A 72089-nucleotide genomic window follows, 5' to 3' on the forward strand; every position below is an offset into this window, starting at 1 on the left:
ATGATTGTGAACTATCACTTTTAACTTATAAGAACCGATAATTTAATCTTCTGTGTATAAGCTTAGACTCTATACACCAAATCATCTATTGTATAAGTTAGGGACACATATATGACAGTTCATCTATTCAATGTAACACTTTATTGAATTAAATAAATGAATAAATAATTGTTCAATAATAATACAATATCAAGACACATGATTAATAGTATATCCTAACAGAGGCGTAATTATTAGTGGTCATATTGAAGATTAAGAAGAATAAGAAAGTATATAAGGTTAATGTATTACAATAATTAGCAAGGATATATATATATATATGGATTGTCCCAATAGTAGGAATCATTACTGTTTTGGTTTTAGAAGTGTTGCCACTGGTTCGTAACCAGTGGCTTCTAAGTATAACTATTTATTATTATCCTTTAGTTATTATATCATAATTGAGTAATTAAATAGTAAGATATTGTGTTATTTGAATTTCCTTAAAAATATGGTAATTTGATAAATTAATACTTAACTCTGGATTGGAAATTTTAAAAAATACGAGAGTGGACAATGTTAGTTAACATCACAATTTACAAAAGTGATTAAAGTGATATGGGTTTCTATAGAATTTTTACTTATGGATAATGCATACTTGATAGATTGGAAACGTTCGAAGGCGTTGTGGAAAAGAAAAATATTGGAAAGGTAGCTTGCTTGACTTCGGTTCTTCGGTGGAGGTAGGTTATGGCTAGTTGATAGTAAACTCTTAATAGTGATTGATACGGATTGAATGATATTGTGAAGTTTTCTGTGTACTTGATTATGTGGTTGTGTGGCTTGATTGTCTATTTTGTGATTGGTCTGAAATCCTGAGAACGTGGAATTTATATTCTTGAACCCTCTTTATCGAAGTGATGCCTTAAATAAAGAAGGCTTGATTAAATTTTATCAATGAATTGAAAGTGGTGATCATAAATGAAAATTAATGGTATAATTGGATTGGAGTGTCACATTCCAACACGGTATAATTGGATCAGAATGTCACATTCTGACACGGTATTCTTGGATCGGAGTGTAACGTTCCAACACGGTATTCTTGGATCAGAGTGTCACGTTCCGACACGGTATAATTGGAACAGAGTGTCACGCTCCGACACACACTACACTATTTTAGGTCTACGACAACACTAAATCTGGACAACGCTTATAAAGTGTTGCCTAAAATACTTTTGGGGACGTTTTTAAAGTGTATCCAAAGATTTTGACTTTTAGTTACACTAATATTAGCAACACTTCTAAAGTGTACTCTTTAATGGGATAACCTACACTTTATAAGTGTTGTTATAGTTGGCAACAACTATTTACATAAATGGCCACACTTTTAAAGTGTGTTATTTTTATAATTGTTAATACAACACATGAAAAATGTTGCCTTAGTGTTTTTCCAAAATTTTATATTCCCTCTAACATTTTAACATTAAAATTTGATCTCCCTCCATTTTTATTTGGCCAAAAAAATAAAACATTAAAGAAATATTAAAAATAATAAAACATTAAAACAACAAAATGGGAAACATTACAGAAACTTCAGCTGAAACTTTCACTTTCAGCTGAAGAACACATTTTCATCCAGAATTGAAGAACCCATTTGCAAGAACTGAAAAACAGGATCGAAGAACGGAAGAAATCGATTTTCGTCACAAACTCTGTCAAAGTTTAGTTGAAGAACACCATTTTCAGTCGAAGAATCAAAGAGCAACACGATTCCTCTAAAGCAAACTGAAGAAGAAGATCCTCCTCTCCGAGCTTCGTTGTTCAAGATTGGAGAGCTGAAGAAGACGATTTTCTTCAAAGATTCTTGGGTAAACTGTTGTTCCATCAGATTTTCTTTTGAAAGTTGAAAGAAAATGCTTCACAAATCAACTTGCTTCATATCTTAAAGCTTTAGGGTTGTTGGAATAGAGTTGATCAGGTAAGATATTTTATCTTCAAAAGTCTAAATTATAGCTCTAAGATTTTGATATTCTTTTGTGTCAGTCCAAAATTAAAGTTAGGGTTTTTATGACTTGTGTTATTGATACGAGTTTTGTTGATTTAGGGAGTTTAGTTTGTAGTTGTATGACGTATAAATGGGCAGATTATCTTTGACAGACTAATTTTTTCTCTTGAATGTTGAATGTAGAAGCTGAAGCTAAGTCAAAAGTATCTGAAGAACTGAGTTGTAGCTAAGTTATCTTTCTTCGAAGAACTGAAGTGTTGAAGTTGGCGATACCTATAATATTTTGTCCCTAATATAGATTTCGTCAAGTGTAAGTGGCTACTCTACATGAATTTGAAAAAGTTTTAATGTATGTTTTAATGTCACTGTTTTTTTAGTCTTTTTTAGTCTTCCTGAGTTCATGATTGTGCTCGTCTTAAGCTTGGTTTGTTCCTTTGTTAACAACATTGATTCTGTCTTGTAGCTATTTGCTGGTAAATTTTTTCTTTTTTCGACTACATGTCTTGAAGTGTCTAGAAGTCATTTTGTTGTTTGTCTAGTGCATTTTTCAAGTATAGATCAGAAACATTGGTTCAATATTGCTTAGTTGTTTTGGGATCAGCTCGTACTATGAATTTGTTAAACTTGTTTTGTAGTTTGAGTTGCACTATATAGAAAATAAATCATATGCCTTAGAAATTGGAGATATAACATATATTTTTAAAGTCTAGAACGGGTGGAGAGGGAGCAGTAACTTGTGACAGTCTTTTCTGCTAACTGTTACTAGCAATAACAGAATAAAAGTAGAAGATTTGTTTTTGTGGTATGGACAACTTGTTGAGTTTTGGATATTGTTGAAAGTGAGGCTTGCTTCATCTAAGTTTTAGAAGAATTAGGAGAAGTTAGTGCAAACAAAATGGAGAGAAAGTCTTGTATGATGCTAAAGTCTGACCTATTTGATGAGTTAGATGCAACAGATGAGAAAATAGCTTGTAACTTTCCAATTTCATTACATGTCAAGTTCTTCCATATAAAATAGTAGTAAATAGAATTGTAAAGACAGTCTATGGTCAAGTGCTTTTTTCCTCACTGACTTTATGTTTCTCCTTCCTATCGACTTCAATGGTTCTGTCATGCTCCACAAAGTGGTGTTTCTTTTGAGCTTCAGGGGGAAGAGACCTATGGTGGTATCCACCAACATGCTTTCTCTGTGACTTCAGTTGTTTGATGCCTTTCCTTTTAGTCTATGTCAAACTGTGGATATTCCAGTTAGTAGTGAACAGGAATAAGCCTACTGAAGAGCTTAATATACATTTATTCTTTTGTAATTTTTGAAGAATAAACATGTTGTAATTTGTACGCTTTCAAGTTTGAAACTTGTAACCATATCTATAAGACTATAGTCTATTCATCTTCGTGATGAAACTAAATAAAAAAATAGTTTTAACATATAAGAATTAACATCAGAAAATAATGTTGTTTTCTTCTTTACATTCCTAATCATAGAGAACCTTCTCACTTTTTAACTATGTTTATCGGACTCTCCAAATATGTTATTACACCATTGCATATTCTGATAAGTGAACTAGAAATTGGACTCTCCAAATTTGAGTTTCACTAGCTAAGTCTACTTTGTCCAAAAAAGTGAACTAAAAATCATCTTTTAAGACTGCATATTCTGTTATCTCCTGTTGTTCTGTCCTCTTTAATATGAATTTTGTCATACATACATAAAGCTTATACTTCTGTTCCTTCGCATGTTTTAAACTCTTCCAGCCAAGGACCTATTTAAAAATGAGAAATTTGGGGTTGTTCTTTACACTTCTACTCCTCACGATTTTCTTATTGAATAGTGAATTCAAAAGCTCTAATTAGATGATTCATGCTATGTTACTTACCTAGTACTGATTGGATATCTGTTTTATAGTTTGAAGGTTGATCCACGCTGATCTTACTTGCGACTTGTACCATTTCCATGGATCAGATGAATTGATTGAAAAAAATATAATGAAATATGACTTGACAAGTGTAGTATGTGCTAATGAGATAATCATCTCATTTTGGTATATTGAGGTCAGTTTATTCTCCATGTCTTTATATGTAAACATGAATATATAACTTCTTAAATGTCTTTAATTTATAGGACACATGGTAGAAATAAGGTATTAAAACTAGCATCTCTCACTTTTAGGACATGAAGTAACTCATCAAGTATGTAAAGAATACTGAATCAAAATAAGTGATACATACAACAAATATTATCCATTTCCTTTATCAAATTATGTGAAAGTTTCTGCTTTGTCACGATATATGTTAGATATGATATCCATTTCCTGTATACAGTCAATGGCATAGTGACAAAATTTGCTATAGAAAATGTGACGAAGACTAGGATAGTAATTGCAGATAGAGAGATACATATATTGGGATCGTTTTTGAACATTAGGATTGCTAGAGATTCACTTTGTAGTCTCATTATGGGGTCTTCCGCTGGTAAGGTTTATTACAAGGCCAGAGTTGTTATTGCCAAGTCGAGATACTTTGAATTTTTTTTTTATAGGATGTTTAAGTATCAAAGTTTGATTTTTTTTAAAATTATTGGATCTTTGACAAAGTTCTGTCTTTTTCAAAAGATGAACACTTTAAGTATGGAGTGATTATATGTGTACTAGGCGATGACCATATAATTTTGGTTTCATGGTTATATCTTTGTGTTATCTTATATATGCTAATGTTATATAATTATTCGTACTTCTTATGTGGTTTGTTAGACAATAATATGATTATTTCAATAAGGTTAGCTAGGTTGCCAGTGCACATTGTGTTTTGAAGACTTGATTTTACTTTTAATAACAGACTTAAACTTTTTGATTGCTTAACTACTCATCTCAGAGCAAATTAGAATAGTTTGAGACCATTTTGTTGGTGTCTATAATTTTCAGAATTATTGTGTGGATTGTTCTGGTCTATGTTTCTTCCCTACTGTACATGCCAGATATGATCGTAAGAGTCTGTGTTTCTTCCCACTTTATATGACAGATATGCTCATAAGACAATACATCTGCATAGACATATTTTTTTGTGAAGTAAGAAGGATGTCATTAATAAAGCATCAAGCAGATGCACAGATTACAAAAGAATGATTTTTCTGTGTCAAGCAAACAGTTAACAACACTGATGATAAATTCTACGTAAGAATCCACACTAAATACGGGAGAAAGATAAACACAACATAAAGAGTAATCAAACATCCTACTTTAATGGTAATCCAACTGAAACAAATTTTTCTGTGTCAAGCAAGAGTATTTTAGAATAATCCAACTGAAACAAATAAATTTAGGCCGGTAATGGAGGTTTCATATCGTCATTCTGATGCTTTCATTATTTCACTTAAAGTTATTTCTTTCTACTCTTATGCTTGACCTTTTGAATATCTTTGGACTATGACGCATAATGTTTTTATTGATTGGGTTGGGTGTAATGTAGTTCTTTAGTTTACATTCATTCATGCCGAAATCTTAATAACATGATAACATTTATAAAAAATATTACACTCACAAAACATTCACCACAAAAAGTAAGGATAAAAAAGATCTTTCTTCATGTATCACAGATACAACAGTTCAGAAATATAAAAACTTGTTGTGTCACTAATACAGTGAAATTTGGAAACTGTTTTATTACTAAGACAACAAATATTAAAATTATTGTATTTCTAATACAAAGAGACATTCATAAGTCGTTGATCGAATATCTATTATAGGATCATAAGAATGTTTGCTTGAATGTTTAAACATGGTATTAGATATTTGATACTTCTCTGATTTTGTGTGCACAAGAATGAGATTTTAAAGCTTTAACTCTAAAAGCTCATAAAACTCTAAAAGTACTAAAGCTCCAAATTCAATTACAAAACTTTAACTTTTAATCATTTGAGTTATATTTATTTATTTTCTTTCTTAATTGTGTATATCCTATTAATTGTACTTATTTTTTTATTTATAGTATCATCAGCATTGAAAAACATTTGTGGAGGTTTAAAGGTTTGATTTGACATAGTGAACGCCTCATGACTAGGTAAGAAATTTTTATCATCTGATAACACATGATTCTGATAGATTACTCGTGACTTTTAAAACTTATTTGTTAACTGGTTCATGATTATTGCTGAAAGACTAAATATTGATATATTCTTCTAGGAGTTCACATATCCCATCAGAGGATTGGATGAATTTAGCAAGGTATAGCAAAGAGTATATTGATGGCATTGAATCATTTCTAGATTTTGCTTACTCTTATGGAGATCCTCATGGAGAGAAAATTCAGTGTCCATGTGCGAAATGTTGTAATATTCTTTGGAACCGAAGGAATGTAGTGTATGATCATCTAATATGCCATGGATTCATTAAAGGCTATACTAGATGGATCAATCACGGGGAATGGGATATCAAGTTGAATGTTGATGATGATATGGATTACTCGTGTGATGATATTGATGGGTTGTTGAATGATCAATTTAGAGATATTGCACAGGCTGGAGGAGTTTATGATGGTCCAAATGAAGATGCCAAGAAATTCTATAGCTTACTTGAAGAGGCAAACCAAGAATTATATTCTGGTTGTATAGGTTTCTCTAAATTATCATTCACACTTCGCTTATATTTGTTGAAGTGTTTACATGGATGGAGTAATGAATCATTCACTTCTCTTCTAGAGTTATTAAAAGAGGCGATTCCCGAGTTGAACATTCCTCAGTCTTACAATAAAACCAAGTCTATGGTTAAGAATCTTGGTCTGGATTATGATAAAATTGATGCATGTCCAAATGATTGCATGTTGTTCAGGAATGATCATAAGGAAGACGAATTTTGTCACACTTGTGGAGCTTCACGGTATATTCAAGCTCCTAAAGTTGATAGTGAGCTTGAGTCTTCAAAAAAGCAACATCGAGTTTCTGCAAAGACTTTGAGACACTTTCCATTAATTCCTAGACTCAAAAGGCTATTTATGTGCTCAAAGATGGCAGATTCGTTGAGGTGGCATGAAGAGAAACGTTCTAAAGATGGAAAGTTAAGGCATCCCGCTGATGGTCTAGCATGGAAAGACTTTGATAGGGTGCATCCAGATTTCACACTAGATTGTCGCAATGTGAGACTTGGCTTGTCAAGTGATGGATTCAATCCATTTCGAACCATGAGTATATCACATAGCACATGGCCAGTTATGTTGATGATTTATAATCTGCCGCCTTGGATGTGCATGAAATCTGAATATTCCATACTTTCTTTACTTATACCTGGACCACGATCACCTGGAAATGACATTGATATTTACTTACAACCATTGATAGACGAGTTAAAATTATTATGGGATTCTGGGGTTGAAACATATGATGCTTCCAGAAATGAAACTTTTCAAATGCGGGCAGCTCTTATGTGGACAATCAGTGATTTTCCTGCATATGCTATGTTATCTGGTTGGAGTACAAAAGGCAAGTTTGCTTGCCCTTGCTGTAACTATGGCACTAATTCTCGCTATCTTAAACATAGTCGAAAAATGTGCTATATGGATCATCGTGTTTTTCTACCGATGGATCATCCATGGAGATCAAACAAAAGATCATTCAATGGAAAAACTGAATTTAGGCCTCCTCCAGCTCCTTTAAAGGGAATTGATGTTCTTAATAGCTTACGTGATTTTGAAAATGTGTTTGGGAAAAAGAAAAAGAGATCAAATGATGGCCCATGGAAAAAAAGGTCAATTTTTTTTGAATTACCTTACTGGCAGCATAACTTGTTACGTCACAACCTTGATGTAATGCACATAGAGAAGAACATAGTTGATAGCATACTTGGAACTCTTTTGGATATTTCAGGAAAAACAAAGGATCATGCAAAAGCACGGTATGATTTGAAAGATATGGGAATCAGGAAGAACCTTCATCCACAAGATACAGAAGATAGTAAGAGAACAAAGCTTACAAAGGCATGCTTCTCAATGACAAATGGAGAGAAATCCATCTTTTGTGGAGTTTTAAAGACAGCCAAGCTACCTGATGGTAGTGCCTCAAATATATCTAGGTGTGTGCACTTGGATGAAAGAAAGGTGTCTAATTATAAAACCCATGATGCTCATTTCATGTTACATTACTTGCTTCCAATACCAATTAAAAGCATTCTTCCTGATCATGTGGCTATTCCTTTGATTCGTCTAAGTTCCTTCTTCCATCGTTTGTGCCAAAAAGTAATCACATTGGAGGAACTAGATTGCTTAGAAGTAGAGATCATAGAAACAGTAAATCAGTTGGAGCGAATTTTTCCTCCTTCATTTTTTGATATCATGATTCATTTGCCTATTCATTTGGTGAATGAAGTGAGATTAGGCGGCCCAGTGCAAAATCGATGGATATATTCCACTGAAAGAGAAATGGGTACATTCAAATCATACATTCGCAATAGGCGTTTTCCAGAAGGTTGCATAGCAGAGACACGAGTGGGAATAGATTGCATGAATTTATTCTCAAAATATCTGCATCGGGGTGTGCATACCAGATTTAATAGGAGAGCGCGAAATAATGATGAATGTGACCCAAGTGACGCAGAACCTGTGAGTTTGTTTTCTAATAAAGGAGTTCCTTTAGGAGCAAAGAAAACTGATCCAATCATTTTAGATGACAAGTCACTAAGTCAGGCACATGCATACTTATTGGGAAATTGTAACGATGTTCAAGAATATATTAGGTACCTTAATTTGAATATAGTATTCTTTTTGTATAATTAATTTTTATCTTATTTAATTTATTATTTTAACAAATAAAATAAATGTTTTGTAGAGAGCATGAGCAAGAGGTTAATAATCAGTCACGAAGATCTAAATGGAGAAAAGCAAAGAATCATTGTCAAAACTTCTCTCAATGGTTTGAAACTCGTGCTTTGCAAGAGGATGTGTCTGATTTGATAAAACAATTATCTAGAGGACCAAATTCTGTTGCGAAAAGATATTCTGGGTATCTCATAAATGGATATAGATTCCATGTTAGGCAGCGTGATACAAGGCGTAAAACACAAAATAGTGGTGTTACACTAATTGCCTCAACTACAAGCTTTGCAAGTTCAAAGGATAAAAATTCGATTGCTGCAGATTTGACTTATTATGGTAGAATAGTTGATATTGTTGAATTAAACTATTACAGCCATTTTAAGGTTGTTTTATTTAAGTGTGATTGGTATGAGGTTGAAAAAGATGTTTATGGCCTTACTTATGTCTATTTTAACAAGAGATGTTCCCAGGAAGAGCCTTTTGTGCTTGCATCTCAAGTACACCAATGTTTCTATGTGCAAGATCCATATGATCAAGATAAACATTATGTTATGAAGACTGTTCGAAGAGACCTGTTTAACATGGGTGATGAAGTTGAATCTAATCTCCCACAAAGTTATGAAAATGAGCCATCTGAACATTCGAAGGGTCCATCTATACCAAAAGATAATGGTGAAGTACTCTTAACAAGGACTGATTTACCAGAAACAATCATTGATGTGCCTGTGGAGGAATTTGTCAATCAACAACTTGAAGTTGAGTATGAAGAAGAGTTTGAAGATGAGTTCGAAGATGAGTTCGAAGATGAGTCTGAAAATGAGTATGAAGATGAGTTTTCAGATGCGCTTGAAGACGAGACTGAAAATGAGTATGAAGATGAGTTTGATGATGAAGTCGAGTCTGAAGAAGACACACCATGAGTTTCATATAGTGCTCACTCACTGTTTTTTTTTGTAATATAATAGTTTTGTTGTGATGATCATATAGTGCTCACTCACTGTTTTTTTTGTAATATAATAGTTTTTTTGGTAAAACACATTAATATATCTAATCTGTATAATGTAATATGTTGCCTTCTTATCTGATTATTATTTTATTGAGGAACCTATACTTCTAGCTGATTTTTGCTTGATTTGGTTGTTTGTTATTAATATACTTTCTGGTTTCATTTTATTATCAGGCAGTTGGCATTAGAGGCATTCAACTCTGTAGTTTGAAGTTGCTTCTGATTTGGTCGTTGTCCGGAGTTTGTCGCTCCGAGAGAGGTACAACTCTTTACCTTTTATTAATTTAAGTAATAAGAAGCTCTCCAGTTTTTAAACAGTCGCGTCTGCAGTTGTTTGAAATATCTTGTTTCATATGTTATCAATTTTTTCTGTTTGTTCATGTAGTTCTTCCAATTTCAATCCGTCCTGTTTTACTGTGGAATTCAGTTACATAGTGGTATTAAGTTACACTCCTCAGTCCCTATTCATTCTGCTTTATTAGTGCCCATTTCTTTACAATATTGAGTTATGCCTTACAAAAAATTCACTAAATCCCACATGCACATTGTTAGCTAAGTCTATAAGCAGACTAATGAGTCTTATGACAAATACCAAATTTAATTAAATTGTATCAACAATTATGCTTTATATCAGTTAGTTGGTATTGCATATATGAATCCTTTATATGAGAGATCCTGACTCTGTGTATATGATTTTATGTCTACTTCCTCTTTTAGCACCTTTACTCATTATAGTGTTGCACCTAGATTGTTGTACGTATGTGTGTTTGACTTATTATGTGATTTAAAATGTGTTCTGTAATTACATTACTGTTTTGTATAAGTTCTACAATATTATACAGTACTTTAATGTATAAATTCAGGAAATTTTGGAAGTTCTGGATATTAGAGAAATTCTGAAAATTTTAGAAACTAAAATGTTGCAATCTACTATAAGAAGCTATCCATCTGTGAACCTTATATCAAAATTACATTGCTGCTACTTCTTTCACTTAAACAATCTTATTATTTTGTAGGTTTACTTACTATTGGGAAACAAATTGAAGAGATTTAAACAAAGCAAAAATAATGAATCAATCAACAATGCTAAAGAAAAAGGGTTTAAATCCAAACAAAGGTCAAAGTCCATTGAAGAATCTGGATGTTGATATGCAATACCGATCAAGTGCTGAATTGGCCAACAAATTCAAGATTAAGAGAGAACAACTTGCAAATGAACGCAATGATAAAGCTAAGAAAGAGCAGGCACTAATATCACATAAAAGAAAGAATTTTGAGGATTTCATTCCACAACAAGGAAAGAGTAAATTGCTTGGGAACAAATCAGTCATTCAATCATCTTCAAGGTTCCATACGTCATTGAAGAAAGATGTTACTGCTTCAGCACATGCGACTGGAACAGCACTAGGTAATGGAGAGGCACGACATGATATTCTTGATCTACCGAATTGCAAACAGGTAAAGAGGAAGCCGGTCATACCAGCTAGTACTCTTGATCAGTTTCTAAAAGATCAAGGGATACACAAAGATGATGAAACAAAACGTGACAACAACACAACAAGTGATGTCGAATTTATGCATACTCCTACTATTAATGAACATAACAAAGGATTGGATGATCGTGTGGAACAAGAAGAATTCAGTAAAGATAAATGTGATGTCGAAAAGGAAATTGACATTGATTGTAGTACAAAAGGTATGTTTTAAACCTTGTATGATTTAGAACTCATTATAAAAGAAATATCTTATTTCACGTCTGTTAAATCAATCTAGAAATGTCGAAGCCAAAAAAAGTTTGAGGACATACAACATGTAAGGATATTCATGCAAGAAATTTGGAAGAAAGAAAGGAGGTTACATTTGATAAAGGACAAGCGGTGGGACCAACTAATAAGATAGTTTCACAATTAAGCAACTTTATAGGAACAATTGCAAGGAATCCTAGATTCATCAGCTTGATGTACACTAGTTGGCATGTGGTGCCAAAGGATACTAAAAAGCGCATGTGGGAATACGTCAATGTAAGAACTACCACTCATGAGAATTCATATTTTTTTTACTTACTGAAACTAAATATATTTTATTTTGCATAGTCCAAATTTCTACTTCCAGTAGAAGGAAAGAAGTGGGTGATGACTGGTCTTCATGATGCTTGGAGGCGACACAAGCAAAAAATTAAAAAGAATTTTTTTGATAAAGATAGTACCCTTGAGGATATGCTAGCAAAATGTCCTGATGGCATTCCACATCATCAATTCCGCCAGTTGATCGAGTATTGGAAACACCCAACTGTTCAAGTAAGGTTAAAATGGTGCATTTCCACTCATCGACTAATTCTGTGTCATATCTTTTCTTTTTATAGATATCAATTCAATTATCTCTTTGTTTTTAACAATAGGCTATATGCGAGATGAATTCTCAAAACAGAAAAAAACAAAAGTGGAGGCATCGAATGGGACCTATTAATTTTGCTAGAGTACGCGTGGCATTGGTAATACTTAGCTGACATTTCATACAAAATTTGATTTTCATTTTTTTGTACTTTATAAGAACTTACTGATTTTTTAAAATTTCTTTTGATATAATCTATAGCGTGCAGCCAAAGACAACAACGAAGAACCATCAAAGCCTGAAATATTTATTGCAACTCGTACCAAGACGGGAAAGGAAATCCAGGCTGATACCCAAGTTGCAATAGTAAGTTTTTCAAAGAGGATTATTAGTGAACTTTATTCAGACTTAACATTTACATCGTGGGGAGTTTGACTACATTAAATTTTAATCATGTATGCCTTCTTCTTCTTCTTCTTGTGCAAGTTCAAGGAGATATCAATTATTTGTCGACATTATTTAATTATTTTTTACGAAAAGTTTTCATAATGTTTTAATGCTTGATACTACTTACAATTCACTATGGATGCCAATTTTATTCAATAGGCTGAACTTCAAAGTCGCCAAAATTCTGGGGAAACAACTGATGATGCATTTAGGGCAGTGTTTGGAAAGGAGCAGCCTAGTCGAGTTAGGTGCTATGGTAGATCAGTGACAACAAGTTCTTTGAAGAAAGATGAGGAAATTAACAATCTAAAACAAAAGCATGCCGATGAAATCACTTCTCTAAAGGAAGAATTGAGAGAAGAAATGCGACATTTATTCACTCAATTGCTGCAAAATAACCCTGGATTGAATTTTCAAGATATACCCGGGTGTGTTGGATCTAACCTTGCTTCACCTATTGATGCAAGTAGTGCACAAGCTGTAAAAGGCACAAATCTTCCATATTCTTCGGGGTCAGCTCAAGATTCGGTTCATCAAAAGGTATTTTATATTTCAAATTCTCTATTAATAGTGTCAATATTGTTTTTCTTCTAGTTTAGTTGGTGTTATTGGTAATGAAATTCAAAACTTATTTTTACTTGTCTAAGTTTAGTCCACCTATTTATAACTGTTAAGAATGTTTTTGTTTTTGGTTTAAGCATTCGAATCGTTAGTTGAATAATTGTTCTATTAGTATTGTGCAATTGAGGAGTCTGTGGCTAACACATTATGTTTTATGGCATATTCCAATGGTGTTCAATTAAAAAAATGATGACACTATTTTCTACCTTTAGCTTCTGAATCCAGCTCATTGTAAAGGCTATTGTAGCTGGTCTTTTAATGGTCTGTCTGCACCTTTATGAAGCTATTGCTATTTTATTCATATTGGTGTCTGTTAGCTAGGTGGTTGTGGCTGTTAGTATTAATGTGGTGCAGCTTGTGATCTTGTGGGTAGATTTATTATGTTTGATAGATCCTTAATGGTTACTTGTTAAACTACAGACAAGGCAGAGAAAATTGGAGAGGAAAATCTGCAGGGGTTTTTCTTGCTACTGGTCCTCTATTTTTTGTTCATTGTCTGTTAAATCTTTAACTTGTTCAAGATTTTGTTTGTGTCTTTTTATAGCATTCCTTCTCTTCTTACTAAACATTTCTCTTGTCTGTATTTTTTGTTCACTGTCTGATGATGAACCTTGCCCTAGAGATACAGTCTGATGATGTTTGTGTCTTTTTTGTATGCACTAGAGATGCAGTCTGATGATGAACCTTGGCCTATGCTGCAGTTCTTTGAAAATATCATGTTCATGTTGTTATGTATTGATTTTTGTGGACACTTCTAGAGTATGTTATGAACCTTGTTTCTAGTGGTCATCACTGGTTTGTTTGAACTACTTGTGTGTAATTTTTACATTGAAGTTTACAACAGAAGACTGCACAAATTAAACTTTTGAAGTTTAATTTTTGAGAGCCAACAACAGAAGACTGCACAAATGTTGTAGTCCTTATAATGTGTAATTTTTACATTGAAATTGTATTTAGATTTGGATTGGTTGTCTTGCAGTGAATTCTCTCTGATTATGCACTTCCACAATTAATTCACAAACTTATAATTTTATTTTAAATGTGCAGGAAAATGTAGGTAACTGAATTTGAATTTGGCCAGAAGTAAACTCGATCCATTGTGGCAAAAGATGAAGAAATTTTTGTATTGTTGTCATATACGTTTGAATGACACTTTTGAGTTTTTGGAACTTGTTGATATTAGAGATCTTTAAGCAATCACTTTCTATGTTCTGGTTGTACATGAAATATTTCTCGAAATTTATTTGAAATATCTCTTCAATTTAATGCTTAATTTGTTCATTTTGTGTTTTAGGTCACTTGTATGTATGTAAATATATTATATATATTTATGCTACATGTAGGCTTATAAATGTTTAAGTTACACTTTGTAAATGTTGCTCTAGGTAGATAAAATGTTACACTTTGAAAGTGTTGCTCTAGGTAGATATAAAGTTACACTTTGTAAGTGTTGCTGTAGGTGAGATATAAAATCAACACTTTATAAGTGTTGCTATAGATGAGATATAAAGTTACAATTAATAAGTGTTGCTATAGATGACATATAAAGTAACACCTTATAAGTGTTGCAATAGATGAGATATAAAGTTACACTTTATAAATGTTGCAATAGATGACCAATAAAAGGCAACACTTTTTAAGTGTGACCAATTAATCTAAAAAGGCAACGCTTTTAAGTGTAGTCTAACAAAAAATAGGTGTTGCTAATGCACGTCTTCAAAGCGTGCCTTTATACCTATTTGGCTACGCTTTATAAGTGTTGCCAAAGGTGGCAACATTTAAAAAGTGTTGCCTAATGTCAAAGGTTACGCTTCTTTTGGGCAGCCCCTAAAAAGTGTTGCTGAATGTCCAAAAGTGTAGTCTTTTATCAAAGGCCACACTTTATGCTAGTTTAGGCTACACTTACGTGGTGTTGCTGTAGGCCGAAAATGGTGTAGTGACAGTAACATTAAAGGAATAGGATAATTGAATTAACTTAATGTACTCAATCTCAAAGAACTCATTTCTTAAATGAGTGTAGCGTGGAGGCATGAGTCCTAATGGGTGTACTTGATATCGTAATTGATTAAGTAGTCACTTGTTGATAGTGTTTGTTCCTTAAACCTGTTAAGTGTCATAGTTGAGTTCATACTATTACTCATTGTATATTAGTTTCTATTTTGGGTTGGCTGATGATACCTTTTTGAAGTGCAACGAGTGTACCAATGACTTTGAATTGCCCTCAACTCTAGGCAGTCTCCAGCATATCATGTTTCAGGGTGAGCTATTCATTCAAGCTCTTGTTGGATTCTCTCGGTCATGACATGATGTCCTATGTTTCGGATATATAAAATTTTATTCTTTTATTTTTGTGTATTTTATATTCTTAGACTTAGTATTTGGAGATTAAATGTTCTTGATGCAATGACTTTCAGGTATTGGGGATAATATGTTATGGACTTATTTCATTGGTTACTTTAATAAGTTTTGAACTTCATCATTGTGGTTGTTATCCATGGTTGAACACTTGATATATGTTGGGAATTAATTTGTTGATTCGCTCACCTAGAAGATAAAGTGTGGTTGTCACTCAGAACTAGTTTTCGATCGTGACACTTAAGATTTATTAAAAAAAAACTATAGTATTTGAAAAAACATAGACGCCCTTAGTAATATTTTACTGAACTTTTTACCTTTTATTAAAAAATTCTAAGTAAAAAAATTGTCATATACTTATTTTCTTGAATAATTATTATTTAATTATTATCCTACTATTAGGGTCCTTGAAATTAATTAAAGTTATAGCTACTAAATATTTACTAGTATGTAATGCGTGTAAACTCTTAAATATTTAGCACTTAAAAATTTATTAAGCTTTTAGTTCTCAAATGTTTCCTTATTTATACTATATTAAAAAAAATCCTAAACGTTTAAGACTATGAATTCAATATTTTTTATCTTCTGTAAATCTTATTTAATTATTATAACCATAATAAATAAGTAAACAGATTTAAAATATGTTCATTTTTTTAATAAAAAAAAAAGCTAATTAACCTTGATATATAAATCTTTATCATTTTAGTTGATATTATTTATTTTAATGTCAGCTGCTATTTATTAAATAATTTTTTTTAATTGTTAATAAGGTTATTGATTAACGCAAAATATACGTTCAAAATACATATACTAATTTATTAGTTATTTATTCCACTATGGGCAACGCCCATTTATTGAATGAAAAGATGGTTCAAACATAAATAACTCATCTCCAAAATTGACCCAAGCCCAAGATTAAAAATTCAACGACAAGATGAAATGACCCAAAAAAAAGGAAATTAATATTCGAAACCAAGTGCTGCTCCTATTAGCTCAATAATGGTCGTACATGGAGCAATATGAGGTCCTTCTCTCGTCGAATTAAGCATGACAGAATGTGTTAAGCTTGAGTGGTATTCATTTGGGTGTTCAAAAATCTAATGAGCACCATGAATCCAATTCAGTGAAGACTTTTTTAGTTGTCATCGTAATCCATAAAGGTAAAGAACCTAATCCCTTTTTTCATCATCGAAATTTTCACGACTCAACCCATCGGATCGTGTGGGCACCTACATACTACTACATAAGTAGGAGAACCCTCTTATCCCAATAGTTACAACATGTGGAAATTTAAAAAAACAAGAGTAAATACACTATCAGATATTATTATTAAGAACCTTTAACACAAATTCGGTTAAGACTCGTACAGTGATTAAAATCCCCAAGAATCTAGTCTAAACAGGTACAAGGGTTACTAAGGGTACAAACTGGACATAATAAATAAAAGACACAACTCCAACCGCATTGAAGGAAAAAAAAGAAGCTGCTGGAGAATTTCTTCGTCTCACCTAATGAAACATCACGAATTGCATCCAGACTATGCCAAAAAGGCATGACAAAATAGCATTAGTACAAAACCACACATACTAGTAGACATCATCGGTCAACTCGACGTCCACCACATAACATAAGAAAATCAAGTAACAAGTATGCAATAAACCACTTGCTTCTCCACCTTTACCCTCGCTTGAATACTTTGGAATTACACTAATACTCTTACTTCCAACCGCCTTACGAATCGACCTTCTTAATAGGTTCTTTATCATAGCCTAACAAATCTAGCTCATAGAAGAGTCCGTAAATACAACTACAAGCACTCCGACTAGACACTCACGACATACCCTTACTTTCTCTTTATATTACCCAGCCCTTGCCACATGGTACATTATATCAAGCTTTTTAACTACAACCCACAAATCCCTTTTTTCAAGGTGAAATCTACCTAAGTATTCACATTACTTACACTATCTCCACTTCTTACCCTTGCAACATACAGATAACCCTTATACGTCAACACTAACACTCTTCAACCCTTTGTCTTTCCAGTTTCATCCTACAACAAGACACATAACAAGTTAATTCATCATAGTAGAATAAACATAAATAGATTATCATAATCATTTACAATTTTGGGAAAAAATATCAAATATGACTTACGAACAAAGCACAACATCACCATTACAAGATATACAATTGTGTCACGTCATTAGTCCTCTTAAGGGACCCAAACCCAAACCCAAACTGTTAGCATACTGAAACGTGGCACACGACCCAATTATTATGTCGAAATGTGGAAATCGATCTCATGTTTATGCTGGAATGTGGCAACTGATCGAAATTAGTGTGTCAGAATGCAACAACCGATTCATTTTACAAGCAACAATCACAATCACAATCACCAGTATATTCTCAAAATCATACAATCAATCCACGATCTATAACATACTTCATTCAATTATTCTCGTATACGGTTAGTGTGATTCATATTTCACGATCAATAACATACCTCATTTATTTATTCTCACATCGATTAGTGTGATTCATAACACAGTAATTGCATGCATACCAACATAACATCACACAATCATGAAATTACAGTCACCACCATAAAGTATTCACTGACAAATCAGTTAATAATAACTCGATCATACTTAGTCCTAGTTCATCATCTAAGTCTTCTTCTTATGATTTATTTATCCTCTATTTGGTGCGTGAAAGCCTATGCATAAATCCTACCATTGAACTTCATTATACTACATGGTGAGCATAGATATATGACTACTCAATTAATAAAAACTATCCTACCGGGGCTCCAAGAAGTTGTATGGAGTTTGGCTTCGATTGTTGTTTTTCTGACTTCATAACGGTGATCTTGATCGAAAATCCACCATCCTCCGCGCTTATTACACTAGAAATCTCTGTATCCTTCCTTCACAAGTTTAGAGCATCTCTTTTGAGGTTTCTAGGGTGGTTTACATCTAAGTTAGGTATTTTGGAGGTTTCTAGGGTAGTTTACAGCTAAATTAGGTTTTTTAGAAGGAAGGAGAAAATAAGATTTTGCGTTATTTACATTTTGTCTCGCCTACACTCTGGAGCCAACATACCTCGCCATGGAGTGGCCGCCCTAGCGTCACCTGGCCCGGCCTGGCGGGACAATGACCCAGTAATTTCTCAAATATTTACTTTTTTGAAATAACGAATGTTTGGGTCGTTACAGAAATAAACCTTAATAGAAAGAATAGTTTAATCCTTCCTTAACTCGTGCATTTTGAGATCAAGAGAAGACACCACTGCATCATAGTTTAGGATATCATAGCTAATACATAGATATCAATGTTGAGTGCTCTGTTTGTCTCTTCTTCTTATATCTCTATATCTAACTATATTATTTTAAAAACATGAATGTACTTAGTAATATTGATTGAACTGTTTACATTTTATTAAAAGACTATGTAGACAAAATTCTCTACACTATTTTTCTTAAATAATTATCATTTTATTATTATCCTATTATTGTGGACCTTGATATTAAATAAAGTTATAACTATTAAATATTTACTCGTATTGAATACGTAAAAACTTCTAATTATTCAGTACTTTTAAATTCATTTACATTTTACTTCTCAAATCTTTCCTTATTCATACTCTATTAAAAATCCTAAACATTTAAGACTTTGAAATCAATATTTTTATCTTATTTAAATCTTACTTAATTATTGTAACGAAAATAAGTAAGTAAATAGATTCAAAATATGTTTGTTTGTTTTTTCTGGAAAAAAAATATATCAACCTTCATATATGATTTTTTAATTATTTAGAGAGATAATATTTATTTTAGTGTTAGCTGCTATTTATTAAATATTTTTTTCTAATTGTTAATAATTTTATTGATAGACACAAAATACACATGCAAACATATATACTATTTTTATTTATTTATTTAAATATGGGACCCATTTGTTGAATAAAAATATTGTTTAAATACAAATGACTCGGGTCCAAAAGTGACCCAAGACCTAAACAAAAAAACCATCAACAACAAGCTGAAAAGGTAAAAAAAAATGCATTGTCCGAACCAAGTCTTGCTCCCATTAGCTCAAAAATGGTACACATGGAGCTATCAGAGGTCCTCTCTCTTCGAATCAAACATGACAGAACTACGTTAATCTCTAGTGGTATCCATTTGGGTGTTCAAAAATATTACGAGCACCATGAATCCAACTTAGTGAAGACTTCTTCATGTCAACATTGTTACCATCTTCAACTATCAAGGTAAAGGAACTAATCTCCTTATTCATCACCTAAATAAATCTTAATCAAAAGAATAAACTAATTTATCCTTAAATCGTATAGATTGAGCTTAAAAGAACTAACACAAGTGTATTATAATTTTGGGGGAAAATATCCAAGTGCCCCCTCAACCTATGCCCGAAATCCCAGAGACACACTTATACTATACTAAAGTCTTATTACCCCCTGAACTTATTTTATATGTAACTTTCTACCCTTTTTAGCCTACGTGGCACTAGTTCGAAAAAAAGTCAACCATCGTTGGACCCACAAGATAGTTCCACGTAAGCTAAAAAGGGGTAAAAAATTATTAATAAAATAAGTTCAGGGGGGTAATAGGACCTTAGTATAATATAAGTGTGTTTCTGAGATTTCGGACATAGGTTGAGGGGGTACTTGGGCATTATCCCTAATTTTGGATATCATTGCTAATACATAAATATAAAAGTGGAGTGGGTATGTTTCCTCAGTTCCTTATATCTCTATATCATAACCGTCCTTAGTAATATTTGGTTAAAGTTTTTACCTTTTATTAAAAGACTCTAAGTAGACAAAAATGTCAAATACTATTTTTTCTCAAATAATTGTCATTTAATTGTTATCGCACTATTGGGTATCTTTAATTTTTTAAAGTCACATATACTTAATATTTACTTGTACCTAATAGGTAAAACTCCTAATATTTAGTACTTTATAATTGATTAATATTTTACTTCTCAAATATTTCCTTAATTATTTGTACTACATCAAAAATCCTTAACATTAGAGACTGTGACATCAATAAGTTTATCTTATATAAATATTACTTAATTATTATAACCAAAATAAATAAGTAAATGGATTCGAAATAGGTTCATATTTTTTGAACTGTTTTTTACTAACCTTAATATATGAGTTTTTTAATATTTTAGATAGATAATAATTATTTTAGTGTCAGCTTCTATTTATTAAATATTTCTTTAATTGTTAATAATTTTATTTAATGATACAAAATACACGTGCAAAACATATAAACTAATTTATTGATTGATTGTTTTAAATATGGGCTAGTCCCATTAATTGAATAAAGAGGGTTCAACCATAATGACTCAGGTTCAAAACTGACCCGTGCAAAAACAAAAAAAATATCAACAATAAACTTAAACAACCAAAAAAATAAAAAGGAAATGAATTGTCGAAACGAAGTGTTGCACCTATTAGCTCAATAAATGTCTTATAGTGAGCTACCTGAGGTTCTTCTCTATTCGAATCAAACATGGCAGAACTGTGTTAAGCTTGAGTGGTGTCCATTTGAGTGTTCAAAAATCTCACATGCACCATGAATCTGTCTCAGTGTAGACTTCTTCCGTTCAATATTGTTGCCATTTTCATCTAACAAGGTCAATGACCTAATCCCTTTGTTCATCACCTAAATCAACCTTAATAGAAAACCTAGTTCATCCTTACTCGTGCAGATTGAGCTCAAGAGAACTAATACCATCTTAGTTCAGGATATTATAGTTAATTTCTCCAATCTTGATCTATACACACTTGAATTACAACATACTACAAAGATGTAAAGAAGAAATAAATGCAATTCTACTAATTGCTGAAATCACAAATATAAGAATCTTTTTCTTTTGTGCCTATATGAATTGTATTCTTCTTTTTGTTCTAAATATAGTAGTATTTTTAAATGAAAATAGAAAAAAATTTGACAAACATCATTCTCATTTTCGAACATCTTTTTATCTTTGTTTCGGGATAAATAATTCTGATTTAAAAATAATCATTCCATTTTCATATCAAACACTATATCGCTAAACATACTAAGATTGAGGCTTAAACCACACATACATATATAAAAAGGACAGATATATCTGGAAAAAAAATCTCTAGCAGAATGAGAATGGCTGGAAGATGGGAGAAAGAAAACTTATTATATACCTTAAGAGTTTTGTAATGTAAAGAATATGAAAAGATGGAGAAAATTATATAAACATTGATCAACAATAACTAAGAAAAATATGACTTTAAACGTTTTTGGATTGTAATCGAGGAGATTATGACAATCTACCATCAATCTTAAGTATTAAATTTAGTGTGAAGCATTAAGTGAGGTTGGAATGGGTTTAACTGCAGAAACTCAAAGGATCAATAATTAAAGATCAACAAAAAATAGAAAACTACTTTGCTATCATTATTTATTTAATTTTCAAAATTTTTAATGACATTTTCTAATTTAAGAAATAAATGAAGGGCATTTTAGTAATCAAATTTTGAACTCAAAACCTTCTCACTTATAATAATATAGGATATATGATAGTTTCCCAGTCCTCATGAAATTAACCACATAATCACATACTTCTCTATTTAGCAACTCAGTCATCACATTCATGTTCCATCCATCATGCTCCATGATCCGATGAACATATTCATATCCTTTTGTTAATATATGTGTAATAGATAACACATAATGAAGAGCTTCCAATTGTATTCAATTATCATACCGCTGACTAGCAGGACCACCTCTAGGTTTCCGCCATATCTCTTGATCTATCTTATCTATGGCTTGCAACATTAACTTTCATACATGAGATCAATCCTTCCGTTCAACAACTTGTGGCTAATCTTTTTTACAATACATGTTTCATAAGAAATCATCCCATAAAGACCTCTTGGTCCTTAAATTCCAGCAAAGTTTGGAAAAAATAGTTCCTATGAAACATCCAACAAAGACCTAAACTCTAGCCTTCCTTTTTCTCTGGGTATGTCTTCCGAAGCCCTCCAGTGCTTTGAATTCTTTATAAAATTTCATAGAAATTTTGTAAAAAATATATGGATATCACAAATGATACATTTAGGTGGTCTGATAGCAGAAAGTAGAGATATTGGCATACTTTGCATAACATGATTAATAAGCACAACTTTTCCTCCAAAAGATAATATTTACCCTTCCAAAGTCTTAGCTTATTTTGAATTTTTGAAAATCAAATCAGCAAATCAGTTTTCCTTTTCTTCGCCTTTAACCACAATAAGTTAATTATCTCTAAATAAAGCAGTTGTCTCTTCTACTATCTTCACTAATTTAGGTAGCAGCCTTCCTAAACATGTAGAAAAACACTTTTCTCCTTATTAATCGTATGGCCAGACTAATTTTCATATTCCGGCAACACACTAATTATAAAAAAAAAGAGAATTATTTTGTGTTGATGCAAAGATAATAGTATCATCCGCATAAGTAAGATGATTCAACTTATCATTCCATTTAGGCATTCATTGTTATAAAACAATTGATTCAAGGTTATGGATAAGTGTAACGATCCAACTCATCTGGCCATGAGGGTACCTACTATAACACCTAAGTAGGAGAACCATCAATTTCCAAACAGTCAAAAACGTGTGGAATATTAAGAAAGATGAGATGAAACAAATTAATGGAGATTTTCATAAAATAAGAGTTTGAAATAATTCGAGTTGAGTTGTAAAGTAATTGATACCACCAAGGATCTAGTCTAAATAGGTACAAGAGTTATTAGTACAAAATATAACAAAATTATAAATGACGCAGCTCCCTCCACAAGGAAGGAAAAATACAAGTTGTTGGAGATTGCCTTCGTCTTCACCTATGAAACACCACCTACAACTAGACTATGCCAAAAAGGCATAGCAAGAGTAGTATCAGTACAACCACACGTATTGGTAGACATCATCGGTCAACCTGTTACCCACCGCATAATATAAGAAATTGACAAGCCAGTACATGCAATAATATTGTTCATTCTCCACCTTAAAATTTTCTTGCCTCTAAAACCCTGACTCGCACAGTTGTTGGTCATATCTTACGATTTCTGGTCCTTATAGGAGTTTCCCGATATACCCATTACCAACCCGACCAACCACTCGGGACATACTCTTTAATAATTTCATTTAATCAACGTGACCCTTGACCCCATGGTATGGTCTATTAAGGCTTGGTTAACCGTCTCAATACAACTCCCCTTCAAGGTAAATGTCAAAGTATTTTTTCACAACATATCTCCACCCCAATCCTCAATGAATATACACATGACCACCTTTCTAAATAACAATGATAATATTGGGACTCTTGGTCCCCCTTACCATACTTTATCTTGATTGGGGCCCGACCATTCACAGTTCACTCATTAATGAAATATACAGATTACCTTACGGAACCGCGACCTCACAAATATAACATAATTCACAATCTAGTAATTTTTTCAGGAAATATGTTCAATGCCACATTATCAATGATGAACAACTTACAATTCCACATTTTTTTTAACAAATATTATGATAATTTAATGGTTCTCTCATAGAACCCACAACTAAATTGTTAGTGTGCCGGAACGTGACATTCAATCAAATATGTATGCAAGTACATGAAATCTGATCCAGTTAATGTCTCAGAACGTGAAAATCAATCCAACAAGTATGTCAGTATGTGATATATGGATCTCCTTTGACGTCTTGGCTCTAAAACTACTCGGATGATTTCTAAGCATTATTTTAGGTCATAAATCATTAGTGTGTAGGAATGTGAAACCTGATCCATTCAATAAACTACAATTACAATCACAACGTACATTCTCATAATCATACAATCAAATGTAGATTATAGAATACAATCACTCGTTCATACTTAGGTGTGATCAATAAAGCCGCATTCGCATGCGTACATGCATCATAATAAAGAAATTACTAACATATATTACAGAAACATGAAATCAATACATCACCTACTCTAGTTTTGGGGATAGGGATTCCTTCTACGGTATACCTCTTATGTAAATCCTAGGAACATATGTATAATCCTCTCATTTTTGGTGCACAAAAAGCCTACACATGAATTCTACTGTCAATTTCCAGTATACTAAATAGTGAATCACATATTTATAACTACTCAGTTAAATAAACCTATCTACCTAGGCGTTAAGAATTCACAAAGGGATTATAGTTCTGGACGACGGGACGGTGAATCTTAATTTGTAATCTGCATTCTCTCAACCTCCTTACACAAGAAATTTGATTTTCCTTCCATCCCAATCCTAGATCAGCCTTTGGAGGATTTCTAGGGTGATCCTCGACTCTTTTTGGTATTGTGGGGAAAAGAAGAAAATAAGACTTCGGGTTAGGTAAATTATGTCCTGTGCTTACCGTTCTGGCGGCCACTGATCCTGCTAGCATGCCACGTCCCTAGAGGCATCTGGCCCGCTCTAGCGGGTTGGGGGCAGTTTTCTTAGCATTTTTTCTTTCCTAATTAACGATTGTTCATGTCGTTACAATAAGAATTCGGCTGATAATATAAATAAGGCAGGTGATCCCTTGCTAGCCCCCTTGATGAATGGAAAGAGCATGATTTTTTCCATTTATAAGAATAAAATACCAGCTATTAGTTGTCACGATCCAAGCCTACATCCTAGATATGACCGCCACTCGAGAACCATTGGTGTCCCCCAAGAAAACTCTCACCCTGTTTGACTATAAGGAGAAAATGAACTCAATCAAAAGTACGATTAAAGCGGGATTGTTTTTTCTCAAAATAAAACTCAATTCGAATTTTTGAAAGTACTAATTGCAATAATTATAATAGTTTGCAAAACATCTTTAAAGGAAAGAAAGTACTGAGAGACTCCTCGACTCTATCTAGATATGTAGCATCTACTATTAAAAAGGATGTCAGGACAAGACTCACGACATCTCAAAATTATTAAATTGAAAGTAAATGTGAAGTCCTCTGGAATACAAGGAGGCTCACCAAAAGCTAAGTGGAGTGTAGAGTGATCTCAACGAAGGACCTGTTGATGATTCTGAATACCTATATTTTCATCATAAAATAGGTTGAATGACATTATTATATTTAAATGTATGGGTATGTAAGATAAGCGAAGCGAATATAAATTAATGAAAGCACTACAATAGATAAAATATAAACTCAATTGAACGTAAAGGATCAAAAGAATGAAATCATTTAAACTTTACAAGAATACTTACTCATCTCTAAAACTCAACATAATAAGTGATAAATAAGAATATACTTGAACTCGATTGAGAGATTCTCTTACCGAAAACTATTACTATGGGCTAAGTAGTGAAACAACATCTTGTCCACACTGCCAAAATTGTACTATATCATGCCGGGATATAGAACCCTCAACAAGTGGATCCACTAAGTAATAAGGATTAACTTAAAAGGCTTGATCTTGTAACATGCTGGTAAAACATGATTTATGGAGGATGTGAGTTGTCTGAGCTCTCCCCTTATATTGGTGATCAATACTATTGCCAATAATTTATACTCTTGCTCAAATGTATAAAACATACTCTTTCTCTTGTTTGAGAAAATTGCTCAAACTATCCTCTTAAAAGAAGTAACTGCTCGGAAACTCATTGCTCATTTAAAAAAGAATGTTTCTCTTTGCTCCATGTAAAAAAATATTATCTGGGTTCAGATCTCTTTAAGAGGTCCCTACTTCATACTCAATCTTTGTGAAAACTCTTTTACTTTTTCCAAAAGAATACTTATTTTCTTTATGTAAAAACAAATCATTTTGGAAATACTTAATTCCCTTATACTCTTTTTCAAATCTCTATTAAAATCTTTCTCACACTCCTGTTTATTTTCTCAAAAACTTACTTCAAGACAAAAATGTTTTCTTTAAGGATTCTGAAAACAGGATTCATGATGAAATATAGACATCAACAACTCAACTCAACTCAAGGACCTCAATAACAATATATAAAACTCAATACTCAAAACTCAAGAAAACAGAGCTCAACGATACTACTCATCTGAAGAATACTCAATTATTAGGATTCATGCTTAAATATAGACTTGAACGGATCAACTCAAGAATATAAATGCATAACATATGTAAATTCAATAATTAGGAATAAAATTTTAACGCAAGATCAACTCATCTCAAGAATACTCAAATATAAGAATAGAACCCTAAATAACTCTTTACTGATTTGAAAGTAGATGTAGGGCGTGGAGATAGACTAGTCAAATGTTATGATAGTCTTACGTACCTAAAAATTAAAAAAAAAACTTGGTAAAATCGATGACACTCGAAGAAAGCTCGACACACTAGTTTTTCTCCTCTTAATCTTGCTCTAATGTCTTAAAGTGTTAATAAATTTAAAAGAATTGATTAACACTTTATCAGCCCTTAATGAGGTGTAAAACATCATACATTAGGATTTAATAAGGAGTTAAAATGACGTAGTTTAAGTACCAAGCGCATATGAGAAAGACCAAATTGACCCTAGATTAGAAAAGTGGTGAGGTGCCTTGAAAGGGAGATTGCATTGACTGTTTGAGGCTTCACCACCCGTGAAACACTTCAAGGGCCATATAGTCAGTCGTAAAGCTTCACTTGCCCGACATGGCTTAATAAAAACGGGCATAACTTCTTACTCAGAACTTGAAATGAGGAAATTTTGTGGCATTGTAAAAATGACTCAAAGTCCTTAATTTGATAGGTTATGGACCGTCTAACCATTTTGTCCTCAGAGATATGCTCATTCGAAGTTGAACCAAATAAATCAAATATATAACTCAATCAGTAAAAAAACTTTCAGCTCAACTTTGTGCTAAGGGATTGAAGTAACCTTAATTCATATCCAAAAGTGTTCGCATACTAAAGAATTGATCTTAACACCTAAGAACACTTGAGAATTACTCTGTACGACATTATACTCAAATGAAAAATGGTTCGAGCCTAATTTAAAAAAATTTGGGGTGTTACAGTAGCCATAATTCTCTAAATGAAATCAAGAACATATTCATCAAAGCTAGTTGAGATGAAACTCTAATTAAGAAATTCCAATTCACTCTATCATGAATATTTTCCATACTTGATCACCATATTTCCACGTTTGCCCCTCTTCCTTATGTCAGTGATAACTTCTTGAGCTAAAAGCACATTCTCTACAATATTCCTACTCTTCATACATTCAGATTGGTTTTAAGAGATTAGCCTTGATAATAACCCCCCCAACCTGTTATGCAGAATTCTTGAAATAACCTTGTTAATAAAATTATTTAACTAATAGGTCTTAAACATAAACATGTTTTAATGAACTCCTCCTTATTGTTAGGATCGGAAATAAACAGGTGTAAACGCGGAGGCTAGCAAAGTAAATCTTGAAAGATCACGAGTAAGAAGACAATGAGAAATATATCAAAAGACCTAAAGATTTAACGTGGTTCGGTCAATTGACCTACGTCCACAAAAGAGATGAGCAATCCACTATAAATATGATAGTACAAAATAAAGAGAGAAACAACCTCAACCAAATTCACTGAGAATACATGGGAGTTTCACACACGTGATAACGTATCAAGCTTGTGACCCACAGTTTCTCCCCCTAACCAAAAACTCTCAAAGCCCTTAAGACTACATTGTGAATGCTGATTAAGTTAGAAGGAACATGTCTCTATTTATAGAGTCCTAAACATTTTCCTACCAGAAAAAAGGATTATTCAATTCAAAACCTTTTCCTAAAAGGAAAACCTATTTATGGTAAGAAATCAGGATAAATAAAACTCAACAAATCTCCCCCTTGGACTGGATTTCTAACAAAATAAATTTGTCCACCTTCTTCACTTAATCTTCAACAACTTGCTTCTCCTCTCCATAATCTCTATTACAAAAAATTTATGTCTCAACACAGAGAACCTCTCTGAAACAATTTCTCCAACAAAATATTCATTACTATCCAAAAGTTGCAGCTAGAACTACACTCGTCAAGCTGAAGTCAATCATCGATTATCTAACCACTAAATGTTACTCCATCATTGAATCTGCCTCTGATACCACTTGTTATGACCGGAAATAAACAGGTGTAAACACGAAAGCTAGCAAAGCAAACCTTGGACGATCACGAGTAAGAACACAAGGAGAAATATATCAAAAGACACAAAGATTTAACGTGGTTCGGTCAATTGACCTACGTCCACAAAGGAGATGAGCAATCCACTATAAATATGATAGTACAGAGGGAAACAACCTCAACCAAATTCACTCAGAATACATAGGAGGTTCACACAAGTGATAACGTATCAAGCTTGTGACCCACAATTTCTCCCCCTAACTAAAAACTCTCAAAGCCCTTAAGACTACATTGTGAATGCTGATTAAGTTAGAAGGAACATGTCTCTATTTATAGTGTCCTAAACCTTTTCTACCAGAAAAAGGATTAGTCAATTCAAAATCTTTTCTTAAAAGGAAAACGTATTTGTGGTAAGAAATGAGGATAAATAAAACTCAACACTTATTAGTACGAGTATTTGATTTAGATAGTGTAAGACCCTAAATGTACCACATTAATTATTCAAGTCCTACAATGTCCTAACAAACTGGAAAAAGATCACCTCTAAAGCCATTAGGGCCACAAGTTTACACAATTTAATTTGAAAATAAGATTTTTAATTTTCTCAACACTTGATATTACTTTAATCAAAGCATTTTTGAAGTTCGAAACTTTTGGTTGCAGATATTACACCAAAGGAGATTCGTCATTTATAATGTCTTAGTAGATTGTTCTGGAAAAAAAATTTCAGATCCTCTATAGCAATATCATCATCTTCTACCCAGGAACCATCGGGTTATATTATCACAATTCTCTGTAGAGAGTGTTTCTTCCTTCTTTCCTTCACCAAACAATGAAAGAACTTATTGTTCTTATTCCCCTAAGTAATGTATACCATTGGATTTTGACACTTTTTCTCCAAAATTCATTCTCCTAATACATATATAATTTATATTTAGTTTGAGCATGCTGTAGAATCATTCTATTGAATATATTACTAAACTTGTTCTTACTCCAATTAATCAAAGTTAATTTGAAAATCATTAAAAGCCTTAATGGTTTGACAAAATTGTGGGCTAAGCCTGCATAACTACATGTAATGAATAATAGAGCATGAACAAATCCTGTCCTACCCAAATGCTAAATATTCACATTAGCAAAGTTATTCAGTAAATCCTAATCAATAACAATTCTATCAATTCTCTTTAAAATTTAATCTCTGTCTTTTCTACCATTTCACCATGTAAAAGGACTGCTGGTACGTTGTAAATCAATCAACCCCCAAGAATTGATAAAAAAATGTGAAGTCTCCATACTCTTGTGGGTAACTAAGAAGTCCACCAATCTTATCCTCAACAGACAAAAAAACATTGAATATCCACCTACCTGTAACATCTCTTAACTTGAATTAACTTAGAATAATCTAAGAAACCAAGAAAAATCCATTTTTGGAAAGAAGTAGGAAAATATAGAAAATGTCCGACTTTCAAAAGTGAGTTTTGGTCATTTTCGAAAAGACATAACTTCCAGCTCAGGATGAGTTTGGACGAGTTCTTTGTATTTTTGGAAAACCCTTGGGAATACCTTTTCAAGCCTCCGAGTTTGCGAAAATCCGATGTTGTATGAGGAAGATATACCTTTCGGATGTTGGGCTGTTGAGCTGAGGAAAATCCAATCCGGATTTTAGTGAGGGCAAAGTTGTCTTTTCACCCTAGTATTTCCTAATTTGTTCTAAGGTTTATTTAGGGGTAAAAACAAAGTCCCAATTCATTTCAACAAGATTAAGAATGCTTAGGGCTTGACAGATAAAGAGAAAAGGAGAGGAAGATCAAGAATCGTCTAAGAAAGCCAAGATCGTGAGTGGATTTCGTCGGGGGTGATTCATATCGAGGTATGTGGGACCTTTTTGTGTTGGGTTCATTCACCCACACACCAACATGTTTAATTGTACAAGTTCCTACTGAATTAATGATAAATCTTGAAGTTCTTGATGAATAATTGTTGGATCTTGTTTGGTAAAGTTGTAGCGTACCTTTAGTTGTTTTTATTTGTGTTTTCGGGCTGTTTTTACGAGTCTAAACTATTGGGTATTGAGTAAATTAGTCATTCAAAGTGTTTGGGGGAAGATCCATGGAAGATTGGGAGGTGTAGAGTTGAAAATCGGAGAAGAAAAGTCAAAGAACCCGTCTGATAGGCCTTGGGGCTCCACGCCTACTAGAATCCCTCTAGACAGACTCTGTCTGTGAGGCTCTGGTGCACCACGCCAACCAGAGCGCCTAAGGAAAGCCTCTGTCCATTAGGCTCTGGCGCCTCGTGCCTCTTAGAGCGTCAAGACCCCCCTAGAGACCTCATTATTTCCCAATCTTTTCGTACTAGTTCCTAAGTGATTTACCTATCATTTCTAATTGATTACAACGCACTATAAATTACATATAAACATTATGAAATCATCCATAAACATGAGATCATGATCCTTGAATCAATAATTCAATTCAAGGAAAGTTAAGATCAACGCCAAGGAAGTTAAGGGCCAAGTTTAAAAGTTAAGAAACAAGTCAAAGTAAGTTCTTAATGTTTTCAAAGAGTCTTATACAATAATTTTAACTTTGTTTGAAGTCTCAAGTTACAAGTCGAGAAAAGAGTAAAGAGTTGAGTTAAATTCTCAAAAGCTATAAAGGAACTAAGTTTTCCCTAAGAGTTAAGTTTCTAGTTACGTAAAGAGCAAGAGTTGAGTTCATTTCTCAAAGGATATAAGGGAACTAAGTATTTCCTAATGTTTTGCAAATGTTTCACATTTAAGTTAAAAGGAAACTAAGAGTTACAAAAGATTTTTGAACAAAAAGCGGAACATTGATTCCAAAAGGAGTTTTTTAAAAGCTAAAGGGTTCAGTAAATTATCTCAATACAAATGAAGGAAGTTTTATTAAAAGTATGAGCAAAAGTATATTTTGTGAGTAGTATTGAGCACCGATGTGGGGATGAGAGTTAATATTAACTCAAGTCTCCATGTAAAATATGAAGCCATCATGGGAATTGACGGGTCATTCTTCTTAGATGATTACATAAGGTAATCTAGTGGATCTACTAAGCTAAGTAAGTCTTATATTGATGGTAAAGTATAGGACAATTCTGGCAGTGTGGGCAAGACGTTGTATCACCACTGAGGCTCATAGTGGTGGTTGTCGGTTAGAGAAACTTCCATAGAAATTATATTACTTTTATATATAAGTAAATTTCAGCTTATTATTGAGTTATATTTTGTGAACTAAGTGTTTACACTGTTTTACCAGTTTTATATATTGCATATGTCTTTATTGTTTTATATTGAGTTTTTGTCTTGTGAGTCAAGCAGAGCCAAAGTAAGTTCATCCTTAATCCATTTCAAGATTTATAAATGTGTTTAGCATTCCAACTCGCATACTCGTACATACAATGTAGTGATCCCAGTTGGCCTGCATCATTTTATGATGCAGACGCACGTAACTCACAATGCTGTAGAAAATATCCATATTTAGCAAAATAATTATAGGAACAAAATAGACTAATTATGTTAGTAATATATCCTGTACAACCATTTCCTTATCTGCTTCCATATTTCTTTCCATCTTACCTGTATAAATGTAATAATATTTTCACAAGAGTTATACACAGAAAATTAACCTAAAATTATTCTCTTTATTTATGTAATTTTAACATGGTATCAGAGCCATAAGGTCGATCTTCGACGGTTTTTCGTACTCATCATCTACCGGGATCTACCGAAATGGAAGACCCATCAGAAAACCCACCGGAAAATCCTAACCAGCTTATTTCTATGGAACATATGCAACAATTGTTTCAAATGTTTTAAACACTCAACAAAAATTCAACCAACATCGAACCAGGGACTTCACAAACAGTGCGAGTTGCGGAAAAATTGAACTTTACCAATTACACCAAATGGTGTAAACTGATGCAGATAGCAATTGGTGGCCGGGGAAGGCTAAATCACATCATCCTCAACCCCACTTCACCAGACAATCCAGAATACCAGCAATGGGCTCAAAAAGATTCGATGGTCCTTTCATGGATCATCGAGAATATTGATGGAGATCTCGTGAATTAGTTCTTGGACTACAAAACTGCCCAAGATTTATGGAAAGGCATTGAAACTCTACTCAGTAGCGGCAGAGATGAATTGCAGATCTATGATCTGAACACAAAGGCAACCTCTATGAAACAAGGGATAGACACGATAGAGGTGTATTTTAGCAAATTAAATACCCTCTGGAAAGAAATCGATAGACGAATGCCAAACCCACTGAAATGTGCAGAAGACATCACACTGTTCAACTCGTTTATATAACGACAAAGGCTGTACCAATTTCTGGCCGGAGTGAATAATTCACTTGACAAAGAAAAACGAGACATTCTGAATTTAGATCCCCTTCCAACCATTGATGCCGCATATGCCACCATCAGACGAGAAATTGCTCGTCGTGGTATAATAATCGGCAACTCATCACTGGAACGAGGTCCTCAAAGATCGGAAGTGGTCTTGTCACTCAACGCCGGTCAGATTCTTCATTTAGCCGATCAGATTCTTCATTCCGGCGAGAGGACAAAACTCACCTTAAATGCAGCCACTGCGGAGGAACCAAACACACCAAGGAAGGATGTTTTAAGCTCATCGGCTACCCGGAATGGTGGGAGGACCTGAGACAGCGTAAAGCCACCACCAAGGTAACAAAGACCGGAGGCAAGGCTAATGCCTCCATCGGAGAAGGAGAACCAACCAGCGAGGCTTCGTCAACCATTGTCACCGACAGGCAAACAGAAACCAGCGAGGCTTCGTCAACCAGTGTCACCGACAGGCGAACAGGTACGAGTGGCAAGGATGGGTTCACCAAATTTTCTGGTGAACCATGGATGAAGACAGAGGAATCGACGGGAAGAGGAAGAGAAAAAGGTCTAGAGGAGCCGTCCTCTAGAAATGAGGGTGAGGGAAAACAAAAAGCCCTAAAAAAATCAGAACCTTTAGCCCTTGTTAATCAAAAGCCCCACAAATCAGAAGCCCAATTATACAATAAACCCACGGAAAATCAAAGTGTGGGTCTCATGTGCAACAAGTCCAATTGGATTTTTGACTGTGGGGCCACGGACACTATGTCATACGACCCATCCGATTTTCTTTCCTCCACATCAACTACCCGTACTAAGATTCAAACTGCAAATGGGGAGTTCATTCCAATTACTCAGGCCGGAGATGTAGATATTACATCAGAAATCCATTTAAAAAATTGTCTTTTAATTCCAAGTCTTACCCACAAACTTTTATCTGTTAGTCAATTAACCAAGGAACTAAACTGTACAATTCTAATGACTTCTTCTGATTGTATTGTACAGGATGCTCAGACGGGGCGGATCATTGGTCGTGGTATTGAACGAGGAGGTCTATACTATGTGAACGAGGTGACTCAACAGGGTAATGCTTTGCTTGCTCAAGGGTCGCCAGAATATCAGATCAAGATGTGGCACCGATGGCTAGGTCATCCGTCTTTAAGTTATCTTAAACGATTATTTCCCTCTTTTAAGGACATTGATTTTGTTTTGGATTGTGAAGCATGTGTACTTGCAAAAAGTCATAAACACTCTTATTCTCCCAGTTCGACTCATGTTTCTAAGCCATTTACCTTAATTCATTCTGATGTCTGGGGTCCTGCACCTGAATTTACCTTTTATAAATATTCCTATTTTGTTTTGTTTGTGGATGATTGCACCCGTATGAGTTGGGTTTATTTTCTAAAAAATAAATCTGAAGTATATGATGTGTTTCTAAATTTCTACAACATGATCTGTACCCAATTTGCTGCCCAACCTCAAATTCTTCGATCTGATAACGGAGGAGAATACATAAACTTAGATATGAAACAGTTTATTTCTGATCATGGCCTTATTCACCAGACTACCTGTCCGGATACTCCCCAACAAAACGGGATAGATGAACGAAAAAACCGAACCCTTCTTGAGATTACTAGAGCCATTATGTTAGAATCCCATGTCCCTGTCCATTTTTGGCCAGAAGCCATTGCCACAACCACATATCTAACCAACCGACTACCTACCAAACCTCTTGCATACCAAACTCCTCTTGACACTCTTTCCTCCCATGTTTCCATCCATTCCTATCATTCTTTACCTCCACGGGTGTTCGGATGTGTTGTCTATGTTCATCTCCCAAAAAGAATCAGAAATAAACTTGAACCACGAGCCATTAAATGTGTTTTTATTGGGTATGGGGTTACTCAAAAAGGGTACCGATTCTATGATCCCATTCAAAACAAAATCTACACCAGTCTTGACTGTGAGTTTTTTGAACACTCCTATTATAATACCCAGCCTGGTCCTCAGGGGGAGACTACGAATGATGACCTTAGTTGGTTAATATATCCAGAAATGATGGACCATGATCCTCCAACACAAGTAAACAATACCACCGACGTCAACTCTAAAACATCTGTATCAGCTCCTTCTCTTCAATCCACTCCAATGACAACCACTGAGCACCCTGAGTCAACATCAGTTGAGGTAAACTCTGAATCATGTAATGTTCCTACTGACTCTGTGTCTAGTGATAATTGTCAAAACAGATATGAGCTTCCTCCCAGAAGCACGAGAGGTGTTCCTCCAAAAAGGTATGACCCAGAATATGAAGACCAACGGTCCAGATACCCCATAGAAAGAATCAGCAATGAAAACTTGTCCGACAGAGTTGTTGCCTTCACTACCTCCCTATACTCAAGAAACAATCCCAAAACCGTGGAAAAAGCTTTTGAAGATGAGAAGTGGAGACAAGCCATGGAAAATGAATATGTTGCCTTGGAAAAGAATCAAACATGGGAAAAGTGTATTCTACCCAAAGGGAAGAAGAAGGTGGGATGTAGATGGGTATTCTCCATTAAGCATCGGGCAGACAAAACTATTGAAAGGTACAAAGCAAGATTGGTGGCCAAGGGTTACACTCAGACTTTTGGGATCGACTATTCAGAAACTTTTTCCCCAGTAGCCAAGATAGACACAATACGAGTATTGTTCTCTGTAGCAGCAAACAAAGATTGGCCCTTGTATCAGTTTGATGTTAAAAATGCCTTCCTCTATGGAAGCATTGAAGAAGAAGTCTATATGGAACCCCCTCCAGGATATTCTCATGAATTTAAAGATGGAGAAGGATGTAAGTTGAAGAAAGCCCTGTATGGTTTAAAGCAGTCTCCAAGAGCTTGGTTTGGAAGGTTCACTAAGGATATGAAGAAATTTGGGTATAGACAGAGTAATTCTGATCATACCTTATTCATAAAAAGGGCAAATCAGAAAATCACCTGTATAATTATATATGTAGATGATATGATCATCACCGGAGATGATGAGGAAGAAATTTTTACCTTAAAGGGGAATTTGTTTCAAGAATTTGAGATGAAAGATCTAGGAAACTTAAAATACTTTCTTGGTATAGAAGTCCTAAGATCCATGCAAGGGATTTTTATTCATCAACGAAAGTATATTCTCGATCTTTTAACTGAAACTGGAATGTTAGGTGGTAAACCGGCTGACACTCCAATTGTAGCAAATCATGGTCTTCAGGTCATAGAAGGGGCAAAGGCGACCGACAGAGAACAATATCAGAAGATTGTACGGAAACTCATCTATCTAGCCCACACAAGACCAGATATTGCATATGCAGTGGGGGTAGTGAGTAGATTCATGCATCTACCTCAAATTCATCACATGAAAGCAGTAATGAGGATTCTGAGGTATCAAAAGGGTACAAGCAGCACCGGGATCTACTTCGGAAGAAATGATAGCCTCGATATAATTGCCTACACCGATGCAGATTGGGCCGAAGACCGAGACGGAAGGAAATCCACTTCTGGATACTTCACTTTGGTAGGAGGGAATCTTGTCACTTGGAGAAGCAAGAAGCAAAAGATAGTAGCCCTGTCAAGTGCGGAAGCTGAGTTCAGAGGAATTGTGAAAGGAATAACTGAAATCCTATGGATTAGAAAACTACTAAATGAACTCGGTTTTCCTCAGAAAATAGCCTGCAAGTTATTCTGCGACAACAAAGTAGCAATAAGTATTTCTGGAAACCCTGTCCAACATGACAGAACAAAACATGTTGAGATTGATCGACACTTCATCAAAGACAAGTTAGAAGACAAGGTTATCAAACTTCCATTTGTTTGATCAAAAGATCAATTGGCAGACATCCTAACCAAGGCTGTTAGTACTAAAGCTCTCAGCAATGTCTTGCGCAAGTTGAGCATTGGAAATCCGAGTGCCCAACTTGAGGGGGAGTGTAGAAAATATCCATATTTAGCAGAATAATTATAGGAACAAAATAGACTAATTATGTTAGTAATATATCCTGTACAACCATTTCCTTATCTGCTTCCGTATTTCTTTCCATCTTATCTGTATAAATGTAATAGTATTTTCACAAGAGTTATACACAGAAAATTAACCTAAAATTATTCTCTTTATTTATGTAATTTTAACAAACGCTTCGTTGATCCAGCTTGAGCTCCAGAGTCAGTGGTGAGCCTCTTTGCATTCTGAAGGACATCCTTTTCATTTGCTTTATTAGTTGAGTTCATTAGGATGTTTGGTATCTATCCCAACATCCATCTCAGTCAGTTTAGAGGCTTCATAGACAATGTAGTAGTTTAGTTTTAGAGTCTCCTTTATATTTTACTTCGTATGTTTTAGTATTGAGAGTTAGATGCCATTTTGGACATTACAAGTTATTAAGTTATCTTTTGAGAATGCCTTTAATTCTTTATCTAAGTTTAGCATAGTCTTCCGATGATTTCAGAAAGTAAGGTCAAGAGCTCGCTCAAGGCCAACAATGGTCGTTGGGTGCCGACCACGTCCAGCGTGTAGGCTCCCGGCGTGACACTATCATCTCAGGCATTAAATAGTTGTAAAAAAATTTATACAAATCTTCTCATAATCTTATCTGCCCACTATAAAACACTTCGCATATACGATAGTGAAAAATTAATCTAAATTTTACCATTAGAGTTAACTGCACATCCAATCTTATTTTGAATTTTTGAATTGCCTAGTGTCTAAAAGAGGTTCCATCATGGAAAATAGGAAGAACTTATGATGTTTGCTCAGTATTTGAACCCTACGAAAGCATTTTGGGTTCTAAAAGACCATATATTCCAAAACAAGGCTTTGTATATAATATAACAGAGTTTATTACTACCCTTTTAGCCCGAGTCCTTGATGGATTTAATTCAATGTCCTTCTTGGGTTTACCTTTCTTTGGCTTAGCTGATAGACCAAATTTCTCATGAACATGAACATCCAGAAGCCCAGCATCATCATCTTCCTCATTATCTTCAATAAGAGTATCAATATCCTTCAATAATGTTATGTCACCTATTGTGTTTGTAATTGCATCCTCCTATATAATTTGATGTGAAACTATGCCATGTAACTTCTCTATGTGAGTAGATATTTTATCTCAGTCTAAGCTACAGTTTTGTCAATTATGTTGATCTTCCTTCCTTTAGATTCATTACCGGAGAGGTTCTTCATAGCAGGCATTCCTAAACATCTCCTCGTTATCTTCCATCCTTTGATTATTACTGCATACAGTAGTTGTGTTCATATCTTTCTCCTTATCATTATTATCAATATCTTGAGATAATTTATTGTAGCCTCGTTATTTCGATTTTATTCTCTTTGAATGAAAGATGCATCCCTTTTTTGGCTACTATTCTCAACAATCCTCCTCAATTCATCAGCCATTGAACATGTTTCTTTACTTTGTTTTGTATCAGTGTCTTCATGTGTTTCTTGTTGTTCTTTAGTAGTGGTGTTGATAGTACTAACAATTTGTCGTTGTTGATTACTAAATGTCGTGGTAACCTAGTTCGTGGTGGATACTTCTTGATGTCTCTACTGATTTCTTCTCCATAGTTTCTGGTTTGTGTTTCATTTCTGCATATGTATGTTTACTAGCATGTTGCTTTGCATCAATATCCTTTGGATTAAATCATCGATGGCCCCTTAAGGTTGGCATGAAATTTCACTTAAACACTTTAACTAGGCTTTGTTCATTTTGAACCCCTGTAGTAATCCTTCATTGTGTTATTTCGACACTTTTTTGTATTCCCACATCCAATTTGAGCGCATGTTGACAGATGCCTTTGCTAGAAAAATATATAAATCTTTAAGTGACAAATGGACTTTTATAAAAAAAAAGCAAAAAAAATGACTTCTAATTCCTTTTTTTTCCCCAGATCTCTAATCCCTTATCCCTAGACCCTCTTTCTTCTATCTTCTTCTATCTAAACTCCACGTAGAACATGAGAATCTCCCAACAATTTCTTTTTCATAAATTTCGTTGTATATATTCTTATTTTGTGACTGGAAATTTTTATCTTTTTTTCTTAGTAAATTCATTCCAATTCACACACACATAAACACACACGCACACACACACGCACGCACATGCACACACACACATGCACACACGCACACACACACGCACCCACACACACATACATACGCACACACGTACGCGCGCGCACACAGACACAAATTTTTTTGAAATATTTATCTCTATTGTAGTCAAAAAGGATCCGATAATTATAAATGAAATAATTCTATTTATTTCTCCCCTAGCGGACATAGTGCAATGCAGGACTGGAAAAATAAAATCGTTGTGTATTTTGTATTAGTATTGAATGATGTATAAAAAAAATAAATTTGATTTTCAAGGAAAAAGAAATAATTAAGTAGTGTACAAGCCCAAATAAATTATATGTTTTCTCAAAATGGTTTGGTGATGATTAATGAGGGGTGGTCTATGGTGGCAGAGAAAAGAGCGAGGAGGAAGGAGTAAAAAAATCAATCAAGGGTAGTGAAAGATTGCAGAGAGAAAGAGCGAGGAAGAAGAAAATGAAAAAAAAATAATTCACAAAAAAGGCTTCTCAAATGCGCTTAAATTTTGTGTTGCACAATTACTATGTTGAGTCAGCAAAAAGTGTCCACATGACATTGTGCAGCACTATATAAAGTGTTTAAAATGAACAAAGTTCAATAAAGGTGTCTAAGTGAAATTTTATGTCAATTTGAAGGGGCCACAGATGGATTCACCCATCTCCTTTGGTACTGTACCTCATTTTTTCGAGGATAGCAAAAGGGCTTTTACATCAGAGGTTTCGCTCATATTTGATTGATATGAATCCTTTTCATTTCCTTATTGATAATTTTTTCTGTAGAGTTCTAGTATCTCTTATTCCTCCTTTTTTTATTATCCTCCTTCCCTTTCTCTTTAGCTACATTGATAGTTTCTCCATTGTTTGCTATATTGTCCCCTGGATGTTCATATGTTACTAGTGATGTTGTCCTCAATTCTGTTCGTAAGCTTCTGCAATTCTTATTTGCATGTCTTTGTACCTTACAATGTTTACAAGACATAGAAATCATGTCATACTAAATCTTCACCTGTTCAATTCTTGATTGTTTAGTCCCTTCATTCAAAATTTTCATTGCAACATACTTATGAAAATATGATATAAGATCAACTTGTAATTTACTCTTGCATAGCTTGCACTACACCATTTTAGGTCTACAGTCACACTAATTCTGGACTACACTTTCAAAGTGTTGCCTAAAGTATTCTTGGGGAGGCTTTTAAAGTGCAGCCAATTTTCTTTAACTTTTAGCAATGATAATATTGGCAACACTTGAAAAGTGTACTCTTTAATAATATAAGCTACACTTCGTAAGTGTTGTTACAATGTGATATAGTTGGCAACAATTTTTTACATGTATGACCACACTTTTAAAGATGTCCTATTTTTATTATTGTAAAAACAATACATTAATAATAAAATATTAAGACAAAAAAAACACTCTCTTTCCTTGAAGTCACGCTTTCCCTTTCATTGAAGAACTCACACTTTCTCTTTCAGCAAAGAACTCATCAAGCTGAACGAGCTTTCTCGTCTCCGAGCTGGAGATCTTGTCAAGGTACGTACAATCCTCTTCTACCACATGACCTATTTCATCAAGCTAAGTACTAAAAATAATCTTCTTGTTATTGAATGAATTTTTATTTTTTGTTCAGAAGGAATTGAATGGGGCTGTTAGCAAGATGAACTAAAGCGAAATCTCTCTGTCACACTTTTCTCTCAGATTTCTCGTTGAAGAACTTGATTTTAGACAGATTTATGGCTAAAGAGCTAAAGATAATCACTGTGAATGAAGAACTTGATATTCTTGTGTTTTTTAAATAATTTTTCGGACTCTAGCTCGTATTTTAGCTTTATTAGTTAATTTCTAGGTGGCCTGAGCCTTAATAACGAAATAAGTATAAATGGGTTGATTCTTCACTTGAGAATTTCTTTTTTATTAGGCTTAAAAGTTGATTAAGGCTGAAATCGTCCATGATAGTTTCAAAGTTTTAATTCTTATAATCGATTTTGAACTTTTAAAATGGATATGGTTTGAGTTCAACATGTACCTAACAAAAACATTAAATGATAGTGTAGAAGTTCGATTCATGACTTAACTGAGGGAACCACAAGATGCATTGTACTGAGTCCTGCAGCTTGATCCGTTCACCAGTTAAGTGAATAAATGAAAAAACAAGGAGTGGCTAACATTTAGCCACTCGGTAGGGAATGGGGATGTGTTGGTGTTTTTGTTCTTGTCCCACGAGTCAAAGTCTGTGTGTCAATATTGAAATAATTTCTATTCTTAGATTTTGTGTCGTACTGGTTTTTGTAAGCTAAAAGTTTTGCGTTATCATTGTTGTGATGAATTTAATTGCAGGCCTTGTATATTTTCTTCACAATATGCAAGAGAAATATTTGTATTAATCATTAATTACCTATATAGAGGTTTTCTTTTAATTGTGCCATATATTTCAATTAGTGACTTGATGAATAGGCCATTGTTTCAGCGTTTGCTTGTGATCAAGAGCAGTATCAACTATTTTTTATCACTCATTCGGCTCATCATCAGGTTAGCAAAGAAGAACAATATTTATTTGATGCGTCTTGTCACAAATTTAAGTGGAGATTTATTTTTGACATGTTATTGTGATTATATAGAGTGATCTAGTTTGATTTCAACAAGCCTTGGAAAGAAACCTTGATAATTTAGCTTTTAGGCTAGATAAGGCAACAAAATTCTTTTCTCTTTGAACATAAATATGTGTCATTTCAGAAAGTTGACACTGAATGCTTAGAGTTTTTTTTCTCTTTATTTTATTTCATTTTGTTCCTGATAGAACTTGATGGTGCACTTGATAGCAAATAATGTTATGTATATACCAGTTTCATCGCCACTTGTTATTGCCCCTCTTGAACATTATGTTATTTCACTTTATACACCTTCGTTATATTTGTTCTTATCCCGATATATCATCATTCAAGTCTTGCATGTTGATCAGGTAAGATGGAGTTATCTTTTTCTGCCCACAAAAGGGAAATTGTCCAGAAACATAGGTATGAGTTAACTTCAAGTCTAGAAGGGGTGGGGAGGGAGCATTAATTTGTGAGCATGTTATGCAAGAGCTAGACATTACAGTTATGAACAAATAGGCAATTTCTTCCTATAAAGGAATCTATTAACAAACTAATAGTAATAGAGTATAACTTCTATGAACAAACAGTATATAGTTTCTTATGATTTAAAATAACAAGTAACTCTGTATGTCAAGTTTGATTGTTGACCTCACAAATACAGTTTATTAGTGATCGTGTAACATGCTTTAATTTTTAGTGTATATAACTTATATATTATTAAAACAATTGTTTCTACGTCTTTAATTGTTTTTGATAGAATGTATGCCTTCACTTAACGAGTAATGGACCAGGTCCCTTACTTTACTTCAGAAAATTACCAGAAAGTTAAATGCAGTAAAATCAACACAATGATTTTACGTGGAAACCTCCTTGCTTAAGGGAGTAAAACCACGACCTGTCTCACATGATTTTCAATCGTTTTCACTAATCTTCAAAAGCAAAAGTGAAACACGATTACACCAAACGTAAGAAAGAGTTATCAATCTTACCGTTAAGCAATAGACATCTATTGCTCAACAAGCCAAAGTAGAAAAACAATCTACCCACTAAGCTATCCCACCTGGACAACCTAGACTTTGAACACAACACACCAATTCCTTTATAGATTTAGGAGTGGTTTACAATTTAAGAACAAGAGAATAAATTCCTAAACAACTAGACAAAAAGCTCCAGATGTTGTTGTTGTCCTAGGAATGATTCTGCCTTTGCTTTGTATTAGCCTTTGCAAGAGTTTTTGAAAAGTGTTTATCAAGTTGCAAAAACTAGAGAAAAGTGTTTAGGAAAGTGCCTTTTATATGAGCAAGTCACTTTCCTAAACTTCTTTGCCATTGGCTGGAAGGGTCACACTTTCTGACGCCATCGGGAAGTGTGCACCTACTTTCTGCATCATCTCCAGCTGGCAGTTGACCGGCTCGTCATCATAAGAGCCTGGTACCTCTATTAGGTCCCTGAGTTTTGTTTCATCTGCAATACTTCGAACAATACACCTGCAGTACTCAAGTAGAAAACCCGGTACCTTTATGAGGTCCCTAAGTTTGTCAAATCATCAAAACTACAAATAACATTTTCCCCCTTTTTGATGATGACAAACAATGATACCAAAATCGTTCCCTCTGACTGTGTATTCCCCCTTACTGTATATTCCCCCTTAAAGTATGTTCCCCCTGTATTCCCCCTTAAAGTATGTTCCCCCTTATTTAGCTACTTACAGTTTACTTCCCCCTTTTGGCATCATAAAAAAGATATGCAGTAAACCATTGAGTCAACATAAATACTGAACAAGATCAGAGCAAATCAGCTACCAAACAGTAGAGGAAAAGCATTCACAAAAGAACATAGGAAGAACAACAAAGGAATAAAGTAACCAACATGTCATTATAACATAAATACATTAAAAACAAACTAAAGATCCATTAACACGATGATTAGCCACACAACAAAAGAGACATAGGGAAGGATTGATTGACAGTTTAGGAAGAGGGGGGAGTTTTGGACAGGGACTGGATAACAAGAGTGAGTCTTTCATTGGCAGCATCATTATCTTTGATGGCCTTTTCTTGCAGGGTAGTTATCTTCGCCTTCAATTCATTGTTCTCTTTCTCCAGGGCTTGTACAACTGAAGAACCAGGTCCCTGACTCTTTGCAGTAAGCAGCTCTGCTTTGAGTACAGCAATTTCAACCTCTTTACTACTCAACCGCACAGTGAGTTCTTCAGTCTCGTGTTTAAGCTGATCCAGGTCCTCAAGAAGTTGAGCCATCTTGCTTTTTGGTAAGCCTCTGCCTTCAATACACTCACATTCAAACAAGGTGTGCTCAGAGATGGTTTGTTTAACTTTCCCCACCTTTCCAATACCAAGAGGAATCTGAAAGTGCTTGAATACTTTAGTGAGAAAGTATCCATACCCCATTCCATGTACTCCTTTCCTCTCAATAACTGTTTTGTGAATGTGTTCAATCATGAGACTAGGAAGGCACAAAGCTTCAAAGCTGCACGGACCGGGTCCCCTCTGTAGGCACTCTGAGGATTTTGCCCAACACCTCCTCATTCAAAGAAATAGCAACATTGTTCACACGTGTGACGAGACTCCCATCTTCCAGAAATTGAACATTGTAATAGAATTCACGAACCTCTTCTTCATGGAGGATGGGAGATTTCTTGCTGAACAGGTACAGCCAAGACTGGATCTCCACCATGTCATGCAGAGAGTCCATGCCCGGAAGAGTAATAATCCCCATATTAAACACTCTTCCAGCGAGAACTGCTTGTTTCCTCAGACTGTCAACTACTTCCTGTAAGTTGACATTCTCAACCTTCCTGGCTTGAGGACCAGGTTCCTGTGTCCGCTTCCTCTTCCTTTCAGATTTCTTCCCTTTTGACTGTGACTTTTCAACCTTCTTTGTAACCCTTACCCTTTTCTTTTCTGATCTCTTCTTATTATTTTTCTTTTCAACCTCTTCTCCAGACAACTCAACCAATTTTTCTTTAGGTATCTTAAAATTGGATACCTTGAAAGTTCATGCACTTCTGACTGCAGTAGCAGATCGTGCACTTGCCTTCAAGGCATCCACCATCAATTTTTGTGCAGCAGACCTTGTATTAGGTCTTCTCTTAGGAGCCTCCTCCACAACCTTTTCCTTCCCCTTTCTACTCTCCACCTTCCATTTTAATGGTTCTTCCTCACTTGCAGATTCAGATGAAGAGGAAGAAGAGTACCGCCCCAAATCTGGGGTTTTATCAAAAATGGGTTGAGAAGGCCTTACCTCTTCTCTTTCCAGGGCATCAGTGTGTTCTGTTCTGGCCTCTTCTCTCATCATTGCCAGGCTCTCAATCATGAGTTCCTCACTCGCTGCTAGAATATTTGACTATGAAGCCCTGTGTTTTGGTAGATCACCCTCAAACATGTTGTCAGACAACATGTCTTCACATGTACTAGGTACTGTAGAGGTGTTTAGATCGATGGAGAAGAAAGGGTTATCTGGAGTATTTTGTGGAGGAATGGGTGGGGGAGGAATGCTGGCTTGAGCAGGGGTTGGAGAATAGAATGCGAGGGGTGCAATTTCACTAAGTACGTCCAGCATTTTCTTAGAAGAAGATGAAGAAGAAGACATATTTGTGATACTGGAAGGGGTTGTTGAAGAACAAAAAGAAGAAGACAGATTTGTCTTTGAATGTGAGAGACCTTTGTGATAAATGAGAGAGATAAAGTTAAGAGACGGATGAGAGTTTCAAGAAGAAAAGACCCCTTTTTAAAAGACGTGAAAAGGTGTCAAGTCCTTGATTAGATGCATCGTTTGAGAGAGAAACGATCGGTCAGAGTAACCGATGACTGACACGTGGCATTTTCAACGGTCAAATTTTTTAGTTTAAATTTAATGTAAAAATGCTAACCTGGACAGGTACCAGGTACCATGATAGAGTTTAACTTTATTCCTTAATTGTTCTAGCCTCTTCTTTTGCTGAGCAGGTCCCTATTGAGAGTATACCTACGAAAGATACAAAAAGTGATCTTGTACAAATATTTAAAATTCACATTAAGGATACCTACATAGCAATTCTAACTATCAAGGGAGTTCTACTGTTGAATGCTAAAGACATCAGTTGGAGATCAACATCCCCAACCTTAGTCGATTTCTCTCAAATTGATCCTTGCTGAGAGCCTTGGTGAAGATGTCTGCAATCTGTTCCTCTGTTGGACAGTATGTGAGCACAATATTTCCCTTCTCAACATGATCTCTCAAAAAATGATGTCTAACATCAATGTGCTTTGTTCTCTTATGATGAACTGGGTTTTTTCCCATACTCACAGCACTAGTTTTGTCACACATTAGAGGAATTGCTTTGATGTGGATCCCAAAATCTTCTAAGTGTTGCCTGATCCACAGCAATTGAGAACAACAAGCTGCAGCAGCTACGTATTCAGCTTCAGCAGTTGAGAGAACTACAGAGTTCTGCTTCCTAGTGCCCCAAGAGACAAGTGATGATCCAAGGAAATGAGCCATTCCAGAGGTGCTTTTCCTGTCAACTTGATAACCTGCAAAATCAGCATCTGCAAAGCCAACCAGATCAAAAGTATCACCTGCAGGATAAAAGAGAACCAGGTCCCCTATTTTCTTCAGGTATCTGAGAATGCGTTTTGCAGCCTTCAGATGTGAATCACGAGGACATGCTTGAAACCTGGCACACATTCCAACACTGTAAACAATATCAGGCCTGCTAGCAGTCAGATATAGCAAGGAGCCAATGATTCCTTTGTACATTGTCTGATTCACGAGGGGATCAGATTCTTCTACTATCATCTTGGAATTTATTCCCATAGGAGTGTCAATAGGTTTGGAATCAAACATATTGAATTTCTTCAACAGCTCTTTGATGTACTTCTCCTGGCATATTGAAGTTCCATTTGATGATTGCTTGATTCGCAGCCCCAGAAAGAATGTCAACTCACCCATCATACTCATTTCAAACTCCCTTCCCATTAATGATGAGACTCTTCACAGAGATGTTCTGAAGTAGCTCCAAAAATTATGTCATCCACATAAACTTGAATGATAAGCAATTCTTGTTCTCTTTTTAGTAAGAACAAAGTATTGTCTATCTTGCCTCTTTTGAAACCATTCTTCAGCAGAAACTTTGACAATCTTTCATACCAAGCTCTTGGAGCTTGTTTCAGACCATATAATGCCTTATTTAATCTGAACACATGATTTGGTAGCTCTGCATCTTCGAAACCAGGAGGTTGCTTGACATACACCTCCTCTTTGAGATCTCCATTAAGAAATGCACTCTTCACATCCATTTGATACAGCTTGATCCCCATAAAAGCAACAAAAGCTATTAAGATTCTAATAGCTTCAATTCTGGCAACAGGTGCAAAAGTCTCATCATAGTCAATTCCTTCTTCTTGATTGTATCCTTGCACCACCAGCCTGGATTTATTTCTAGTAATAACTCCATTTTCATCAAGTTTGTTGCTGAATACCCACCTAGTTCCTATTATTGTTCTGCCTTCAAGTCGAGGAACCAGGTACCATACCTTACTTCTTTCAAACTGATGAAGTTCTTCTTGCATAGAATTAATACAGTCTGCATCACTTAATGCTTCTTTGACATTCTTAGGCTCAATAGATGATATGAATGCTGAGAATGCAACTAGATTTCTTGTTTTTGATCTAGTTTGAATCCCAGAATTCAAGGGAGAAATGAGATTATCAAGAGGGTGTGATGAACTATGCTTCCATCCTGACCTTGCAGCAGACTGATTTGGCAGATCATCATGATCTTCTTCATCAGGAGTGACATCATCTTCTGGGGAGTCTAATGTACTCTGGCTGGAGTTTTGAGTAGTACCAGGTACCCTATCATCCTGTTCAACCTCAGCATCCTCTTCAGGTGGACTGTGATTCTGATCATCACAATCATTATTCAGTTGTTGATCTGCGTCAGTTTCAGCCCCTTCAATCTTCTTGGATGTTAGCATTTTGAGTACATCATCATCATCATTTGATCCATCATTCTTCAAGCTTCCATTTTCATCAAACACAACATGAATGCTTTCTTCAATGCATTGTGTTCGTTTATTGAATATTCTGTAGGCTTTGCTGGATGAAGAATATCCAACAAATACTCCTTTATCAATTCTGGGATCAAATTTTCCCAGATCATCCTTCCCATTATTCAGCACAAAACATCTGCATCCAAAAGCTCTAAGATAGTTCAGCATTGGCTTCCTGTTGTTGAGCAGTTCGTATGGAGTCTTGTTCAACACAGCTCTTATTAGACACCTGTTGGTAACATGACATGCTGTGTTAACAGCTTCAGCCCAGAAACTTTGAGAAAGATTTGATTCAATAATCATAGTTCTAGCAATGTTCACCAAAGTTCTGTTCTTTCTCTCTACCACACCATTTTGTTGAGGAGTTCTTGGAGCAGAGAAGTTGTGGCTTGTACCATTTTCCATACAGAATCTATCCAATGTTGAGTTTTCAAACTCTGTGCCATGATCAGATCTAATGTTGCAAACAACTTGATTCAATTTGGTTTGAATCATTTTGAAGAATACCACCAGTTCATCAGCTGTCTCTGCCTTTGATCTCAAAAATCTCGTCCAGGTGTATCTTGAATAGTCATCAACAATCACCAAGATGTACTTCTTTCCATTTCTGCTTTGAACCTTCAAGGGTCCACAGAGGTCCATGTGAAGCAGCTCTAAGGTTCTTGATGATGTAACCTGATTCTTGGGTTTGAATGATGATCTGATTTGCTTTCCTTTAACACAAGCTTCACATATTTTATTTTCAGCAAACTTCATTTTGGGCAACTCTCGGACCAGGTCCTTTGAAATCAACTTATTCAATAAAGATGAACTCACATGTCCCAGCCTACGATGCCAGAGATCAGCATTTTTATTTTGAGCACTGAGACATGTTAAGTCATCTCCATGAGAGATTTCCAAGTTTGCCACATACATATTTTTACTTCTGTGTGCAATAAGAATTACCTTGTTTGTAGTTAAACTCACCACAGTGCATTTTTCAGAAGTAAATTTGACCTCATTTCCTTTGTCACAGATTTGTGACACACTTAGCAAGCTGTACTTCAACCCCTCCACATGGTAAACATTGTCAATTGAATCTTCAAGAGATCTTCCTACTTTACCAACTCCCAAAATGTACCCCTTCTTGCCATCACCAAATGAGACACCTCCACCTTGGAGGGTCTTGAGTGAGAGGAAGTTCTTTACATCACCAGTCATATGTTTAGAGCAGCCACTATCCATATACCAACATTGACTACTGCTCCTCTCACTCACCTGCACCAAAAATCACTTGGTAAGCTTGGGAACCCATTTCAGCTTGAGTTCCCAGTAGGCAGACAAAGGAGTGATCATATTGTACTTGGCCCAATGTGGTAGACTTTGAATCTTTCTAACAAAGGACCTAGGAGCAGGAACAGATTTTCTCTTTGAAAATTTGTGAGTTGAGACAGGTTCTTTAGGACCAGGTTTCTCATTTGGTACATTCTGTCTTTCAGCATAATTAGAGTATCTTTCACATGAGTTTTTCCAGCTAACATACTCATTCTTCAAATGTCCATTCTTACCACAATGCAGACACAACAGATTGTCAGACACAAACACATTGTTACTGTGAGGATTATAAGGAGGACTTATGTTTAGACTTCCTAGTCCTTTCTTATTGAAATTACTCTGATTTGTCACATTTGACAACAGTTTTGAGGATTTGGTCCACTTAAGAGTTTTTCAAGTTCCTCCTTAAGTTTCACAACATCCTGTTCTAATTTGTTATTCCTTTCAAGTGACAATCTGAGATTTGTCTCGGAGTTTTTCAATTTTTCTTGAATTTCAGCTTGCAAACTGTTTGTCTTTGCATTCAACTTTTCAGCTTCTTCAGTAAACTGACACAACTAATGCTTAAGTTCAGAATTTTTTAACTCTAGAGACACCATTCTTGCCATTGTCTCTTCAAATTGAACTTTGTTTTCAGTTAAAATTTCAAGTTCAGCATTCATGGCATCTCTTTCAGATGTTAAATCTATCACAGAATCTCGCATGACTTTTGCCAAGGTTCTTAATTTCTTAAGAGAATATTTATCCAAGTCAATTTTCATGTCAAGAAGAGTTACCTGCTTGTCTTCTTCTTCATTTTTTGTGTGTGCCATGAGAGCAAACATTTCATTGAAGACAATTTCCTCCTCATGCACAGCAACCATAGACACATCTTTTGGCTCATCAGGATCTTCTGAATCACTGGAAGAATCCCCCAATGCAGCAAGAGCTCTTTTGACAACCATATCAGCAGCAGCTTTACGATCTCTGTTTCCAAGTACCAGGTCCCTTTTGTTTTCTTTGTCACCCCTGTGTTTTTTATGTTCCTTGTTTTCAGTCTTGAGCAAAGGACACTCTCTGATGAAGTGTCAAGATTTTCCACACTTGTAGCAAGTATCTCCTTGAGCAGCATTTCGAGTCCCATTTGTTCCTCTTTTATACATTTTGTTCTTTCTCACAATCTTTTGAAATCTACTGATGAGATATGCCATATCATCATCATCACTTGAATCTTCATCTGATTTATACTTCAACATCAATGATTTGTCCTTCTTGATTTCCCTTTTTGACAAATCATAGTTTCGATTCATCTCATATATTTTAAGATTGCCAATCAAGGCATCCATGGTCAGCACCTTCAAGTCATTAGCTTCAGTAATAGCATCAACTTTGCTCTCCGAAGACTTTGGAAGAATTCGAAGCACTTTCCTGACTTGTTTGGTCATGCTTATAGGTTCACCCAAACTTCGCAACTCATTTGTAATAGAAGAAAACTTGGTGAACATGTCATGTATAGTTTCTCCTTCCTTCATTTTGAAGTTATCATATCGTGAGGTGAGCATATCAATCTTGGATTTTTTGACTTGTTCAGTTCCTTCATGTGCAGTCAACAAGCAATCCCAAATTTCTTTAGCAGACTCACAGGCTGAAACTCTGTTGTACTCATCAGGTCCTATCCCACAGACCAGAAGAGTTTTAGCTTTGAAACCCTTTTCAATCTTTTTCCTGTCGGCATCATCATATTTCTGCATGGGCTTTGGAACAGTAATGGTCCTTTCTCCATCCTTTACTTCCATCATTGGAACAAAGGGTCCATCTAGTATAATATCCCATAACTCGCTATCTTCAGCCATGAGATAGTCATGCATTCTAACTTTCCACCAACTGTAGAAGTGTCCATTGAAACGAGGAGGTCTGTGTGATGACTGACCTTCTTCGAGGTTAAGTGGAGCTGCCATTCTTAAAACAAAATCACTTCCTTGGTGTTAACCAAATAGGTAGTGCCTGCTTTGATACCACTTGATAGAATGTATGCCTTCACTTAACGAGTAATGGACTAGGTCCCTTACTTTACTTCAGAAAATTACCAGGAAGTTAAATGCAGTAAAATCAACACAATGATTTTACGTGGAAACCTCCTTGCTTAAGGGAGTAAAACCACGACCTGTCTCACGGGATTTTCAATCGTTTTCACTAATATTCAAAAGCAAAAGTGAAACACGATTACACCAAACGTAAGAAAGAGTTATCAATCTTACCGTTAAGCAATAGACCTCTATTGCTCAACAAGCCAAAGTAGAAAAACAATCTACCCACTAAGCTATCCCACCTGGACAACCTAGACTTTGAACACAACACACCAATTCCTTTATAGATTTAGGAGTGGTTTACAATTTAAGAACAAGAGAATAAATTCCTAAACAACTAGACGAAAAGCTCCAGATGTTGCTGTTGTCCTAGGAATGATTCTGCCTTTGCTTTGTATTAGCCTCTGCAAGAATTCTTGAAAAGTGTTTATCAAGTTGCAAAAACTAGAGAAAAGTGTTTAGGAAAGTGCCTTTTATATGGACAAGTCATTTTCCTAAACTTCTTTGCCATGGCTGGAAGGGTCACACTTTCTGACGCCATCGGGAAGTGTGCACCTACTTTCTGCACCATCTCCAGCTGGCAGTTGACCGGCTCGTCATCATGAGAGCCTGGTACCTCTATTAGGTCCCTGAGTTTTGTTTCATCTGCAATACTTCGAACAATACACCTGCAATACTCAAGTAGAAAACCCGGTACCTTTATGAGGTCCCTAAGTTTGTCAAATCATCAAAACTACAAATAACAGTTTTATTGTTTTTTCTACTTCAACTTGAGGATTATGCTTTCTCCCCTTTTTGCTAACTATTACTAGTGATAATAGAATAGAATTAGAAGATTTGTTTTCGTAAGATGGACAACCTGTTGAGTTTTGGATATTATTGAAAGTAAGGCTTGTTTCATCTAAGATTAAGATGAATTAAGAGAAGCCACTGCAAACTAGATGGAGAGAAAGCTATGGATGATTCCAAAACATGTACTATTTGATGAACTTTTCACGCCCTGAGCTACCTCCGAGATGAGGATACCGAACCTAGGACCACAAGTGATCCCAAGCTGACCCTGCTGGCAAGATCATGAGCATATTAAAGATAATAAATTGAATGCATAAGCTAAATCATGATATAAATTGAAAATATGGGGAATACCCATATACTAAAACTGAGATATATGAAAATTGATGAGTTTAATACAAAGAAGTTATTAACTCAACACTAAGCTTAAACTAACTATGTCTGAAAATAGCCTTTAAACTTAGTACAAATGCTGGGAAAGGCTCCAACTAAGTCTAGCAAGAACTGAAACTAAAAGACTAAATACTGAAAAGAAACTCATGACTATTGTCCTCGCAGAATGAGGGCTCACCACTGAATCTCCAGAACTAGAGATCGAAAATCGATCTAAGCGCGATCTGGATGTTGAGAACCTGAACCTACATCAAGAGAAGATGTAGCATATGTATGCGTCAGTACTTGAAGGTATTGAGCATGTAAGATAGAATAAAGCTGAAATAATACATAACTAAACAAACACAAAAGCAAGTATATAATCTGAACATGATATATTGAGTTTGAGCTAACTAGATGCAAATGACCAATTTATAACATGCTGAAACTGAATACTGAATATACTGATAAATGGTCAATGCAAGAGAGTTTGACTTAATTGTGGGAGCTCCTAATAACCGATAATAAAATTACATTAGCTAAATGTGGAGTTCGATGTGTACGTCCCATCGAGAGTACCCAATATACCCTGCCAGAGGTATAAAAGCATGCTGGCATGATCACTAAACTCATGCCCACAAAGGGGACTTACACCCTACTTGGCTAGTAGTTCTCGGACTAAGTGGGTAGTTGAACCTTATTCCAACTTGGTATTATCCTACTCCTATTGACTTATGTAGATAATTAATTATTTTTGAATTTCTGTAAATATTGGATAGCTGAAAACTGAACATGCAAACTGAGAATGCAACATTTAATCTGATAATAATGCTTTAATAACTGAGGCATGTATGACTGAATAACTGAAATATCATACATAGCATTTGTAATTCAAGAACTAAAGAAATACATAGCTAGGGTTCTGAAATTAATGTAATTATTTGAGTAATAACATGATAATCTGATTTGGAACATATAACTACTAAATTCATAAAGTTCTGTCGAAGTTCTAGAAACCCTAGGTCTAATCATGATAAGAGAATCAAGAATCTCACTGAAAATTAGGGACCTAATGGGTGAAAGGAACCCACTTGTGAAATCCCACATACCTGGTGATGAAATTCACAGAGAAATATTTAGACTTCGGGGTTGGAACTATTGGAACCTTATTGCATTCTTGAATAGGGTTCTTGACCTTTTTCTCATTTCTTGCTTCTAATTTTCTAAGTTTAGATTAATAATTTGACTTAGGTAAGTTTTAGTTATGTTTCTAGGATTAAACTGACTAAAATCTGATAATTTAGGATCAAAACGACGTATCTTAGAGTTTAAATGAAGTGGGAAAAGACCAAAAGACCCCTGAGTTAATTGATGTCAGACCAAACGTCGACCTGGACTAACGGTCCGTCATTCAATCGACGGTTCGTCGTCTGTTCAATGGACCTTTACTAAAACGGGCATAACTTTTTACTCAGTGTTCTGATATTAGCAAGGTTGGTGGCTATGGAAAGATAATTTAATTATCTATTTTTGGACATGTCATGGGACACCTAATGAATATTATTCTAAGAGTTATGATCAATTAAAATTGACCCAGCTACATTTCCCCTCTAACTGTTGGTTAACTTCCATTTATGGTTAGACCTACTATCGTAGATCGAACGATGGTCCGTGCTGGTAAACCGTGGTTCGTATCAGAGAGTGGGTGAATGGGGTGTCAATCGACGGACTCAGACTACGGACCGTATTCTGACCTACGAATCGTAGGTCTGTCTGTCGATCAAGACTAAGCCAAATAATCTGAACTAAGTTTTTGGGGGGTTTCTGACTTAATCGACGGATGTGCAAGACGGACCGTGGGTTAGACTACGATCCGTGGATTGAAACTGTCGAGTGCACCTGCAAATTTTCTGAAAATCTAATTTTGTTCTATTTTGACACGAGGTATTACAGAACTAGATCCCAAAGATGAGAAAATAGATAATAAATTTAAAATTTCATCACATGTCATGTTCTTGCATACAAATTATAAGCAAGTAGAACTGTAAAGACAGTATATGGTCAAGTGTTATAAGATAGACATTTTACATTACCAATCAATATATATATAAAGCTGAATATAGAAAAGTTGATGTGGCATGTCTATATGACCTTCATTCCAATTTATCTTTTCTCTCAATTTTTTGAACTTTTTATTTTATTTTTTTAAATAATAATCTACTAAATACATCTAATGCATCTATTAACTTATAATTAAAGAGGACAATGAAAAGTTTTTACATAAATGATATTTTTATTGTTCTAATGGAGTATGAAGAGTTATAACGGTTGTCAATAACTTATTACAATCAAATAAAAAGTATAAAATAGGAGAGCACATAATCTGAAAGTAACCAATAAAATTCCAATTTCACTGCAAAAAAAAATATAAAAAAAATTACTACCTCGTGTAAATCAAGAATTTTGATTTGTCTATACAAATGAAGTTATGCATGAGAGCACATAATCGATAAGTAAGTTGACGAAATGGAAGAATTATTGCAATAGAAGATATACTACTTCAGGTAATTGACTTTTTGTAAAGTTTTGTTGCCTCAAATAAATAAAAAATTTATTTGTTTGTACAAATGAAGTCAGACAAGAGGATATGAAGGTAAATTAACAAAATTGAAGAATCATTCCACAAGAAGATTTACTGCTTCAGGTTAATCAAAATTTTAATTTGTTATATAAATGAATTCATTAGAATATACTTGTGCAAGTTTAATCATTTTATGCCAACGAAAATTATATCAACGGATCTATCCAAATTGTACAATGGAATTCTATATAGAAATTCAATATACCAAAGATTGAGAAACATCTAAATGTCCTCTAATATTCAGTTTGTAAATCGTAAAAATAATGTCTGAAGTATAGTTTTCTAATTTTATTCTTTTTTTTTCACAAATAAAAAGTGAATAAAAAGATGAGGCAAGAAATAGCAAGATTAAAAAAAAGAAGACATTAGTAAATTTTTTCTAATAGTATAGAATAAATTTAGTGTGATATAATTTGAAAAAAATAAAGAGATGAGACACAACATTGCAACTTGCAAGATGAAAGGAAAAAAATATATAGTAGTGGACTTAGTAAACAGTAAAAGAAAGGTAAAAAAAAAAAGGAAAGATTTTTTTTAAGTAACTACATACAATAAAAATAAACACAAGAAAGGAAAACAAATGTAAAAACGTTATTTTTAATTATTTTTCCATAACTACTTCTCTCTCTTTCTTCTTTATTATATAACATCTTAAATAGAAGAATATATATATATATATATATATATATATATATATATATATATATTATAAATGCGAGTAAATTATATTATATTAAGTAAAAAATGAAAGGAAGATCAAGAAGACAAAAGAAAGAATTTTTTGTAAGTGACTAAAATAAAAATAAATACGGATATTTTGTAAGTAACTAAAATTAAAATAAACACAAGAAAGAAAAACAAAACGTTAGTTTTTTTTAGTTTTTGGTTAACTACTTCTCTCTCTTTCTTCTTTATAATATAACATTTTAAATAGAAAAAATTTATAAATATATATATATATATTATAAATTCATTAAATTTATTTTTTAGAATTTTTTAAAAGTATAATACATTAGAGAGGAATTTAAGAAAAAGTGACAAATTGTAGTGCGTAGGGACTAGGGAGAGAAACAAACATAATATTTAAATTTTATTTCACTGATTTTATAGATCAAAAGAAAAAATTGTAAAGAAGAAAACAAGTTTCAATAATAATAGTAAATTATGATAATAAGGAGGAGAGATAAATAAGATTTTCTCTTTAAATTTATAAAATAGAAGATAAAAAGACTAATTTAAGAAAAAATATTAATAAATTACAGTTATGATGAGGAGAGATGAAAGCAATAAATTATAGTAAAAGTAAAAAAGAGAGATAAATAAGGTAATACTCTAATTATGTCATATATTAAATTAGATACTATTTTATAATTTTTATTGAGTTTTTAACATAAAATATAAATAAAAAAATATTTAAAAATCAAGAAAATGGATAACTTCTTTTGAGTTTTTTTAAGCATAAAATATAAAGGAGAAAAATATTTTAAAATCAAGAGATATCTTATTTTTATCAAGAGAACTTATTTATATTTATTTATTTAAAATGAGAGTCTATGAATACTAATAGAAATATTAAACATCTGCATTTCTTTTCAAATTTATAAATTAAAAGAAAGAAAACAATTAAGAAAAAAGGAGCTATTTGTGAATAAGAATAATTATTAATGGTAATACACATATGGAGAGAGAGATTAAGAGATATACAACCCCAATTACATGAAGATTAAAGTATTTTTAAAGAAACTAATAATTTGAGGCATTATATACTTTAACAAAATACATCAAACAAATTTGGGAAAAACTTTCTAAACAAACATTATCAGAATGCTCATAGAAATAAAATTGAGTCCTTTTTACAAAAAAAATTCAGAAAAAAAGTTTATTACTATAACTAATGCATACAAATTATATTAATTATTTTGAGATGAGAAAAATAATCACATCTTTTTAAGTTATCACGTGTCTTCAAAGCATTAAGATAATCATAGTTTCTCAATTTATAAAACAAATGAATTTAGTAAATTATAACAAAAAAAATGTAAATTAGGACTTTGACAAACAAAATATGAGATTATTACATTAGAACTAAAATTATAATTTAAATTCTACAATGTTTAAGAAGAGTAAAAGAGAATTGTAACAAAATTAAGCATGATAATAAGGAAGAAAAATAAATAATATTATTATTTCTATAATCTTTTTTTAAAAATAGAAGGTAAAAGAAAGGGTTTAATAAAAAGTGATAAATTGTAGATATGTGAGGAGAGGGACAAATAAGGTATTTGAATTTATTTTTTTTACTGATTTTATTGATCAATAAAAAATACTTTAAAGAAGAAAATTTTCTTCAACAATAATTATAAATTATGACAATAAGTAGGAGAGATAAATAAGATTTTTTATTTGTAAAAATTATAAAAATGTAGAGGGTAAAAAATCTAATTTAAGAAAAAATATTAAATTATAGCAATGATGCGAAATGATGAAAAAACAATAAATTGTAGTAATGATAAGATAGAGAGATAGATAAGGTAAATATAGTTATTGTAATCATAATATAAGAAGAGTACTATAACTATATTTAAAAAAAAAACAAATTAGATACTATTATAACTTCTTTTGAGTTGTTAATCATAAAATATAAATTAAAAAAATATTTAAAAGTCAAGAAAAAGAGAAAAAATAATTATTATGAGTCTTCGTCAAAGAGAAATTTTATTTATTTATTTACATATTTTATGGATCAAGAGGAAAAAAATTAAAAAAAAACTTTTTGAATAATAATAATATTTAAATCTATTTTTTCTTCAAATTTTATGAATCAAAAGAAAGAAAATAATTAAGGAAAAAGAATAATTAATTTTGATGATAAAGAGGAGAGATAAATAAGATTATTATTTTAAAAATTAAAATGTAGAAAAACTAAAAAATTATAATAGTATGATTTTAGGAGAGATGAAAAATATTCAATAGATTGTAATAATATTAAGGAGAAAGATAAATAAGATATTTTATTTTCTTTTTGTGAATATTATAAATCAAAATAAAGAAAAAAAATTAAAAATTTGACAACAAAGATAAGTGATAATTTTGACCAAAGTGAGGTATTGCATCATTCTTTTATATCAATCTTCAACTATAACTCAAAAATTTGATCAAAATAAAATTTAATTTCATATGATAAAAATAAAATTTATTTTCATACTTCTATGTAAATGTTTTTTGTGAAATTATTTCTTTTTAAAAGTCAAACACTTCCTATAATATAGTTAATATTATATATTTTTTGTAATTTTAAATTACGGCTATAATAAATAACAAAAAATTCATACAACATCGTTATGGTTACATTATTTAATTTATAATTTAATAATAACTAAAATTTGAAATTCAGTCTATTTGAGTTTGAAAATTATAAAAAATCCTTAAAATATTTTTAATATTCAAATATTAAAATAAAAATAAAAATAAAAATATTTGATTAAATTTTTTGTCATCGCGCAAAGCGCGAATAAATTCACTAGTGATTCAATATGACATAATGATTATTCATAATTGTATAGCTTGCCAAGCAACTCATTGTATGCTCAATAGACCTTAAAAGTGTCCATCTTTGCATGCTCAAAGTTTTTGTGTTTCATCTTGATGACTTCATCAACTTCATTATAAACCTTTTCCTCACTAACTTTACGTTTCTCCTTCCTACCGACTTTAATAGTTTTGTCATGTTCCACAAAGTGGGTTTTCTTTTGAACTTCAGGGTGTTAGGATCAAATTCACGCACACACACTTGATGAATGAAGAACACAAGAACTTTCAAGAGAAAGAGATGAGAGATCTAGGGAGAGAAAGAAAAACCCAATATTTCGTGGTAACACCCCGTGAGTAAACTTCCACAGGCGTGAGGTATATATTTATATTAATAAATCAGAGTATTTTTTGTTACAGAGAATAAATAGAGAATAAATAGGAAAGCCTTAAACCGCGTAATCAGTTATATACATTAATCAGGCTCCACTACCTAACAATTCTCCCACTTGGAGACTGACTCAGTCATCCAAAAAATACATTCTCAAAAAAAAATCTCTTCATCATCAACATCTTTACCGCACCGCAACATCTGTAGCAACAACTACAGAAGATCAACCGTGGTTTTACATAACCTCAGTTTCCCAACATCAACACATTTCGTCAACATGTCTGTCGGGTTCTTTGCACCCTCTATCTTCTCCAAGCACATATCACCATCCTCCACTTCCCTGCGAGTGAAATGGTATCGCCTTCTGATGTGCTTTGTCTTCGAATGATAGACTGGATTTTTCACCAACTGTATGGCACTCTGGCTATCTGAGTAAAGAATCTTCTCACTCTGCTTCTTGCCCAATTCCTCAAGATAATCTTCCAGTCATATCATCTCTTTCCCAGCTTTAGCTATTGCCACATACTCAGCTTCAGTAGATGAAAGAGAAACTCACTTCTGAAGCCTGGACATCCAACTCACTCTTGTTCCACCTATGGTGTGAATGTACCCGGATGTACTCTTGCTCGAGTCAACATCCCCACCAATATCAGCATCCACAAAACCCTGTAGAGTCACATTGCCTTTGCCAAAACAAAGTGAAGTACTGGATGTACCTCTCAGATATCTCAGAAGCAACTTCATAGCTTCCCAATGCTCTTTCCCAGGGTTCGTCATGTACCTGCTAACAACTCCCACTGCACGTGCTATATCAGGTCTAGTGCAGACCATATCATACATCAAACTACCAACTGCTGAAGCATATGGAACAAGTGCCATGTGATCACGCTGCTCGGCAGTCTTGCGTGACTGCTCCTTTGACAATTTAAAGTGATTTGCCAATTGAGTAGTCCTGGGTTTAGCATCATTAACCCTGAATATACTCAGCACCTTCTCAATGTACAACTCCTGAGATAGATTTAAAGTGCCAGCAGATCTATCCCGAGAAATCTTCATCCCCAAAATCTGCTTTGCTGGACCTAAATCTTTCATCTCAAACGCTGCAGACAACCTTGTCTTCAGATTATTAATCTCCCTCATACTAGATCCTGCAATCAACATATCATACACATACAAGAGTAGAAAGACATATGAATCAGTGTATTTCTTGATGTAACAACAAGGATCCTTTTCAGCTTTGCAGAATCCACTCTTGGTCATAAAGGAGTCGCTGCCTTGGTGCTTGCTATAGTCCATACAAGCTCCTGGTGAGCTTGCACACCATTGTTCCTTGCCTGGAACCACAAATCCTTCCGGTTGCTGCATATAGATCTCTTTGTCCACATCTCTATGTAAAAATGTTGTTTTACATCCATTTTTTCTATATGCAAATTATCCGAAGCAACAACACTCAACAGAATTCGAATAGAGGTTAACTTCACAACAGGAGAGAATATTTCAGCATAATCAATACCTTTCCTTTATGAATATCCTTTACCACTAAACGAGCCTTGAACCTTCTTTTGCCATCTGGTTCAGTCTTGATTCTGAACACCCACTTGTTCAACAAAGCTCTCTTCCCTGCAGGTAAATCAGTCAACACCCATGTGTCGTTCTTTTCAAGTGACCTCATATCATCATCAATGGCTTGCTCCCACTTGATCGAATCCTCCACCTGTAGGGCCTCATCAAAAGACACCGGTTCCCCCTCATCAGTCAGCAATAGATAGTATAATAAGGTGAATACCTATCTGGTGCCCTGATGGATCTGGATGATCTCATTAACACCTGCTCAAGTGTAAGTTGCTCCACTTCAGATTCTTCAGTAGGAGTTGGTTGTGTATCTGCTTCGACATCTCTGGAGTTACTATTCTCCAACTCAACCTCAACTTCCACTTTCTTTGTAATCTCTAGAACCTTATGCTCTCTGTCCTTGTACAGGACAGACTCATCAAATGTCACGTCACAATGTCTCAGGATCTTTTTGTTCTTATCATCCCAAATCCTGTAACCAAACAAATCAGAACCATAGACTATGAAGTAACACTTCACAGCCTTGGCGTCAAGCTTGTCTCTCTTTTCTGGATCAACATGAACATAAGCAGTGCAACCAAAAGTCCTCAAGTGTGAGTACTTGAGTTCTTTTCCTGTCCACACCTCCTCTGAAATCTTGAACCCTAAAGGAACTGATGGTCCCCTGTTGATCAAGTATGCAGCTGTTTCATAGCATCCTCCCAATGTGTTTTGGGCAGTCCACAGTGTATCCTCATACTCCTTGCATGCTCATTCAATGTTCTGTTCATCCTCTCAGCAATTCCATTATGCCTTGCCTTACCAGGAACTGTTCTCATCAATCTGATTCCCTCAGCTGCACAGAATGCCTTGAACTTTGATTTGTCATACTCTCCTCCATTGTCAGACCTTAGACATTTGACTTTCAAACCGGTCTGATTCTCAACTTCAGCTTTCCACTTCTTGAAAGTTGCAAACACATCTGACTTATGCTTCAAGAAGTAAACCCATACCTTCATGCTGAAATCATCAATGAAGGTAACATAGAATCTGGTTCCTCCAAGTGATGATACTGGAGATGGTCCCCAAACATCTATATGGACCATTTCCAACCACACTTTCTTTGGCTCTCTAGGAGTCTTTGTGAAGCTTACTCTTTTCTGTTTGCCCATAACACAGCTCTCGCAAAGACCCATATCAACAGAGTTCAGACCCTCTAATGCTCCTTTTGCAACCAGCATCTTCATTCCTTTAGTACTCATGTGTCCAAGTCTGTTGTGCCACAGACATGAATCGGAAGCACCTTTGGCAACAGCGGCAAGGTTTATACACCCTGTAGTGGTGTACAAGGTTCCAAATTTGGTGCCACGAACTACTATCATAGCACCTTTATGATCCTCCACGAACCTTTCCTGAACTTTGTTGCATATCCCGTGCTATCCAACTAACCAACAGAGATAAGATTTTTCTTGATCCCAGGAATATATATGACATCCTCCAATGTCCACTGATTTCACGAGGTGGTCTTTATGCAAACATCCCCCTTTCCTTCAATCTCTAAGGCTTTATTGTCAGTACGATATACTTTTCCAAAATTTCCAGATTTGAAATTTTGGAGCAACTCCTTGCTTGGAGACGAATGGAAAGATGCACCAGAATCCAAAATCCATGATTCAACCGGGCTGCTCACACTAAGGATAAGAGCATCCCCAACGTCCTCTGCTGAATTTAAAGAATCATTGTCATCTCCAAATTTTAGATTTTGTTTCTTCTTTGACTTTGTACAGTTCGTCCAAAAGTGCCCTTTTACTCCACAGTTCCAACAAGTCACGTTTGATCTGTTCAGGGATTTTCCTCGATTCTTTGATTTTGATCAACCATGTTGATTTTGGTCTTTCGTCTTACTTCTCCCCCTTCGATCAACGCTAAGAGCACTGCCCGATGAATCTCCCACTTCTCGTTTGCGAATACTTTCGCTAAGAACAACATCACGAATTTCATCAAACTTCAGTTTCTCAGATCTGCGGGAACTGCTAATCGCAGCAACAACAGTATCCCAAGTCTCGGGCAGAGATGACATCAAAATCAACGCCTTAATTTCATCTTAGAAATTAATATCCACATAATTGAGTTGACTCATAATCATATTGAACTCGTTTATATGATAAAAACGGATCAATTCTCAGACATCTGTAAATTGAACAATCTACGCATCAAATATACCTTGTTCATAGCCGATGGTTTTTCATACATGTTTGACAGTGCCTTCAACAGACCGGACGTAGTCTTCTCCTTCACGATGTTGAACGCCACGTTTCTTGACAAAGTTAACCGGATCAACCCTAGAGCCTGGCGATCCTTGAGTTTCCACTTCTACTCTGTCATGGATTCCGGCTTCACCCCGGTCAACGGTTCGTGAAGATCTTTCTAGTACAGATAATCTTCGATCTGCATCTTCCAAAAACTAAAATCGGATCCATCAAACTTCTCGATTCCAAGCTTTGAACTATCCATCTTCAGTGATCGTGTTGAATCTCCTTAGCTCTGATACAAGTTGTTAGGATCGAATTCACGCACACACACTTGATGAATGAAGAACACAAGAACATTCAAGAGAGAGATGAGAGATCTAGAGAGAGAAAGAGAAAACCCAATATTTCGTGGTAACATTCTGTGAGTAAACTTCCATAGCGGTGAGGTATATTTATATTAATAAATCAGAGTATTTTTTATTATAGAGAATAAATAGGAAAGTCTTAAACCGCGTAAACAGTTATATATATTAATCAGACTTCACTACCTAACACAGGGATAGGAGACCCATAGTGATATCCACTAGGAAAGTTGAATTTAGAGGGATAGCCATGCCTTATGCTCTTGTTATTCCTTTGGATGAAGCTATCATCTTCATTATGAAACTTTTTCTCTCCGACTTCAATTGATCTGTCAGGTTCCACAAAGTGGACTTTCTTTTTAGCCTCGGGAGCACAAATTCCTCCTCTAGGAAAGTTGTAGTTATACCGATTGCCATGCATATGGACTGTTCTTCCCAAATGACTCTGTCCTCTTTGATCATGGTCTGTCCATTTTGGTATCTGTATACAGAAGATTCAACTACTGGCGTTCTTGTTGTGTGTGAGCAGTAAAATCCTTAACACATCTGTCAGAATAGGGCTGCTCAAAGGCAGATTTCTCTTGTTGTTTCTCTTGAGATTCAACTACTGGAAAGTTTCTCTTGTTGTTTTGGATGTACATCGTGTTCATGTTCTACTAATCTCTGTTGCCTTCTTTTAGCAGGAATGACATTTTCTATCTCTGGCTTTGTCATACTTGAGTTCTATAAATATGTTTGCACTAAATATTAGTCTAGTAAAGGGTATTGTTGTGTAGTGTTGATGAATAATTCCCAATCTGTGACTCCATTTGGAGAGGTATTCAGCTGTTTAGTTTGTGCTTCTTTCTTCCTACTTACTTTTTGATGATCATGTATTTTGTGAAAATTTTGGTTCTTGGTATCCTCCTGCTCTGTTTTAGTGCTTATGCTTTCACAAATGATGTGATTTTTTCTTTCCTTGAGCAGAGAGTCTATTGGTGACAGTCTATAGGTATGTTGTTGTTTGTTCTTGGTACCTTGTATCAATATGATTGAATTGTGGTCACTTCTTTTAACAATCTAGACGTCATAACTTTACATGAAGGGATTTAACATTACAATAGGGCTGTTGCATTGTATGAAAAAATGCTTGTTCCTACATTGTTGTTCTTACTGTCAAATATGCATGCACTCATTTTCATTTCATTTGATATGGTATAGATGATTCCTTTTTATGTCGTTTTGGGTGTTGCTTTTTTTGAGAGGCATATTAGTACATCTTCCTTAACATCTTTGGGTGACACTTAGATTATGTTTAATGTGTAAAGACTATGCAAAAAATAAAGAATCATGTGACCTTGTTGAAGTTGAGCAAAATGAAGCACACATCAGATTTTAATAAGTTGGAATGTTGTACTTTCAAAATTGCTTGGGAGTTGTAATTTTATACCATATTTTGATATGTTGAAAAGGTTAGACACCAGCAGCATTTGCATTAGTGCACCCTAAGGAAAACAAATTGTAAAAAGACATTGCTTTAACATTTGAAGGCTTTATAAGTTTACGAAACCATATGACTTTATATATATTAAAAACTCATGTTTGATGGACTTAGATTCTTCTATATTGTAAACCCATTCTGTAACTATATTTTTTTCTGTAGTTTTACACTTTTGCATAAGCATATTTTGATCAAATATTTTTCTAAACCAAGAAATCTTCTCAACTATTTCAGGTTTTGCTGTGATGACATTAATATTATACAGACACCAAAATAAAGGTATATCTATATTTATTATTATGTATATATTATAAATAAAAAATGGTAACAAGGTAATTAAAACTCGAAACTCATTATGAATCAGATCATCTCCTGACACATGATTCTGAACCCGATGATTCGAAACTTAAAAGTCACTATGATTTAATGATTGTTACTGAAATATTGAATATTAATATCTTCTTCTAGGAATTCAAATATCTCATCCAAGGATTGGATGAATTTAGCAAGGTATAACAAAGAGTGTATTGATGGCGTTGAATCATTTCTAGATTTTGCTTACTCTTATGGAGATCCTCAAGGAGAAGAAATTCAGTGTCCATGTACAAAATGTTGTAATATTTATTGGACTCGAAGGAATGTAGTGTCCGACATCTAATATGCTATGGATTTGTTAAAGGTTATACTCAAAGGATCAATCGCGGGGAATGGGATATCAAGTTGAATGTTGACGATGATATGGATTACTCGCGTGATGATATTGATGGGTTGTTGAATGATCAATTTAGAAATGTTGCACAGGATGGAGTTAATAATGGTCCAAATGAAGATGCCAAGAAATTATATAACTTAGTTAAATAGGCAAGCCAAGAATTATATTCAGGTTGTACATGATTCTCTAAATTATCATTCACACTTCGTTTATATTTATTGAAGTGTCATCATGAATGGAGCAATAAATCATTCACTTATCTTTTGAAATTATTATAAGAGGCGATGTCCGAGTTGAACATTTCTCTGTCCTGCAATAAAATCAAGTCTATGGTTAAGAATCCCAGTCTTAATTATGAGAAAATTGATGCATCTCCCAATGATTGCATGTTGTTCAGGAATGACCATAAGGATGATGAATTTTTTCATACTTGTGAAGCTTCACGATATATCAAAATCTCCTTAAGTTGATAGTGAGATTGAGCCTTTAATTCAGCAAAGACTTTGAGACATTTTTCATTAGTTTCTAGACTCAAAAGGTTGTTTATATGATCAAAGACAGCAGATTCTTTGAGGTGGCATGACGAGAAACGTTCTAAAGATGGAAAGTTAAGGCATCCCGCTGATGGTCTAGCATGGGAAGATTTTGATAGGTTGCATCCATATTTTGCACTAGATTGTTTCAATGTGATACTTGTCTTGTCAAGTGATGGGTTCAATCCATTTCGATCAATGAGTATATCACATATCACATGGCCAGTTATGTCTATGGTGTATAATTTGTCGCCTTGGATGTGCATGAAATTTAAATTTCTATACTTTCTTTACTTATATCTGGTTCCCGTTAACCTGTATATAACATTGATATATATTTACAACAATTGATAGATGAGTTAAAATTATTGTGTTATATGGATTATTCATGAAGATCTAACAAAGATTTTTCAAAGGAAAAATTGAATTTAGTCCTCCTCCAGCTTTCTTAAAGGGACCTGATGTGCTTAATAGCTTACATGATTTTGAAAATATGCTTGGAAAGAAGATAAAAATATTAAATGATGGCCCATGGAAAAAAATATCTTACCTTATTGGCAAACACAACTTGTTACACCAGAATCTTTATGTAATGCACATAAAGAAGAAATAGTTGATAGCATACTTGGAACTCTTTTGTATATTTCTGGCAAAACAAAGGAACATGCAAAAGCCCGGTATGACTTGAAAGATATGGGAATCATAAAGAATCTTCATCAAAAAGATACACAAGATAGTAAGAGAAGAAAGTTTGCAAAAGCGTGTTTCTCACTGATAAATGGAGAGAAATCAATTATTGTGGAGTTTTAAAGAAAGTCAAGCGACCTGATAGTAGTGCCTCCAATATATCTAGGTGTGTACACTTGGATGAGAGAAAATTGTCTAATTATGAAACCCATGATGTTTAATTCATGTTACATTACATGTTTCGAATACCAATTAAAAGCGTTCTTCGTGATCTTGTTGTTATTCTTTTGATTCTTCTTAGTTCCTTCTTTCGTCATTTGTGCGAAAAAGAAATCACATTAGAGGAACTGGATTACGTTGAAGTAGAGATCATAGAAACAATAAATCGTTTAGAGCAAACTTTTCCTCCTTCATTTTTTGATATAATGATTCATTTGCCTATTCACTTGGCGATTGATGTGAGATTAGGAGGTTCCATTCAAAATCGATGGATGTATTCCACTAAAAGAGAAATAGGTACATTAAAATCATACATCCGCAAAGATGTTATCTAGAAGGTTGCATAGCAGAGTGACTATCAGAATAAATTGTATGATTTATTCTCCAAATATATGCATCAAAGTGTGGGTACCAGATTTAATAGAAGAGCCAGAAACAATGATGTGAAGCAAATGATGCAGAAGTTGTGAGTTTGTTTCATCAGAGAGGATTTCCTTTAGGATCAAAGAAAACTGATACATTCATTTTAGATAACAAGCAAGTTAGGCACATGCATACTTATTGCAAAATTTTGACGAGGTTCAAGAATATATTAGGTACCTTAATTTGAATATAGTATTATTTTTGTATATTTAATTTTAACTTTTTTTATTTGTCATTGTAACAAAAAAAAGTACATGTTGTGTAGAGGCTTGAGCAAGAGGTTAATAATCAACCACAAAGATTTAAATTGAGCAAGGCCAAGAATCATTGTCAAAACTTCTCTCAATGGTTTGAATCTCGTGCATTGCTAGAGGATTTGCCTAATTTGATAAAACAATTGTCTAGAGGATCAAATTCTGTTGCAAGAAGATATTTTGGATATCTCATAAATGGATATAGATTCCATTTTAGGCTGTGATGCAAGGTGTAAAATACAAAATAGTGGTGTTACACTAGTTTCCTCAACTACAATCTTTGCAAGCTCAAAGGGTAAAAATTCGATTGTTGCTGATTTGACTTATTATAGCAGAATAGTTGATATTGTTGAGTTAGACTATTACAATCATTTTAAGATTGTTCTATTTAAGTGTTATTAGTATGAGGTTGAAAATGATACTTATGGTCTTACTTATATCTATTTCAACAAAAGATGCTCCTAGGAAGAGACTTTTGTGCTTGGATCTCAAGTACACCGTTCCAAGAGACTTGTGTAACATGAGAGATGAAGTTGAATCTAATCTCCCACAAAGTTATGAAAACGAGCCATCTGAATATTTGATCGAACCATCTATACCAAAAGATAATGGTGAAGTTATCTTACCAAGAACTGATGTACCAGAAACAATTATTGATGTGTCTCCGGAGAATTTGTTACACGACAACTTGAAGTCGAAAAAAAGAAGTTTGAAGAAGAGTATTCAGAGGAATTTGGAGATGAGTCTGAAAATGAGAATGAAGATGAGTCTAAAAATGAGTATGAAGATAAGTTTACAGATGAGCTTGAAGACGAGTCTGAAGAAGAGTTTGAAGAAGACACACCATGAGTTTCATTATTTTTGTGGTAACCATATAATGTTGACTTACTGTCTTTGTTATGTATTGTTTTTTTGGTACAAACACATTAATATATCTAATATGTGGAATTGAATATTAGATCACTACAATGTTTAAGTATTCTATTGGCTTTGTTCATGCGCCCAATTGTTGAATGACCTGTAATTCAACAATCCACATAATGTTGGTGCATGAACAAAGCCAACAGAATACTTTAAAATTGTTGTGATCTAATATTCAATTCCACATATTAGATGTATTAATGTATTTGTACCAAAAAACAATTACATAAAAAAGAAGTAAGTCAACACTATATGATCATCACAAAAATAATGGAACTCATGATGTGTCATCTGCAAAGTCTTATTCAGACTCATCTTCAAGGTCATTTTTAAAATCATATTCAAACTCATCTTCATACTCATTTTCAGACTCATCTCTAAACTCATCAGCATACTTTTCTTCAAACTCCTCTTCCTTGACTTCAAGTTATTGAGTAACAAATTCTTCTCGAGACACATCAATCATTTTTTTTTGGTACATCAGTTCTTGTTAAGATAACTTCATCATTATTTTTTATTATAGATGGTTCCATCAAATGTTAAGATGGCTCGTTTTCATAACTTTGTGGGAGATTAGATTCAACTTCATCTCCCATGTTAAACAAGTCTGCCGGAACAGTCTTCATAACACAATGTCTATCTTGATCATATGGATCTTGCACATAGAAGCACTGGTGTACTTGAGATCCAGGCACAAAAGGCTCTTCCTAAGAGCATCTTTTGTTAAAATAGACCTAAGTAAGATCACAAGTATCATTTTCAACCTCATACCAATCACACTTAAATAGAACAACCTTAAAATGACCATAACAATATCAACTGTTCTTCCATAATCGGATTTTTATCCTTTGAGCTTGCAAAGCTTGTAGTTGAGGCAAGTAGTGAAGCACCACTATTTTTTGTTTTACACCTTGCATCATGCAGCCTAATATGGAATCTGATTCATTGATGAGATATCAAGAATATCTTTTTGTAACAAAATTTGGGTCTCTAGACAAAGATATCCAGAATATCTTTTTATAGTAGAATTTGGTCCTCTAGATAATTTTTTTTATAAATAAGGCACATCATCTTGCAAAGCAGAAGTTTCAAATCATTGAGAGAAGTTTTGACAATGATTCTTAGCCTTGCTCCATTTATATCTTTGTGGTTGATTATTAACCTCTTGCTCATTGTCCACATAAAAGTTGCCCGCATTTGAAATGTTTGAATTCTTGAAGCATCATATGTTTCAACCCCAGAATCCTATAATAATTTTAGCTCATCTATCAATGGTTTTAAGTAAATATCAACGTATTTCCAGGTGATCGCACCCCAGGTATAAGTAAAGAAACTGTAGAATATTCAGATTTCATGCGCATCCAAGGCTGCAATTATACATCATCAACATAACTGGCCACGTGTTGTGTGATATACTCATGGTTTGAAATGGATTAAACCCATCACTTGACAAGCTAAGTCTCACATTGCGACAATCTAGTGCGAAATATGGATGCAACCTATCAAAATCTTTCCATGCTAGACCATCAGTAGGACGCCTTAAATTTCCATCTTTCGAACGTTCCTCGTCATGCCACCTCAAAGAATCTACCGTCTTTGAGCACATAAACAACCTTTTGAGTATATGAATTAATGAAAAGTGTCTCAAAGTCTTTGCTGAAACTCAATGTTGTTTTTTTAAGGCTCAAGCTCACTATCAACTTCATGAGATTTAATATATCGTGAAGCTCCACAAGTATGACAAAATTCATCGTCCTTATGATCATTCCTGAACAACATGCAATCCTTGGGACATGCATCAATTTTCTCATAATCAAGACCGAAATTATTAATCATCGACTTGGTTTTATTGTAAGACAGAGGAATGTTCAACTCGGGCATCACCTCTTTTAATAACTCTAAATGATAAGTGAATAATTCATTGCTCCATCCATGCTGGCACTTCAACAAATATAAACGAAGTGTGAATGATAATTTAGAAAATCATGTACAACTTGGATATAATTCTTGGTTGCCTCTTCAACTAAGTTATAAAATTTCATGACATCTTTATTGGACCATCATAAACTCCTTCAGCCTGAGCTACATTTCTAAATTGATCATTCAACAACCCATCAATATCATCAAGCGAGTAATCCATATCATCGTCAACATTCAATTTCTATAGATCCTTGAATCCATCTCTTCTTACTTATAGACTTTTGAGGTTTGTTTGATTGGCTTTCGCATGACACCCAATTATTTTGATCAATAGTATCATTTCACATCTTTTTATGAAGCTAATAAATGTTTGGGTTGCTATAGTGAATCTACTCAGCACTATCGTGGACTCGCGACACTAAAGATCACTAAATTATCTGCTGCAAGTTGGATGGCTGTTGCTTGTTATATATATTAATTTTCTTAGTCTTAATGTTTTTTTTCCTTTGGTAACTCTAGTTAAAGATGACACAGAGATGCTTTCTTTCTCTCATGTTTAGTCAGTTTATTTTACATATCTAAGTTATTTGCTTTACATCATATTATTAGGTATCCAATCTACCATGTTCCAATGAAAGCAATTAATAAAACAGATTCTGCAAGCTTTCTTACCTACCATACATTGTCATCAACTTTCCAAGGTATGTGTTTCAAACTCACTTAAGTTAGACACACTAACAATGTAAGGGTTTTTTTTATATCACTCTACCCTACTTGACTGAGTGATGTGCCTTTTGTTTTCAGATGCTGCGGAAGAGAAACTTGATGGAGAAAAGAAGGTGAGGGTGGAATTCATCTAAGTCCTTTCGGTTTAGGTGCATACAAGATGCAAAATGATGTATGGCTAAACACACATACACAAAAGGACTATGAAAAACTATGTGAGCTTTAAGATGTTGCACATTCATGGCTAGAAGCAGCTTCCCTATAGTCACTGTGACTTCAATTTCTTCGCTGGGCATTCTAATATGGAGCATGGAGATTATTCACTATGAAATCATTCACAACCTGCGCCATCATTCTTGTTATGTTTTTTAGATGATTTTCTCCAACAAAACTGAAAGTGATGTACCCTCTTTCAATTCATTTGATGGAGGAAAATCGTTATTTTATAAGATAAATTTTCCTTTGTGATTTGGGAGGGTATCGGTTTTGTACCAAAACCATTGTAGAGCCTTGTAAGCGTCTCATGCAGCTCTATATTTCAACAAGTACTAAAATTTTAGGCATTTGTTTAACTTATTGCACAGTTACTATCATTGCTTTTCTCAACAAGTTGGTACATGTTTCATCATGTGAGATTCATATCTGGGGTGTATTTTATATGGAGAAATATTTTTCATCTTCTATTGGTCAAAAAAATTAGAAAATATTTCTCTATGAATACAAGTTAGAAAAAAAATTATGTTAAAATAGGAAAAACAAGTTTTATAAGTAGCATTCTAATTTCTACATTAACTTTGTCCTCCTAATCCTCTAACACACTTCATCTTTAATTCACCCAGATAGTCCCCATCCTCAGTTATCACCCCTATAACTACCCCACCTCTCCATTGGTATTTATTTAGATCGCATACACATGTTTTTAGGACAATAATTTTTTTGTTTACGTACCAAACATGAAAAATAAGTAACAAATTATGTTATTATCGTAGGGAACATTTCCTTTGTACAGAAGGCACACATAAAAGGCTTTAAGTTGCACAGATGTTTCAATCCTGTCAAAAATAATTCACGTTTTGAAATTGAAACTTCAATGCCATAATTTGTTACTTTGAATATCAACAGTAACTAAAAAAACTCAGATATTTAGCTACCAAA

At 34.2% G+C, this 72089-nt stretch overlaps 2 protein-coding genes across 3 annotated transcripts; one reads left to right on the forward strand and one right to left on the reverse strand.

Moving 5' to 3' along the window:
- Positions 1-2079: 2079 nt before the first annotated feature.
- On the forward strand, positions 2080-14324 carry LOC112941104 (uncharacterized). 2 transcript variants are annotated; one of them, XR_011220885.1, is made up of 4 exons: positions 2080-2294; positions 12381-12485; positions 12726-13106; positions 14235-14324. XR_011220885.1 is itself a non-coding variant. In XM_026030033.2 (4 exons), exons 1-4 carry the CDS (start codon positions 12199-12201, stop codon positions 14250-14252), a joined length of 585 nt encoding a protein of 194 aa, XP_025885818.1. In that variant the 5' UTR covers positions 12196-12198; the 3' UTR covers positions 14253-14324. The 2 variants fall into 2 exon arrangements, 1 of the variants encoding a protein (XP_025885818.1); XM_026030033.2 differs by lacking the exon at positions 2080-2294 and adding an exon at positions 12196-12279.
- Positions 14325-49059: 34735 nt separating this feature from the next.
- On the reverse strand, positions 49060-51041 carry LOC138341847 (uncharacterized). Its single transcript, XM_069293840.1, has 4 exons — positions 50188-51041; positions 49701-50112; positions 49456-49652; positions 49060-49381 (listed from the first exon to the last, which is right to left on the reverse strand). The coding sequence occupies exons 1-4, from the start codon at positions 51039-51041 to the stop codon at positions 49060-49062; spliced, it is 1785 nt and encodes a 594-aa protein (XP_069149941.1).
- Positions 51042-72089: the final 21048 nt, after the last annotated feature.

The sequence above is a fragment of the Solanum lycopersicum genome, chromosome 1 (genome assembly GCF_036512215.1).
Source record: "Solanum lycopersicum chromosome 1, SLM_r2.1".
NCBI lineage: Eukaryota > Viridiplantae > Streptophyta > Magnoliopsida > Solanales > Solanaceae > Solanum > Solanum lycopersicum.

Excerpts from the sequence above, each read along its gene's own strand:
- LOC138341847 (XM_069293840.1), bottom strand. The coding sequence starts at position 51,041 with ATGGCAGCTCCACTTAACCTCGAAGAAGGTCAGTCATCACACAGACCT. Across the intron at positions 50,113-50,187 it reads CAAGGAGATACTTGCTACAA|GGGTGACAAAGAAAACAAAA; the intron begins GTGTGGAAAATC and ends TAAAAAACACAG. Across the intron at positions 49,382-49,455 it reads CCTCAAAACTGTTGTCAAAT|TAACAATGTGTTTGTGTCTG; the intron begins GTGACAAATCAG and ends TAATCCTCACAG.
- LOC112941104 (XM_026030033.2), top strand. The coding sequence starts at position 12,199 with ATGAATTCTCAAAACAGAAAAAAACAAAAGTGGAGGCATCGAATGGGA. Across the intron at positions 12,280-12,380 it reads CTAGAGTACGCGTGGCATTG|CGTGCAGCCAAAGACAACAA; the intron begins GTAATACTTAGC and ends TATAATCTATAG. Across the intron at positions 12,486-12,725 it reads CTGATACCCAAGTTGCAATA|GCTGAACTTCAAAGTCGCCA; the intron begins GTAAGTTTTTCA and ends TTTATTCAATAG.